The 72,089-nt window shown below is 33.4% G+C and overlaps 2 protein-coding genes across 2 annotated transcripts; both read left to right on the top strand.

Annotated features, from left to right (window-relative positions):
- The first annotated feature begins 28,863 nt into the window (after nt 1-28,863).
- Nucleotides 28,864-34,751, top strand: LOC149417621 (uncharacterized). The gene is made up of 3 exons (XM_089640107.1): nt 28,864-28,944; nt 31,819-32,295; nt 33,375-34,751. The coding sequence occupies exons 2-3, from the start codon at nt 31,819-31,821 to the stop codon at nt 34,605-34,607; spliced, it is 1,710 nt and encodes a 569-aa protein (XP_089496233.1). The 5' UTR covers nt 28,864-28,944; the 3' UTR covers nt 34,608-34,751.
- A 19,349-nt stretch (nt 34,752-54,100) lies between these two features.
- On the top strand, nt 54,101-60,277 carry LOC149417620 (uncharacterized). The gene is made up of 2 exons (XM_089640106.1): nt 54,101-54,155; nt 59,764-60,277. Exon 2 carries the CDS (start codon nt 59,776-59,778, stop codon nt 60,154-60,156), a length of 381 nt encoding a protein of 126 aa, XP_089496232.1. The 5' UTR covers nt 54,101-54,155; nt 59,764-59,775; the 3' UTR covers nt 60,157-60,277.
- Nucleotides 60,278-72,089: the final 11,812 nt, after the last annotated feature.

Here is a 72,089-nt window from a genome sequence, read left to right as displayed (position 1 = left end):
TTACCAACATGCTAAATTCGGTTTACTGTGACGTGCGTTATTCCGGCGTAAAATTATTTATGTTTCTATGAACTGACATTTTCTTAAAATTTAGGTGTCATTTTCAAAATTGAAACGGCTTCTCTGAAGAAAAATTAATACAAGCGGTAAATTAGGTACCTACTTATTATGTAAAATTTAAATAGAAAAATATTTTAATTGTCTTTTTATACATTTAAATTATAAAATCCTGTGATTTTTAACTGGTCTACGTTTTAAAACTATGTGTTTTTCCAACAATAACGTTAACATTTTAGTTACATACCATACATTTTACTCTTTATACTTATAATTTATCGTTCTGTTTTCCATTTAAGATTTCAAGCTTACATATACCGGTATATCACGCCTTGTAGGTACAATGGGTCTTACACACAATTTCAGGTATCAACAGCTTACGCAAGTAACATTGCACCATGAAACCGGTGATATCAATAATAATTTAATTTAATAAAATCAAGATCAAGTATAGTGAGTTTTAAATAGTCAAGTAACGCTGACGCACGATTCATAGAACTTTCAAAACTGCAATAAACAGAAGCAAACTTAAATAATCAGTTGTTTCGATAGGTTAACCACTTGGTAACATTATTTTTGTTGCTACGGAGACAGTCTCCCTAAGCCCTTGGGCCATAGAACCAAATCGCTATCCCCGACATCCTAACTAGTTTCTTCAACAGTATTATAACAGTAGCCCATTTCAATAAGTATATGTGATCAGTCGAGGGCACCCCCACTTTCTCTAACCGTTTTAAGCACCAGATGGGTCCCTCTATCGGTTCTTACGTCAAGACTCTACTTTTGTTTAAATGAAGATACATGGGATACTAAATTGTTAATGTAAAAGCACATTATGTATTTGGGAGGCGGTATTGGGTACCACCGCAACGAGAACCATTTATTGGTTTACCAACACCTCTGCCATAAGTTACCCCAAGTGGTTCGATACGTTTGGTGATTTAACAGGGGAGCCCGGGTTCATCGCGTTAGGTGTGTTCAGGGTGCGCCTGCCCATTATCTGCGCGACGTGCCGGATCGGGAGAGGCTGGTTTGGGGAGTCCCTTTGACCTATCCACCTGTTCACTGTCGACCCATCGCCTTGCGCAGCAGCGGTTAGGATAGATCATTCGTCCATCACTCCTGGAAACACTGATCCCTAGATTCTCACCCACCCCTGACATATTTTTCCTTTACAGAACTTCCTCTCCTTATTTTCCTTAAAAATACCCTCCACACAGCATCTCCTAAGATGACATTGGCACTGTGGAAATTATTTTTTTCAGGGCCTCATGTGTGGTAATAACGTAAAAAAAATCTTCACAGGCTGTAGCTTTAGGTAAACCATCCTAACATTCGTTTAATCTAAACTGCTTAGTTTCGTGGCTCGTTTGGGATTTGAACCGTCTTTATTTGTATTTTGGTGATTCGTTTTTGGGTTATCATGCCGTGTTGCGTTTTTTCTTCTTTGGCTAACGTTTCAGCACAACTAATTACGGAGGCAATATTGAAAATATCCACAAAAACATAAAAACGACGGGGTTATTAATAGTTCTTTGGATCCTGTACTTGACGGCTACATCAAAACTAAACGTCAAAAACCACACTAAATACTTAATAAATGCCTGCTCGGCTCTGAAAAAATAAATATGTTAATAAATAAATTTAACAATTATACCAAAATACCTGTCATAAGAGGATTGACAATTACAACACCGTATCACTTCTACATATATATACTACGGTACATATACACATATACAGCACATATATAATACGGTTCAATCGCAACTCAAGACAGTGGCAATTCAACACACTTTTGAAAAGTTATGAAAAAAACTCTCCCGTAAACCTTCTTAGTTTTTGTATGTACTTAAAAAATATTATTGTAAAGCAATTACTTTTGATTTTTTTTAATATGCTGGCTGTTTTTATACATATCTTGAAGAGAGTTATAGAGTATGTAGGCAATACATTTCACCAAAATCTAGACAACTGCCCTGATAATGGACTCTGTAACGATGTCCGAAACGTTGACTAAAGAATGAAGAAGTGCAACAGGGTATAATAACCCGAAATTTACTCACGAGAATACTTTTGGCCATAAAACCCCCAAATCACATCCTTATATTTGAACTTAAGATTGCCTTAGTAAAAATAATTACTGATTTATTTATGAAGCTCGGTTTTTGTGGGAAAATCTCCTCAAAGGAGTTTGATTTCTATATTTCCTGCGTTAGATTGTTTCTGCCACCAATTCAATTTAACCCACTATCTATGGGTAAAGGTATGTTTTGCAAAATTGGATAGCAGTTGACTTTTAAAATACAATAGCGGCAGCCTTAATAAGAAATGAACATTGAGGTGAAACATTAAATTATTAATTGACGGTGACGTTTGATTTGCAAACTAAATTTATCATGTCAATATTTTTTGCGCAATAAATATCAATTCGTGACAAACAAATGTCACATTACGACACATTATTTTTGATTTTATATAATATTATTTTACCAGTTACCAGTCAAAGTATTGAGGGCCACTTCTTGAGATTTATAAATGCAATAAATTTCAGTGCATTTATTGATAGATTGTCCTTGAATTATGAAATGAAATGAATGTTCTCTTTAAGGATACAGGTAAAGCTGCTTATCATAAAGACAGGAATTGTTAAAAGGTAGAGCTAACACAAATTTAAAAAATATATATTGTAATACTTACGTGTACTTCTAAAATTGGTTGGCGCGTTCATGCGTTTCTTTCGCATTTAGTCTCAGTGTAATGAAAATACATGTTTTTTTGCAAACCATTCCGTTACAAACGTACTTGGGAATAAGCATTACACAGATATCAAAATAATAATTTATGATTTGCCGACAAGATACATACTCAAAGAAAGCTGTTTTACAAAAATACAAAAAATTGTAATGTTTATGATAGCAGAACCCTTTGGGTTATTTTTCGAAAATGCGAAGCTTTGCATACGAGAACTTTTTGTCAAAGTTTCAACACATTTATGGAAAACCTTTAAAGAAATGTGGAACAAATGTTTTTGAATCTTGTCGTAATTTTGTTCAGGTTCCTGATAGAAATGACGTGAACGGAAAATAATTCCATTTACCTAGAAATCTCTTATTTATAAAAACTAAAATGTCACAAGTGTGAAAGTGGTTTTAAATGCTACGCGCAAAAACAATCTTCTTTATAATTGAGATTTCATAAATATTAAAACCGCTTGTAGATAAATTCTATCATTTACAAAGAGTTATTTTGTTCTTTAGTCACAAACTCATCTTAATATTTCTCTTATGATTCTTGCAACTTTTTTTCTCTTTATCTCAATTAAATTTCAGCAACCACACCAATTGGCGGAAATGAGATGGAATCCAGTTATATAACTAACAACATGTACGCACGCACGCTTACTGCCTACTAACACTTCATGCCTGGACATGGGGGTCCAGAGTAATTTTTATTACAAAAGTAGCTTCCTTTATAAATAAAACATTAGAGTCTAGACGTGTACGATGAAGGAGGAAGCCACCAGTTTCCTTAGAATGCCACAGGAAAGCGAGGGACAACCTCCAATGTTCTTTAGCTTAAAACCTTTTAAAACGATTCGTGTAAATCCTAGTTTGACCCTGACTGTCTAGATATCCAAAACCTGTCCTGGTTTTTTCAAGGGTTGGTTGTTTTTAAAAAGTGTTTTCAACTTTCAATTCCCTTCGTTATCGTGATACATATTATATGGCATTGACTGATTGTACGAAAGTAGACCCTTGTAGCTTAAATCAATCTGAGGTTAAACCTTGTGCGATAATATGACAAACTTGAAATATTCTAAAAATGTACCTGGTTTAAAATCCAATAGTGTTAATTAATTTTATTTACGTACCTACCTAAGACAACAAGACAAAAAAGCAGGATAACAAAGAGATGGAAGTAGATGATCTGTTTTCCGCCAGCATATAATCTGGACCTCTTAAAATAAATCCCTTCCTACAGGGTCGCAGCATAGTTCCCTTATCTTTACACTGTACAGACAGGGACACGCTCTTGTGAGCTGTCATCTTGTGAGTTGTCATCTTGTGAGTTGTCATCTTGTGAGGTGTCATCTTGTGAGGTGTCATCTTGTGAGGTGTCATCTTGTGAGTTGTCATCTTGTGAGGTCTCATCTTGTGAGGTCTCATCTTGTGAGGTGTCATCTTGTGAGGTGATATCTTGTGAGGTGTCATCTTGTGGGGTGTCATCTTGTGAGGTGTCATCTTGTGAGGTGTCATCCAAAACAAGTAGAGTAATTCCTGGTTTTCTTTTAGATAGCTGCTTTAAATTACTTTCTAAAAAAACTCTTACGTGTATATAATATGGTAGGAAGTTGGCTAGACTTTTCTGTCTTACATGCCCATGACTTTAAACGGAAGTCAAATGTAAATATTCCACTAAATCATTAAACAATTTTATACTACACCAGTATTAAAAACACTGTACCTGTATAGTTTCAATTAAATACCTTCTAGTTGCGGCAGAAAATCAATTTTAAAATATGTAATTTTCACGTTTCCAAGGTAAACTGTCATTATATCATTACTAGCAGGTTCTTGTAGTTTGTAGGAGTTAATTATGGTATGCCAGTTATCGCAACAGTAAACCCTCTCAGACCACAATTCATAAATGTCCATAACCAGTTTCATAGTATCTTTGTTTATTATATACCTACCTAAAAGCTGCATTTTTTAAGCACCTAAATTTATTTGAATTTTGGTTTTGTTTTCTTGATTGAATGTTGTTCTAATTGATTTATTGTTGTTCTTGATTGAAATGGAATCTTTTAAGTGTAATTAGTATAAGCGAATTAACCCACTCGTTGTCGATGTCAATTCATATTATCATATTTTGGTGGCTTTCACGCACACACGCATTTTCTTTAGTTAGATGACATTGTAAAAACTTACGGCAATTAATATACGAAATAAATGTCGGTATCATCCAATTAGGATTTGGCTGAGGTGCTTGCCATGTTGACACCAGTCTCTGGGGAGGACGGGTCAATCTTCATTAAAAAATAAAAAAATACCGTACAAAATTATTTCCTGATTTGTACATTCTTACTTTTTTACGTGTATTTGATGTTTTTTTTTTTTTTTTTTTTTTTTTTTTTTTTTTTTTTTTTTTTTTTTTTTTATTTATTTTTTTTTTTTATTAAGGAGAAAAAACAGATACAGATATCAATTGACAAAAATATATACGAAACATCAACTAGAGAATTCACCTGCATCCAAACTATTTCTCAAGAATTAACTTAAACAGCAGAAAACATTTACAAATATTTTCACTTATAAATAGGGGAAAAATATATACATAAGAATATTATTTTACAAATAGAGATATGAAAGAAATGCGCAATATCCTTTTAAGAATTTACAAATTATTTTTGAAAAAATTTAGAGGGTAAAACAAAAAAAATATATATATATAAATAGATAAACAATGTTAAACAGAAAGTAAAAAATATATAAATATATTTAAACGAAGTATGTCTAAGTTGTTTACTTTGAACTTTGTAGGAAAACAGTCTTCATTTTTCTACTAAAAGTAGTGCGTGTATCAAAAAATAAGTCAGAGTCCTTGAGGTTTTGATTCTGATTAAGTGATTCGCACATTCTTCTGATTGGATCCCTGACACCAGCATTTGTACGCGTCCTGCTAATGTGGAATAAGTCGTTAAGCCTTGTTACTCTGGGTGGTACTTTGAAGTTTATCAATTTCAGTAAGTCGGGACAGTCAATAACGTTGTTACAGATTTTATACAGAGTCATGAGATCAAGGTATGTTCGCCGGTTAGATAGAGTGGAGACGTTATAACTCGAGAGCATATTTATGTACCCACGTTTGGGTGCGCTCATTCTGTAATTGAGGCATCGCAGAAATTTCTTTTGAATATTTTCAATATTTTCTTTATAGATATCGTAAAGTGGATTCCATATGGAGGTGCAGTATTCAAGTTGAGAACGGACCAGAGTGTGGTAAAGAAGAAGATATGTTTCAGGTTTTCGAAATTCACGGCTGTTTCTGATGACAAATCCTAGCATGCTGTAAGCTTTATTCACAATATTATCTATGTGCGCATCGAAGTGGAGTTTGGAATCAAAAAGTACGCCTAGATCTCTTATACAGTAAACGCGCTCGAGTAAATAATTACCAATACAATAATTGTGTTTGATAGCGTTGTGATTTTTAGTAAAACTTATTTGTTTACATTTATTGTAACTTAGGTAAATTTTGTTTTCATTGCAAAACGTTTCGAACCTTACTAAGTCGCTTTGTATGAGAAGACAATCGTTTAAATTTCGAACAATGGCAAATATTTTTATGTCGTCAGCGTACAAAAGATATAAACAATGCATGAAACATTTAGTAACAGTGTTAATAAAAAGAATAAACAACAGCGGACCCAGGATTGACCCCTGTGGCACGCCAGAAGTAACTGGTTCCCATGTAGAAGTCTGTCCTCGTAATGATACGGCTTGTTGTCTTTTTGTTAAATATGAGATAAACCAACGTAATAAATTTCCTCTAATTCCGTTGTACATAATTTTTTTAATAAGAATAAGGTGGTCAACCTTGTCGAAAGCTTTTTTGAAATCGCAATATATTGCATCTACCTGGTGGCCTCGATCCATGCTAGTAAATAAGAAATTTGAGTAAATAAGTAAATTACTCGTGGTAGATTTGCCTTTTACAAACCCGTGTTGTTGTTCAGTAATTTTGGCAGCAAGCTGGGGATATATATTGTCATGGACAAGTCTTTCCAATAGTTTAGGGATCGCCGAGAGAATGGATATTGGCCTATAGTTTTCCACTCTTTGACGCGAGTCACCCTTGTGGACCGGTATAATATAGGCCAACTTCCACCTATCAGGGAAAACCCCATCACTCAGGCATTTATTAAATATTATGGTAAGCGGCACGCACAGTGACGACGCAGCAGATCTAAGGAAAAACGCCGGTATTCCATCATGACCCGCACCCTTGTTTATGTCTATCGATTTTAAACTCGATTGCACTTCTTTTTCCGTTAGTTTAATTGTGTGAATGTGCGCAAGTCCAGAGTCCTGAACTTCTTCGAGTTGGTCAATGTTAATAATTGGGTCATTGATAGAGGAAGGTTTAAATGTTGACTTAAAGAATTCAGAGAACATATCACAAATTTCCTGGGCATCGTTAGATTTGCGCCCTTCGAAGGACATTGCAGCAGGGTATCCATCAGACGATTTTAATGAGGATATGTATGACCAAAAGCTTTTGATATTATTTTGTAATGAACTTTCGATGTTGTCAAAAAATAACCTTCGGGTTTCATAAGTCAATTTTTTGTATGTAGCACGTAAGAAGGAAAATTCACGATAGTCAGAAAGACCTTTATATGTCTTCCATTTGAGCCAGACTTTATCTTTTTTCCTTGATAACCTAATAAGTTCTGGAGTAAACCATATGGGGAATTTGTCATTTCGTTGTGCCAATACTGGAATAAGCTTATCAATTACACTGTTTATTTTTAAATAGAATCGATCTACTGCTTTTTCGGCTGGTAAATTTGCGATTTCAGATAACCAATCAATACAATTAATGTCCTCATTAATCTGAGCATAATAAGCTTTTCTGAAATTGCGCCTACGCTGTATTTTGTTTTTGATTTTTGGTTGAATAACGAAGGATATATCAAATTCAAGGGCTGGGTGGTGTCTATCCTCTGAGAGGAGAGGGTTGTTGCTACGTTTAACATTTGTTTCGCGACTGTAGAATACGAGGTCTAAGTATTTTTCATTATGGTTTGGTATACAGTTATATTGGAGTAAGTCCATCAATGACATTGCTTGAAGCAAAGTTTTCGATGCAGCCGTATTTGAGGAGGCGAGACCTTGACTGCTGTCTTCGGAAAATGACCAAGTCAGAGTTGGTAGATTCATATCTCCTAGTACACAAAAAGTATTATTTGGTTGTGATGAATATACAGATTCCAGGTTTTCGGAGAACGTATCATAGACCGTAGGTTGTGAGGCAGGAGGTATGTATACTGCACATATGATGAGATTGAAAGACCTTACCGGAATAGAAATGAAGATTTGTTCGATTTGACCATTTTCCCAGTCATCGAGCCGGGAAGATGCAAGCTCCTTGCGCACTGCTACCAACACACCGCCTCCGTCCATTTTACCAGTGAGTGTACGGTCCCTATCACGTCGGAACACCGTGTAACGCGAATCTATGAATTCAGCCGTATTTATGCTTGCTACAAGCCAAGTTTCAACTAGAACTATAATGTCGTAGTTATTCGATAATACATTAATTAGTAGCTCCTGGGTTTTGGTCCTAATACCACCACAGTTCTGGTAATAAACGGATATAGATGATGATGAGATCATTTTACCAGAGTAGGAGTGCCGTTTGACATATTCCACAATCGCACGAGTGATACATTATGCAGGGCATATGAGGCTTCGAAATTACATAAAAAACATAGACTACTTATTAGATCAAGGAATGTGAAATATGTTGACATTTTAGAATGTGAATGAATATGTGAGAAACATGGTATTGGTTTAAAGTTATAGGGATATTGCGCGGTAAACAAAAATATAAAGTAGCTTTGAAAGAAACAAATTACAGGATACAGAATACTGTGAGAAAGCGGATACCGAAGACAGCAGTAACATGTTTGTAGTCACATGTTTTCATGTGTGATTATCTTTTGAAGGTCTGCTTCACGGCGAATGGTGAAAACCCGAGAGAGATCGTTCCTCTTCGCCAGAATACTGCCATTCCGCACCCATATGTATTTAAAGCCGTTAGCTTTTCCGGCGGCTCGTGTTTTGGCAAATAGGATTTTATTTTTCAATGTAAGGTGCTCATTTATATAAAAATTGGTGGTGGGAGCACCAAATCCTAATTGTTCCGTGGTAAGGCCGCGGCGAGTCCTTGCTGCAGCGATGACATCATCACGAAGTCGCTTTGTGGAGAGCTGGACGACTATATTGCGTGGACGGTTGGAGGGCGAGGAGTGGCCGCGAGCGACGCGATGCGCAGAAACCACACAGCTACTTGGAAGCGGGACGTTAATGTTGGATCCTATTTTTTCTATTAATGTCATCAAATTTTCGCCCTTTGCTTCGGGAATCCCATGGATGTCTACATTGCATATTCTGCTGCGCTGCTCCATCTCATCTTGTGCATCTCGGAGTGACTGGACTTCTTGCCGGAGGTTTGAGTTTTCTTCTTGAAGAACGCTCACACATCCCAGAATTTTTGTGTATTGATCCTTCCACTCGTTAGACAGCGCATCTAATTTTAACTGAACAGCGTCAATTGCTTTCTTGTTTTCATTGCGCATGATTTCAAGTTTCGATTCAAAAAAATTGATTAATGAGTCAGTGTCAATGTTAATCATTGACTGATGCGCCGACGGTGAATCAATAGGGCCAGACGTGGTTGCTAAAGGTGAAGATGTATCTTTCTTTGCACTGCAAACCTTGCGAGTTTTAGACATTTTGGTTGATTTATTTCTTAGTTTGTAGGTAGGTTTCTTACAGTTGTTCAGAAATACCCCTTATTGAGTTAAAAATAATTTAACTTATTTGTCTATGACAAAAAAAAAAACCTCTTCACAAATTCAAAAACATAAATTGTCTGTGGTTGTGGTTTACAATGACAGTGAATTCGTTATGCGTAATTTTTCAGGGCAATATGTAAAGTTGTTTCGCACTGTCACCACGAAATACACTATTATTTTGATAAATTTTTCACTAGTTTATATGTTTCAACTTTGATTATTTGCTAAATTTGCTTAAATTTCACTACTTTTGTCATTAAATATGGATCTGTCAGAATCAGCTGTTGTTTTCACTTGTCCATAGATATAATTGAAAAATATTATATAAAAATTATTGTAAAATATTTTAATATCATTGCACTATAATTTTACATGCTTTATGGGATATGTGGGATTGTACAAACCTCCTCACATTCCGGAATAAACACAGTATTATCGTTTATCGATATTATAAATAGTTTTAATTGAATGTATAGAAAATTATAATTAATTGATGGTTTGGAAGTACCAAGTTTCTACCTAGGCAGTAAAGATTAAAACATTTGACGGCCTCTTCAGGGGGTAAGGCTCTCGACTACCAAGCCAATGTTCGCGGGTTCGAATCCCGGCTGAATGAATTTATTTTGATAAATTTGTGCTATTTCACAATTTAACCATTTCAAATAATATGTAATATACTTGCGGCACGTTCCAGAGTGGAAGAGACTCTCAGTATTGCCCTAGTGTAAGACCAACATCTAGAATTGAAACGTTGCTTGAAATGGCTTTAGCCATGTTTAGTGACCAGATCTGAAAAGACAGGTTCTTCCCCACCTTCTTCTTCCCTATCTCCTTTCGCGACCTTAGCCTCACAACAAACCCCAAGTTGGGGATGCTATAGTCTCATTGGCTCCAGACGGTTGGGAGCAGTTGGGACTCTTGAATACAATTATTCCATACTATCCGCAAAAACCATCGCTATAAGAACATAATCAGAAATTATATGAAAAATTAAAAAATGACGATTAAAAATTAGCATAATTATACATGCATGCCGAAACACAATCAAAGCAATATCCATTAAACATGTAATAAATACAAACATATTTACTCAGGCAACACAAAGCACCAGTGGGTCTTAAGGGTTTTAATATTACAAAATCATAATATATCAGATATCTGATACGTGAAGTATTTTTCTAATGATACTATATATTTATAAGGAGAAATGAAAATAATTGCTATGAATTTTGAAATGAGGGGGGTAATTTTCAGTAACATTAATAAAATTTTTGATTTCAAAATCTGCTCTTTAAAATATTTCACCTACTATAAAGCTTAAAACATTATGAAAGTTGTAACAACTTTTTTTAACTAAGGCCTTTCGTACACGGAGATACTTTACTACGGGAAAGTGACGCAACCACAAGTAGCCTGCCTATAGTCTGCTCTTTAAAGCTGGTTTGTGTACATGGCGCTATTCGAATTATATTAAACATCATTTTTCCAAGCGCAGCTGTGGAAAATACGACTCTAGCGACAAAAACAATAATATTGTTAAATAAATGAAGTGAAAATAATTGGTTTAAGGTCACTTTATTGATAAAGTTTATTATCTACCGGTTTCGGAACCTCCGTACCATCATTAGGACAGTTATATAAAGTATGCTATTAAATACAGAAGTACACATATATATTATACACATATAATAAAAAAATAAGAAAGAGACATTATACAAGAGTGGGACAGAGTGTCAGTTGCGGGAGAGAGGTAGGAAGTGGAACTTGGGATAAGTGAAGTAATGGGGAACATACTAAGAATTGGGCTGACAGTTAAATTTAATTGGTTATTAATGATTTCAACCGTTGAACTTACAGATTTGTTTTTATTTCCAAAGCTTCTAAATTGTTTAGTCTTAAACCTATACCATGTAGGACTTTAATTTCTGTATCACGGTTAAAGGTATGGTCTTTATTAATTAAATGTTCCGCAAACTCTGAAAAACCTGAACTAATTAAGCATCAAGTGTTCTTTTGTTCTAGTTTTTATATAAAGTTATTTTTGTCCAATATAAAAGGCTGGACAATTGTAGAAACTTGTAGACAGTAAAATTTATCAATGAAATGACCTAAAACAAAATATTTTCATTTTATTTGTTTAAAATGTCAAGTCGCAATGTGTATGCTTCTTTTGAAAAATTAATAATATTGATGTTGAATTTTTTTCCGACCTTAATCCACGCCTTCCTCGCTCAATCCTTTTTAACGTATTCATTTATTTAAAACTATAGTCATATAAACATGGATATTTTCCCATCTCCAGAACTCATTTAACATTCAAATTTAGACGTCATTTAGTAGAGTAACGAATGAAACTAGAATTGTCGAATGAAACCAAAGTCGTCGCATCGCGTCGTGTACGAACACTAGCAAAATAGTAAGCCGGATACTCGCGAGCGGCGCGTATGCTACGCGCACAAAACTCGAGTCGCTTGTGAGTATCTCCGTGTACGAACGGCCTAACATTCGCATTGCACTTTTGGCATTCACCAACAAAGCTGTAAGTAATAATTCAAGTTTTTATCTATTAATTAAGGTTTAGCTGTCATTTTTTTCACTAGCAGCATTATTTGCTAATATAAGCCAAATCAAAAAAATCCTATTGCTATTATCATTATGAAACCATGTTGAATGCTGATTAGAATGTTATAAAATGCAAATGCTTTGTGAATTGACTTTTGGTATTACTGTTTCTATATTTAAACATGTTGATTTGCTTTGACACGAGTCCAAAGTTTGGTCAAAAAATGGTTTATAAAATCAAGGACATTCCGTAGGCGTATGTTAAAAAGTTCATTTTTTTAATGTGTACAACGGAAGTTTGGTAAAAAAGTGGTTATTTTATTTAGCAATCTCCCCTGTGACAGTTGCTTAGCCTTATTTGTACGATACCTACAAATGAAAAAAAAAAACAGAAAAAACCAGACGCCTCCCACATAGTTCTTTCTCAGCAATAATAAGTCAAACAAATGAAAAAAAACCGCACAAGTGTCCCAACTGCTCCCAACCGTCTGGAGCCAGTGAAATTATGGCATCCCTGTGGGGAAGAGGAAAATAGCGAAGTACCTAGCTATTCAGATCTGGTTACCAAATATGACCAAAGCCATTTTAAGCATTGTTTTTATTCTGAAATTGATCTTACATCAAGGCGTTACTGAGAGTATCCTCGACTCTGGAACGTGCCGCAAATATACTATGTGTAAATTTAAATGAATAATTTGTAAAATAACACAAATAAAAATTTACTTGCGCACGCCGGGATTTGCCGGGAGAGCCTTACCCCTCGACCAGAGATGCCGTCAGACGACTACCTCTGTGCTAAGTATTGTAAATATTCTTGATAATCGTCTTAAAAATCTTAATGTAATAATATAATAAAAGAGAAAAATAAACATTCACTATTCGAAAAATATTTTTAATAACATAACACGGGAACCGGGATCTAAGTACAGGGGAACTCAAGTATGGTCCAAAGTTCGATATAGACATAGACATATGAATATTAGTAGACCTGCCCTAAGTGATTAAAAGCGTATTATCCCCACTCCCCATACCGGTTCCATTGGAGCCGGCTGGGCTCGCGTATGGCCTCAAGTGAAATTTGAAAACGTGACGTCATCATTCTTGTGCGAACTATGGTCGAGGCATCATCGGTTCATTTTACGAAATAACACGGCAAAATGTTGACTTGTGATATGAAAACTTGTAAAAATAGATGTGAAAAAGAAAATAAACCCAATTGTCGTATTACATTCCATAAGTAAGCATTATTTTACTTTATTTTAAGCTTATTCACACCGTATTATATGGATCAGTTTTAGAAACATATACTATCACATCACAATGTAGCGATTCTCAAGTGTGCTCATCGTTGTTTACTGGGGTAAGTAAATTATGAAACATTTGTAAAAGTGTCTTAACTAAATACTCTGAAACTAACTACGACTCTGCAAACAGAAGAAATTTACTTTGCCGAATTTGGACTTCGCAAATTAGTTCATAACGTGGCGAGTAATTTGCGCTCCCATGTAAAAATGTCTATTCATTCAAAAGCAGATTTTACTTTTAAGAACTAAATGGTGATATTATAATGCGAGATGCCTATTTACTGTCAGATTGATTTATTGACGAATCACAGTCAGCTTAACCCCCTTCGTTCTTCAACAGTTGATTTTACCCCTCGCCATTATCTTCTCGTCTATTAATTCCTATGTCTGTGGATATAGACGTTAGCTGACGATGCCACAGATCATTTCAGTGACAAGAAATTCCCGATTATGGTTTTAGGTGTTGACTAGCTGACGTGTACCCGGCATTGCTCAACGTTTCTCTACTTTCTAAAAATATAATACAGGGTTTTCCAATAAGAGGTGTTATTTTGATATTCAATCGTAAAAGATCAATGGTTTCGTTGCTTGTGTGGCACGTAGCGTTAAATGTTGTCCAGATCAATACCATCCAATTTCGGCCATAAAAAATCATTAATCATCTCTCGATAGCGCAATCCATTCACCGCAACTGTTGCTCTAGCCTCATTTTCGAAAAAGAAAGGTCCAATGACTCCGCCGGACCATAAACTGCATCAAACAGTCACACGTTGAGGGTAGAGAGCACGGAGGAAGGAAGAGAGATAGAGAGGCTTTTCAACAATAACTCTTGGGTTTTCCGAGCCCCAGATGCGACAATTTTGCTTGTTGACGAAGCCACCGAGGTGAAAATGGGCCTCATCACTCAAGATGATTTGCATTTGATTCACATAAGTGAATTTTAATAATTTCAGTGCGTTGTTGAAGCGTGTATCGTTCCATTTTTATTAATGGCGTAGTATCTACTTGTCAAATGTCAATTAATGACAGCTTCAAAAGTAACATCTACCGAAATAGCGGACTATTCAAAATAACACCTCTTATTGGAAAATTCTGTATAATGGTATTATCTATATAAAACTTGCGGAAGAATTTCTCTAAATGAAAGTGAAAACCCTATCAAAATCCGTTGGATGGTTTAGAAGAACTTTGCACACATACAGACAGATGCGGATAGCGACTATATTATTGTGAAATAGAGATTAAAAATTTAAATTACTATCTGAATTGGTATTTATATATGTTCCTAAATAGTTATCATCCAATTGGCTCCAGGAGTGAAGAATTATTAATGTACTATGTGAGTTTGTAAAAATACAAGCTAACACTAACTTTGTTTTCCTATCACAGAGTACCGCTAATGAAAGTATTACTGAAAAAGCATTACTTTATCTATATTAAAGTAGGTACTAGTTACCTTTCAAGGATAGCTTATTATGATAATATTTTAATCAAGCGTTTCCAAATTGGAATATACCTTGTCAGTAGCCTTAAATGCGGAAGTTCAAATAATGTATAAAAAGGTTTATGTAGAGTTATATAAGCTGCCAATTTATGGTTTATGCTTGAAATCTTGAGGTGAGACGTTTATTGGTACCCACTGACCCTTTCATCCTGGAAACCACAAAACCGTATCAACGTGCTTTGGGCTAGTGTTTAATTAATAAAATTTAAATAAACTTACCTCATTTTAAAGGGAAATTTACAACGCAAGAAAATAACTTAAAAACATGGAAAAAAATTATAATAATAACCTTAAAGTTTTTACTAATATAGGTGGGTAGTAGCCATTTTTTATAATGACAGAACTTATTTCGACACCATTTTAAAATTTCTGTTAATTGAGAACTGTCTAGGGTCAGAATTATTTTGTAAATTGTTGTGTTCCCACAAACAATTCTCCAACTCGCCGTGGAAGGAGATTTTAGAGAATAAGATCTTTATTTAATCAGGGTTTTATTCAATACTTCGCGTATTACAAGAGTGACTTCGATGGTCGACCTAACCAGGAGCTGGCTAAATGAGATCTGCAAACACCAAGTTTGTCTGGAAGCAACCTAACTGGCCCTAGCGACTACTGACTACTAGCTGCCATCTTGCGGACTTCCAAGCAAACTCTTTGCACTGCCCTCTATGAGTGCATCTGTGAAGCTCATAGATAACTCAATTCCCAACATAAATATATCAAATAAACAGTTGATTAGATCACAGGTTGAACTGTAGGTATAGGAACCATGAATGAAACAATCATGGATAATTTGTGTAGCACCTTTTAGGTAGATATTATTATGTATTATTGCTTGTTACAGAATTACAATGATAAACTTGCATTTTAAGAGAATAGATGGACGCCTACTAACTGTGAATATACCTACAGAGAAAATAATAATTGAAACTAATTGAATGATATAAAACCGTGAGATATGATCACTTGATTTAATGTCATAATGAAACACATACTAGTATCTAGTAGGCCTAGGCCTACGTCAATCTCTCGTTGCATCACATACTGGCTGTACAAGCTGAAATACATTGAATACACAGCTGAGATACAATTTACTGTCTGGACAACATCTGTGCTCAATTACCGGCTACCTCGGACATAAATATTTATTTATTTGTAAGAATCAAACGTCTTTTTTTATATAGTACAAAGAAAAATGTTTACGGAGTTAAAAGAGGTTAAGCGAAAAAGAATGTTACGCTTCAAGTTTTATATTGTCTTAAAATGAATAAGAAGCCGGCCCCCTTGGTCAAGGGCTGAGGCTCTCGACTAGCAAATCTCTTCGTGGGTAAATCAGATTAAATTGTGTTATTTCATAATATGCCCATTTTAACTAATATATAGTATATTTGCAGACCACCGTTCAGAATTGAAACGTTGTTGCTTGAAATGGCTTTGGTCGTGATTGGTGGCCAGACCTGAATAGTCAGGTACTTCTCCACCGTCCTCTTCCCCATTTTACTTCCCCTCTCCATTACCTTCAGCCTCACAACATACCCCAATTGAGGATGCCATAGTCTCACTGACTCCTGTTCGGTGAAATTTTATTTTATTTTTTTAATTTTTTTAATTTAAACACCCTGATGGACTTTTACATGATACATATTTTATATAATTTACTGCATAATACAGTGACAAGTGTTTTTTTTTTTTTTTTAAAACATCAACAAAAAAATGTCATTTTTTTTAAGTTCTTAACATATCTACAAGAAAACAACAAATATATGCAATCGCTCTTTGAATATACATAAAAATTTCATTCAGGTATCTCTTGAACACAAGCAAACTTATATTAAATATGTCGATATTTGAGGTGAATTTGTTTCCAAGTGTGTGAAAGCGAGAAATAGGTGCATGTGTGTGATAATTGGTACTGAAGTTATTGTTGCAGAATAATATATTTTACCTATTTGCTCGAGTAGCTACTCTGAAGTCTATGAGTTGCAGGAGTTTACAATAGTCTAGTTTGGAGTGAATAATAATAAAATACAACCAAAGATAAATGTTTACGAAGTTAAAATATGTTATGAAATTAAATTTTCTTTCGAGTTTCAAATTTATTTAAAACTAATTTGAAGGTATATGGAAGAGGAAGAGGAATGTAGAGTAAGGATAGGAGTCCAACCCCACAAGAGTCCCAACTGCTTCCATTTTGAATCGTGGTCTTATATCAAGGAGATACTGAGAGTATCTTCCACTCTGGAACACGCACGTACTACGGTCGTACAAGGATTAGTTCTGCACGCAGGCAAATGAAAAAAATCTGTCTGTCGGTTGACATCAATTCTTTTTTGGAAATTAATTTTAAAATTACTATGTATTTCATATATTGGTTACGTTTAAACTTCGACTTTTATCCCCTTACTTATAAATGCGGTGTAAATGTTAAGCGGTACGTAAGGTGAGCACAGTGATTTTTTTACTTATTAACCAGGCTCAAGGCCGGCTTTGTGTTTATTTTGTGAAACTGTAATATAATTTATTGTTATCGAAATCGAAAAGTTTACGGAAAATAAAATAGGAATATATTTGCAACTCCGACATAAGCTTCAGAACCGTGAAATTTAAAAGAAACAGAGTTCTGAAAGATTCTGAAAGACCAATCTATTATTACATCTAAACGATTCATTAATTTGATTGAATGTGGATAGTAACTACTGGAAAATTTATTAAACAAATTGCAATGTCTAAGCGATTCATGGTTGTCATTAATAAATATCGTAACTTGCAACACAAGTGGTATTGTGATTCTGCTCGATTTCTGTCGCGGACCATTTTGGCTTTGCTGTTGACCTATTTAAGTACATACCTACATAATTAATTCACATAAGTTTGTTTCTTTTTTTTTACTTATTTTTGCATGGGGCGTTCAGGAATTTCAGTCTGTTGCCTTGAAGGTTTGGTGTAAATTACCCTGACATAGTATGATGTAATGAGCAAAGATTACGTATTACAGGCTAGCTTGATTATTTACTCGTTAGCTTTTCGTCAGTTACATATCGGCAGTGAGGCAAAAAACTGGTAAGGAAGGATGAAAGCAGACTGAATGCTGTATAAATGAGATCCCCGAGGCGTATGTTTGGTAAAACGATGTATGATCGTGTGAGAAATGTGGAGATTTACAAAGAATACAAGGCTGATGTAAGAGTGATGGTTAAGATTACGAAAGGAAAGATTCAATGGTTCTAACAGGTAGAATGAATGAACGTAGTGTTGGAAAATATATGACGTGAATATGAATGGTAAAAGTAGTTGGGGACGCCTGAGGAAGATATTTCACAGTCAAATGAATCAAATACTTAAATCAGGCTAAGTCAAGAATCAGAATAACAGAAGAATATGTTTGAAAAGATCGATGACTGTGAATGAAACTAGGAATTTGTATCAAAACTGAGTTGTTTGGCTGTCCATCATCTCTGCCTACCCTTTCGGAGAAACGGTTTGATCGTTACAAAGTGAGATACTTATAAAACAGTGCCTAGTAATAAAGCAAAATTAAACTTATCGCTGGAGAAGAGGTATTGTCAAAACAGGAAAGAGTGGGAAATAAGAATCGTCAGGAAGTACCTACCCGACTATTCAATTTTAGGTAGGTTCCTGCTTAACATGGTTTTAGACTAAAACCATATCTATACAGATTAGTGTGGGTACATTATTTTCTCTTGTTATGCATATTTGAATGCTTTTGCCATAAAAATAAAAAGAATAGGTCCGAGAACAGACCCTTTTGGTACTCCCACAAAACCGTATCAGTTCTTTTTTTGGTCCTAATTTGTAATTTAATTTAATTGCATATTACGATATTCATATCGATTGAAACAAATTTTATTGCATCTAAATTGGCCCCTTACTTCTAGGCCCCGAGTCAACGATATTTTTACTGTCCTTCTACGGGGGTGATCGCTTAGACACCGAGATTTTGTTTTATTAATTTCTGATATTGATAACCAAAAAGTCGGTTGATGATGCGTTTGAAATAAAATAATTACACGTCTTGTGATCTATGATTCTTAGAACTAAATTAACCACACTTCATTTTTCATAAGTTTGAAATTATATGACCATGAATGCTTCCAGTTTAAATACTGCTGAACTGTTAGATGAAGGATGATTTCAAAATAAATAAAATCGTAAAAATTAATGTGCTACAAACATTTAATTATAATTATTAGTCAATTAAAACAAACCACTCAATTTATGAATAGACCCGATCAGTGGATATTCATTAGAAATCTGTTAGATTCGGTTAGATACAGCCAATTTGTTTTTGTTTTGCATTTGTAGTTTAGTGCGAGGATAAAAAAAACAAACTTTTAACACCATTGGTCCTAGACATTTATTTTTATTGACGGATTCCGAAACCGGTCGGCATTACTAAAAAATACACCCCTCCACATTATGTGGTTCTCTGATATCTCTGTTATCGTGTTTCCTTCACAATTTGGTTTTTCTCAAAGTATGTATGCCGACGTATGCGATGGTATAAGGTATAAGCACAGACATATTTTTAATAATGTTCCGTACCGAAATTTTAATTCTCATTAGAAGTTAATTTTATCATTAAATAAAAAATTATGCTTTTACTAAATTGCTGAAAGTAACACAAAATTATACGTAATATTTGTGACGATGGAAAGGGTCTTTTCATAAATTTTTAATCTTATAAAAAATCCAAATAACTTTATGAGTAAAACCTTAAATTCTAATATATAATCATTGAAGACAAGAGAGCAGAGCCCCGGCAAGGGTAAGGTCCTGGGTTTTATGTCTAGACGTGACCGTATCTTTTTTCTGATTTTTATTTTTCTAATTATCGTTTGACAGTCGGTTATATTATCTTCAATGATTAAAGGTCATCTTATTTTGTTGTTTTACGTGAAATAATTAGTAATTATAGTAAAATGTTAATTGGTGAACTTCTAATTAATTAATTCTATCTTTCTGTGTGTCTACAAACAAATAATTTTATCTGTTCGATTCGCCAAAAGCTGTGTACCTTGTGGATTTTACTACAAGTTTTTCTTCTAATGATAATAGAATCCTTTAACTTTAAATTGGTTACATAAGTGCAACAACGTACAGTCCACAGTAACCATCAGATTCAAAAAGTGTGGCAGTTGAACAATATTGACTATTATCTCGGAGCAGAATCAATATATATATATTGTAAAAAATTTGTCTATTATTGAATAAATAAATTGTCGAATTTAATTATTGAAACAATTTTGAGCGATTCTTAAACGAAAATCTGAAACAGAAAAATCAGAAAAAAGATACGGTCATATCTAGGAATCCCAGTACTCTTGCCTTACTGGGGACCAAATAGAAATGTTACATAATAAAAGATGCTATGACAAAAATAGGACATAAAAACAATAGAGATAATGTCAAGTCATGACAGGATCAAGGTTTTGATGGATTTCACGACTTCATTCATATCAATACAAAATATAAGGGTAATGATTGACAAAAATCATTTAGGCTTACAACAAAAAATTCAAGGTCCTGACTTGAGTTGACAAATCTTGCCATTGGTGAATGGATGACTGTTGATTAAGGAAAAGCAAATCATTATTTTTGATATTGAAAGGGATGTGTTGCAACAGAGTAGGCGAGTCAATCATACTGTTAGTAACTAATTTACCATAACATTCATATAGTTTTTTATTTGTTTTTTTATTATTTTGTTTTGTTTATTGCAGAAATAAACAGTACATAATTACATAGAGGACAATAGTTACAAAGTTATAAAAGCTAGTACAATAATTGCTACCAATGACATATCGCTGACATATATACATATGAGGTATATTATACATTTTACGGTTAAGTTACATTTTTAAGTTAAGTTAATTAGTGTGCTGGGGAAGGAGAGAGGTGTGTGTGAGTGTTTGTGTGTGTGTACGTGTGCTTGTGTGACTGTTTGTGGTTGGATGTGTTATGTGGGCGAATTCAGTGTGCTAAAAAAGTTTTTCTTAAATAGAGGGAGAGAATCAAAAAATATTCAATTATAACCTTACGCTCGTAACGGCAGCCCGTCCCACGGTACTGTCTTCGCGCTCTCGTTACACCGCAACGTAACACTTTCATGACGGTAGAAGAGTTGTTAAGTACGCTAAAAAAATGAAGTTCAAAAAATACAAACCGTTAAAGACTCGAAAACCAAAACTAATAAGGAAAAATTATCATTGATCTTGACAATGAAGTGAAATCTGAAATATTAAAAATGCAACAACAAATAATTCAACTACAAGACAAACTTATCGAAAAAAACGACCAACTGGTGGGAAACTTTGAAAAAATAATGAAAAGCGCAACAACACCATCCTATGCACAGGTATTATCAACAACCAAAGTCACTCCTCGGGAAGAAGAGAGATTCTCAATCATCATTTCGTCGACCAAAAATAATGCTAAAGCAGAAGAAATTGAAAAGATAATAAAAAAAGAAATAAATTTAAGTAACATAAAGATAGGAATAAATGGTTTGAGAAAAACAAAAGAAGAAAAAATAATAATATCATGCCCAAAAAAGGAATATGCAAATACCTTAACCGCCGAAATAAAAAAACTGAATACCGATTTGGTGGTAAATGAAATTCAAAAGAAAAGACCAAAAATAATAATAAAAGGATTAAAATCCAATCTTACTCAAGACGAAATAGTTTGCGGAATAATTACCCAGAACGAAGGAATTGAAGATGTTTACAAGGAAAGTGAAGACAACAAAATCACACTTATAACGGAGATAAAAAACACAAACATAAATGAAAAGCAGCGCCAATTCACTAGCTACATCATGGAAACCAGTGGCAAAATGCGAAAAAGTCTCCTTGCACTCGGTAAACTAAATATACAGTTTCAACGAGTAAAAATTGAAGATTGCGATCCATTAACTCAATGTTTTCATTGCTGTATGTTCATGCATACGGCTAAAAGATGCCTACACCGAACCAGCCCTCCAATTTGCCCACACTGTATGGGCGATCACATCCTTTCAAAATGTCCGGGAAGAGAAAAAACAGTACCAGCATGTGTAAACTGCAACAGACAAAATTCTAAATATGGAGAAAAAAACACCACGGACCACGCAGCCAACAGTATTAGGTGCAACTATAGAAACAAAATGCTGAAAATTGCGAGGGATCGCATCGATTACGACTAATGATGCATATTATTAATCACAAATCTAACGAAAACCTAAATAATATGCACAATATTTCAAAAAAATATTACGAAAAGCCCGCCCGCAAAGTGTTAACACGCAGTGATTATATTCAAGCCAACACATGTAGTATTATAATTGCAAATGTGAAGTGTATTCCCAGCGCCAACATTATTGTTAATTTTATTACTACCTCAAAATGAGCGACTTTATAATAAACGCAATAGATAATTCATATAAAATAGACGAAAGGATTTTTGACACGGTAAATAATACAAACGATTTTATAGATATAAAACCTACAGCCAGCCTAATAATAATACACATGAACGTTAGATCTTTGGAAAAAAATTTCGAAGAATTTCTAATAACTATTAAACAATTAAATAGACTTGACTGTATAATATTATCAGAAACGCATTCATCGAGTGAAATTAATTATAATATACCGGGCTACTCGTACTATGCAACAAAATATAAAATTAACAGAAATAGCGGCGTCGCCATATTTGTATCAAATATTTACGCTGTCACAAGTGTAAATGAAATAATGGTGAGTAATGTCAATTTATTAAACTTGGAGATAAATTTTATGAATTATTCATTTAATATCATTGCTATTTATCGGACACACTCTTCTGCTATAACCACATACATAGAAGAATTAAAAAAAATATTACAACATCATAGAAACAAAAAAACAATACTCATCGGAGATATTAACGTAAATATCGCTAATGACTACTCCTCTAACGATAAAGATAACTATTTAAATATGTTAGCAGAATTAAATTACATTTCATGTATAAATTCATACACCAGAAACATTATCGGACAACGACCATCTTGTATCGATCACATATTCACAAACACCAAAGATATACAAAATATATCATCTGCGGTAATTAAAACAACTGTAACGGATCATTTTGCATGTATATTTAAATATGACTACAAACATCAAAACCTCCCATTACCAACCACAACGGCCGTTAATAATACTGATAAATACAACTATAATATTAATATAAATTCTCTCACTAAAATATTAAGTAACGAAAAAGAATGGCAAGAAATATATCAATGTAACGATGTAGAAGAATGCTGCAAAATATTTGATAAAAAACTGAGTTTTCACATAAATGCTTGTAGAAATATTACATCTAACAAAACATCTTCAAAACTAAAGCCAATCAAACCATGGATAACTCATGGATTAATCATCTCAATTAGACACAAAGAAACACTCTACAAACAATATACAAAACAACCGGAAAATATAACATTACAAAAACATTTCAAAGCTTATAAAAAAAAACTTACATATCTAATAAAAAACACAAAGGATGACTACTACAAACAAAAACTTGAATTATCTGGAAATGACAGTAAAAGGATTTGGTCCATCATAAATGAAATTGTCGATAAAAAACATTTAAAAAATAAAACAACATACAATGTAAACCATAATGATTCAAAAATCTGCTGTAAAGATAAACCTCTAGAAGCCGCAAATGTATTTAACAATTTTTTTGCTAATGTAGGAAAAAACCTCGCTAAAAAAATCCAACAAGGCCTTACCCCAAATGACCCAAATACTACAGTAAATAATGAGCATAAATTTGAATTATTTCAACCGACAACACCAGAAGAAATTGAACAAATTATTTCAGGTATGAAAGGAGGTTCTGCCCCTGGTTTTGATGGGGTCACAATACAAACACTGAAATGTATAAAATCACAAGTATCAAAACCATTAACTCATATAATCAATACAAGTTTTCAAAGCGGAGTTTTTCCATCCATGTACAAACAATCTGTAATTATACCAATATTTAAAACCGGCAATCCGGAAGAACCAACCAATTACCGCCCTATTTCTTTACTATCAAACATTGCAAAAATATTTGAAAAAATTGCCAAAAAAAGAATAACTCAGTTCATAAAGATTAATAATATAATTCACGAAAACCAGTTTGGATTCATGGAAAACAAAAGCACAAAAGACGCCATTGCTAAATTATCTAGTACCATACAAGACGCTTTAGACAAATCTTTAAAATGTGTTGGTATTTTTGTTGATCTCCAAAAAGCCTTCGACAGCATATCTCATGTCAAACTAATACAAAAATTAAAGATCGTGGGTTTTAATGACACAGCATTAAGTTGGCTAAAAAGTTATCTTCACCAAAGAACACAAGTAGTAAAAATTAATCACGCATCTAGTCTACCACTCACAAGTGATTTTGGGATACCACAAGGTACTGTTTTGGGTCCATTACTTTTTATCATGTACGTAAACGACATTTTTAAACAAAACCTCAGTGGAACAGTTATATCTTACGCAGATGATACAATTATCATAATTAAGGGTAATGACTGGAAAATTGTAAATGAAAATGCAAATAATGACATCCAAATCCTAAAAAACTGGTTCGATACAAATCTACTTACAATTAACGCAAAAAAACAGTTTATATACCATTCACAATAAATAAATTCAAAACTTACCCCAACATTCATATAATAATACACAACAAAAAATGTAACAAAGATGTTTGTAATAAATCATGTACCATACTAAACCAAACAACTGAAGTAAAGTACCTCGGTGTAATTGTAGACCAACATATGAAATGGAACAGACACATATGTGAACTTGTCAAGCGCATTAGAAAATGTATCTATATATTCATTAGATTAAGAAATGTTCTCAAGCTAAACAACCTGAAAAAAGTCTATTACGCACTAGTCCAATCATTACTTCAGTATGGAATCATTGGGTGGGGAGGTGCATATGAAAAAATTTTAAGCTCTGTAAAAGTGGTACAAAAACTAATTATAAAAGTAATTTTGAAAAAAAAAACCAACATTCTCTTCAGCATCACTGTTCAAAATTTTCGAAGTACCAACAATTGAAGACCTCTATAAAAAAGATGCAATATTACAAATATATAAAGAAACTGTAATAAAAAAAACTTAAATTTAACTCATCCTTAAGGCATAACTTTAACATCCAAATTCCTCTATTTTCAACACAACAAATGCACAATAACTACATTTACAAAGGCATAAGATATTTTAATAGTCTTCCCGAAGAAGTGAAAAAAATACCAGATTTTATTTTATTCAAAAAGAAGGTCAAATTTATCTTTAAAAAAAATTAATATCACCTATCAAATGTTATAACTTCAATTCATGTTACAACCAAAATTAACGTCACAATCCTCTTTTAAGTTTATATTTATTGTACCGTATTTATGTTAATTAGTGATATAAACACGAAATAATTGTCAAATAACTCCTACGCCAAGCTCAAGAGCTAGCACTCTTCATTGGAGTAGAAATTCAATAACTTATGTTTTTCACTATTACCTATGATCATCTAATTTTATGTAAAATGTAACAATGTTATAAGTTAAACAATAAAAAAAAAATAAAAAAATAAAAATATCGGTATTTGTGCTTGTTTGAATTGAGTTGAATGTTTGAAGGATGCGAGAAATAGGTGAATTGGCTATATATGTGATAAAAACACAAAAAATAAGGTGTATATTTTATTGGAAGATAAATTATACAAAAGGCAGTTGAAAAAACAAACAATAAACGAAATGGAAAAGAAGTAACATAAATATATTGACACGTTCAGTGAAAGTTTAAAACCAGAATTAAGAATATGGTATATAGATAATAATGTTTTAAAAAGAAGAAGTTTCATAAAAGTATATTTAAATGTTGAGCTATTGGTGTAATCAATAAACAAAACAAGTGCATGATGGAAGCCATTGCACAACTAAAGAGAAAATTATTTATTTCACTGTAATTTAGCCAATATTTGATATATCTTGTATAACAGTTAATTTTTTGACGTAACAAGGTAAAGGTTGTAAGAAGTTAATTGTACAATATGTACAAAATGTACGGGCAATCTTTTTTTCTCAATTTCTCGTTGATTCAACAGGTCAATCCAAGACTCCTAGATTATGTAAAAATCCACTGTACATTTAGGTGTATCAAATTTTTCATTGTCTGTGATTTTTTTATACATTTAAAACTTAAATGTAAATTGTACTCAAGGGAGGTGGATAAATGCACAAGCTTTGTATTTTCGTATTGATTATTCTTAAATACGTAAAACTTTTTTTTGTGAACTAAAAGTAGCTTGTTTCACGGATGGGTTATTAGTAAAAAAACTGAGTTTGGAAGATAAAAGTTAATTACGTTTTGGAATATTTTCAGGAAAAGAAAAAAAATTAAACCGTGTTAAAAACACACTTTTTGTTCAAAATCACTTTTTTGCAGGCATGCATAATCCATAATTTTGATTTAATCTGAATTCCATGACTGGTCTTAGACATGACTCGATATTATTTCTAAAGAATAGTTAGTTTAGTTCAGGATGTTGTCAATTTAATATTCAATTTCAATAGTGATTAGCGCTCCTTTCCGTATAACCATTAAAAAAAACTTGTAGGATACCGGAACGAAAATGTTGACAACTTTCCTGTGCTCGGTGTACAAAATGCAAGTTCATTTAGAGTATTTCCGTTCTATACAGCATTCCAAGAAAAAATATTCTAAATAAATAATCAACTAGTACGAATGCTTACAGATTCCTTTTACTTATAATTCAGTTTATTTAAGGTTCACTTTAGCAAAAAATGAAATTTTTTACAAAAGTTTTGAAGTTTGTTTAGAAAATGAATATAGTGGACTAATTTTGACAAATAGTGAAAAATTACAAACATAAAGTTGATAATTAATTATATTTTTTAAATATCAAACTCCATAGTTTTCCTCAAACCTAAAATCAGAAGATCTTAATAAAGTACAATAAGACACTATAGGTAATAGATGTCCAAAATTAGTCTTATCTTGAGGGTGGGTTTTTACACATTTTTTGAAGTGAAACTTCTTTACGCGCGTTATGCATTTTCGAGGACCGGAGTAAAACCGACTCATGACCGTCACGAAAAACCGTGATCATTTCGCTATAGGAGCCTAGCTAATATTATATACCTAGTTTAGGTCACTCTCCAAACTCAGCTTCGCAGTCTAGAAGCAGAGCGCCTGACTATCGTCGTGAAGAACCGAGGTTCGATCCCCGCTTTAACTATTTTTTTTTTCTTTTTGTGATTTTTTTAATACAAGGAAAAGTGATAAAATGCTCTCGTGCTGCGGCTTTTAGATATTTTGACTATATGATATTTTGGTCGAAATAAAGCTTACAAATCGAGCCGGTAGAGTCGCTCGGTATTCATACTTGGACTCCATATGGGTATGAGACTGTTAAAACACGATAGATCTTTTCCAAAACGGACAAATATACGGAAATATTTTGAAAAACGACAGATATGACTTCACACTGCCGATATATCTTCGATTCGACCCTATATAAAGCGTTGACGAGACGTTATGTGATATTATTCATTTGCCGTGTTTGAAAACGAAAATTTGCGCGGGACAAGTCAATTGAGGAGTACACGTTGTATACGCGGTTCTCGTCGCGCGAGGTACCTCTCCTCGCGGTCTAGAGGCAGAGCGTTCGACACTCGTTACGCGGGACCCGGGTTCGAATCCGATATTTTTATAACTTTTAATTTTTTTTATCACATCCTATTTATAAATATGTCAATAGACAGAAAAAAGAGAGAATGAAATGAAAAGAGAGAGAGAGAAGAATACTAAACGTTTCACTTCCGTCGTGCGTAGGCTTGCCACACACTGTATTTTTATAAATATGTACATAACAAAACTTTCATGTCACAAATTAACAGGTTCCAACTTGCTAGGTATAAATAGGTATTTATATAATATTACAAATGTGCAAAGATATGAATATTAAAAAAAAAAAAACATTTCTTCTCATTAAATTTAAAAAATTCAGAAAGAATCCAAAAAAATGTTTCGTTTCTTTAATGTCGTAATAATTGTTCCTGCTTAAGTTTGAAACTATTTCAGTTTGGGGGTGCACATTACACGTGGCCCATAACAATTTCAACAAAAAATTATCTTGTTTAATGAATCAAACAAATAAAAATCCTTTGAAATCACAACATTTGTATGTAGGAACTTGCTTACCTGAATATAAACCGTAATATTTTACGTAACATTATTTTGATTTCAAATAAGGAATTTTATAATTTAACCGAAGAAATGTCATTATCTCAATTACAATTATTTTTTACGATCTATATTCAGGCTGGCAGGTACCATACAATTGCTTTTTTCCGATTTGACAGCTCGTTGAAACCACGGCCATGTGAAATTTGGCTGGATTAAAAAAGTTGTAACTCTCCTACATGGTCACCATCTTGAACAAGAGCGTCACAAACAAATTTCTAGACAGATTTTTTTTTTTTCATGAAAGACAAACATTCCCGGGTTACGAATAACCTGACAATATTTGAAAATCTCCTACTACCACCACAGTAAGCTGAAAATGTTGCTTGTATTGTGATGGAGGACTTAGCCAGCCGAGGAATTGAACACACTACGCATGAGTGGGACCCGAGCGCTATGTCAACTCGGCCACCGACCGGTCTAATTAAGTTATCTTAAATTGTCATGATCTAAATTAACGTAGACAACGTAACTACGCTCAGTGAATTGGTAAAGTCTCCCGCCAGACAAGGTTCGAAGTAAACTATAAAAAGCCTTCTACCAGATCACTTCTCTCCATAACTAATCCAATACCCTACCAATAGTACCCGCCACCAAATACAAGGTTAGAACTCCTTTGTTTATCCGCTTCAGCTTCTAATTCATTTCCACCCTAATTATTATCCACTTTACCGGCCTTAATACATATATTTTTAATGAATAATAATTAACACATTTTTGTCGTTATTGTTATTTATTTTGAATGTGTTGCTATAATATTTTTGATGTTGTGTTTTTTTTGTGAAAATAAGTGATTTTAAAAGTGCAATCATCAAGTTAATAGTGATTTAGTGATGTTTTGTTTTACAAACTGTTTAGATGATTCAAAATAATATTGTAACAAAATATCTAATATACCATAGATATAATTGGGAAACAACGAACTGAACTTGAAATGAACTTGAACGAAAAGAACTCTTTCTTCATGTTTATTACTATAAGAAAATGTCCTAGCCAATAGAAAAAAATATGTTTGGTAGGAACAAAGGTTTCATACGGAAAACACAAACAAAATCATTAAATAATATTTTAGTCGGATTTGTATTTTTAAATGCATGTACTTTAACTTCGATTTTCTTTTCCTGAATGAATGCAAATCTTGGAAGTTGAAATTAACCCACTTCCCGACGTGAGATCGAGCTGAACCTCGCAGATAGACTCGTTGTAGATTACAATGCTTTCTATCAAATTGGTGGCAGTCACGAATATACATATACACGCGGACTTATGCATTTCTCTGAAATTGGATGACATCAGTCCTACCCAATTGTTATTAGGCTTAGTTTTTGCAGTGTGGTTGACTCCAGTCCCTGGGGAGGAAGATTCAATCCTCGGTGACACCAAATGTTTTTTTTTCAAATTTCAAAAGATATTTTAAAAGTTCACAGTATTTAAAAGCCAGTGCCTGGGAAAGAATCAGCAGTAAACCAAACAAACAAAAAAACAATGTTTAAAAAATGTCAACACTTAAAAATCAATTTTAATTAGTAATTTAAAAATAAAAATAAAAGGTTTGTATAACCTTACCTAACTATGATAGCGGAAAAATCTTATTAAGCCATTGTCAATTTTGAAATTACAAGGAAAATAGTAAGCGGGAAAAAAATATCTTTAAATAGTAATTCCCACACTTTATTTGAAACTTAGCTTTTATTTTGTTTGGTATCTAGATAACAGATTATTTTAGCGATGGATTTTGTGCTCCCTGAAAATAGTTGTAAACGAATTAAATCATTTCATATCAGGTACCCATAATTGCATGTAAAAATGTTTTATTTCAATCTTCATTATGTACCTGTTCATTAAATTTGATAACGATACATTAATGAGATTCATCACAATATATTTATCATATGTACTTTTTAATCATCAATCTATGTCTATCAAAACATTTAAATGACTGTGAAGGGGTGTTAAACTTTAAGGATCAAATAAAAAAAACATTCTAAAGCAATAGGAATGTCTATTTGCTTATTCTACATGGTCAGATTACAACAAAAAATCCACTTTAAATAGTTGTACCTGTTTTAATGTCTCGTTAACAACAGGTGTTTTTGCAGCATTACAATGTTCAACCCCGGCAATTTTCTGCAGCTATGTGTTCAAGGCAATCGTGTCACACTGCCTGCCGTTTCGTTAATGCCTAAAAAAGCCTTTTTTAGAACAACGTAAGTGCTTTACTTTCTGACCTCATTCGCCCACTAGAGAAAGATTCAAGGTTATTGAATAGTTTTAACGGTGGCCACGCCTTTCTCTTGACCGTATGTTGTTCTACTGAACATGTTCATAAAGAAGTCGAAAAACTCTGCTATTGCATAATTCTTATTTGATGCTTTAAAGACTTTGATTTTGAATGATTTTTAACGACGTATAAGTTCGGTAGAAAACGATTGATCAGGATTTCGATAAACTTTGCTTGGGTAGTAGAATATCGCAAAATCAACTCAGTACACGAGGCCCTGAGGTTCCCTCAGGGCATATGCGGCAAATGCCAACAGTTTGCATATGTTGGTCACGCGTTAGACGATAGACGTGTCTGCCGGCTATACACCGTTGCAATTGCCAAGATTTCGATGAAGCGAGTTCTTTTGAGTATCTTTCATTCAAATACTGACTGAACAAACTTTTGATGTATAGTTTTGTTCTGAAGATTGTGATCAGCTCGTTAAGATCAGAGATGATGATTAGAGCATCGGCATCTCTGTACACTGTATAGAATCCACGTTAAAATACAGGAGTATTAAGATTTTCCTTTACTTATCTTGGTATAAATAAGACGATAATTCACAATTTTTATTGGTTGATTTTAATTATGTTAAATTTGTATTCAATCTACACTATCTACTTGCGCGTTATATATCTAAATGGGTGTCATTTCTCACATTTTTACAGCAGAAGTCAATAACACCTTCAAAGTCGTTTTTGTAAACACAACTAATCCAGTAGATACTTAAATGGATTAACCGTGTAAACTCTGAACACAAAGTTGTTTTCAATTGTCTTTTTCAAAGCTTTGACTAACAAGATCAAATATGGATAAATTCTGTTTCGGTAAAGTTCAGCGAAACTTTCAGTAAAAGTCATAGGTTGTACACTGCAATACGCTTGAGTAGGTACTTCATTACAAGAACCCATTGCTATTATTGGTAGAACTACGTTACTTTCTCACGACTTTACTGTGGCGGAATTTCAACAACCGCGTTAAGGACCAAATCGATTGCTATTCCGTGATTTTTTTCTGCACGCCTGCGTCATTTCAAATGAGTTCTTTTTTTTCTTTAGCAGTAATACAATGATAATAAATACAAAAATCTATTATTTTGAACTAGACTAATAATAATATTAGGCGATGATACACCTACATCTCGCGTTAAGGCTCCTCTGAAAGTACCTACTCGTTTTATTTCTCATTTTCTATAACACAATTATCTAATTCCAGATGAAGATTTCAATGGCAGTAGCAGCTGTGATGCACCTGGCAGCAGCTGGTCACGTAGACGTGCGCATGCCCTACCTGAACCCCGCTGGAGTCACATACTACCAGGGCCAACACCAGGCCTACTCTGGACCCGCTGACTACGCCGTAGCACCCGAGTTGGGGCAAGCCGCTTACGGCAGCCAGCACCAACTGGCCTACTCCCAGCAGCTGGCCTACGAGCCCCAGAACCCCTACATTGGTCAGGCTCCCTACGACAATGGTAACCACCTCGCCTACGAGCACTCCCAGGTGTCTTACTCCAGTGTTCCGACTCATGGTTACGCCAGTGTTCCGGTTAAGGCTGCCGTGGCTGTGCCCACCGTGCACCATGTCCACTCTGTTGCTGATGTGCCAGTCACCAAGATTGTTTCTCAGCCAGGTGTGATTCAGAAGATCGTCAATGTTGCGAAGCCAGCGACCAAGACTCAGAAATACGAGGTAATTGCAGACAATAGTTAACAATGATTACTAATATCAAGTCATTATTATTTGACTAGCTTTGAAAAAAATTATCAAATTAAGAAGCCTTATCATTATCATTATGTGTATTGGTTAAATGGATACATTTAGCTCATGATGGTAATAAAGTTTCGAGCTAAAAATAGTTTCGTTGCTGATAACAAATTACATCGCCAGCGATTTTTTAAATATATTTTTATATTTAACATTTTTACTACATTACCAAAGAAGTCTAGTAAATTGATTATACTTTTAAATCCATTAGTGACCAAAATGGAAGTAGACTAATAAATTAATACATTTTGCACAGTGCGTTTAAATTGTAATTATACTTTAGCGTTGAAAAGTAATTTGTACGCTAAAATACTAAATACAGACATATCTTGAGTTATTTAATTCTGCTCATTGGTAGCTGTTAGCGGCATTAATTGTAATTTTATTTTCTGAAGATAAACTCGTACTAGGACTCGTCTATCCAAAAACTGATTTCTACGAATCTTGCTTGCTCGTGATTATTTTTCAAGATTAAATAAGTTGTGTAAAACCAAAAAAAAACATAGAACTATTAACCAATAAATTCAGACCTTAATTCCGATAACAAGGAGCTATCGCCTTACTTTTTATGATTCTCCACGAATTATGCAGGTAAATAAATTTTTTGTCGACTTCATAGCTTTCATCCGGCACATAAATTGCTTTCTATTAATTATTATTATTTATTTAACCATTCAAAATGTTATTTTATCGTTGTTGACCTCACGTTCTGAGTGATTTATTTTGAATATTGATAAAAACAGTACCAAGCCATAAATCGCTGAGCACAAATTGTGTTTGAACCAGATTTTAATTATTGTCATACCACACGCAAGGTTATTTTATAAAAGTTGTACGACCTTGATAAAACGTTACGTCGGAGCTTCTATAAAAAATACCGATACCCATAATTATTTTTTCTAGTTTAACACTTACCGAGAATTTATTCTGACCAAAGTAAAGCATTACGCATTACATCATATAAAAAAATCTTACTCACGATGGATTACATTTTTTGCTATTAGATCCGTCGCCCTGCTATCCAGAAGCAATTCTACGACATTGAAGAGCGTACAATTGTTCGCCCAGTAGGATCAGCTCTTCTTGAGTTGGATGAACCTCTTTCCCAGCACCAAAAGGGACCCGCTGTTGTCTCTTCATTGGAAGATCAGCACCATCATCACCAGATTTCTCATGGTGCTGAACATGGAGTGGCTATCGCCTCTTCTCCAATCCCACATGCCGTGGCCGTGACCCCACTTCCCCATGTTGTGGCCATCACTCCATCTCATCAATACAACCATGAGTCCTACCCCGAGCATGGTCATCAAATCCTTGTGTCTTCGACTCCCGCTCCCATCCACTACCCGGCTCATGAGGCTATCATCGTCTCTTCTACCCCTGGTCCTCATCACCAGTCTGGAAGTGACTCAATCTTCGTCGATGCCGCTGCCAGACACTACGAACAGGCCAAGCACGCCGCCCATGAGGCTGGACTTGCCCATCAAGAGGCCATCGCAAGGGCCAACTACAACGCTGAAGCTAATGCTCACGAAGACGCCATCGCTCATGCTAACCACCAGGCTCATGTTGAGGCTCAAGCCCATGAAGAGGCTGTTGCCAGGCACAACCACGAAGTTGAAGTGAACGCCCACAATGAAGCTGTCGCGAGGGCTAACCACGAGGCTCACGTTAATGCCCACGCTCACGAAGAGGCCGTCGCTAGACACAACTACGAGCACTCCAACGCCCACCTCGTTGTGGAATCTCACTCCAACGGATCTCCCAAGGAACACGTCATCATAAAGCAAGACTCTCCCGTCAACATTAAAGGCTTGAACCATTTAAGCCACGAGGAGGCTTCCGCCAACCAGCACAAGCTTCTGCAGCTGTTGACCGCCAGGGGTGGAGTCGCTGAAGTCGGATACGAGAGACACGGAGGTGCAGGAGAATACGTAGGCGATGCTGGAATCTCAAGGGGTCGCGTCCTGTCCGCCACCCCATCTCCTCACCACGAGCCCATCGATGAGAAGGTCAAGACCCGCAGGATCGTAGTATCCCGCCCCGTGCACACCCTCCAGGAGATCGAAGTTGTACAGCCAGCTACCAAGATCGAGCAGGTTGCCGTGAACCACCCCACCGTCATTAAGACAGCTCAGGTCAGCTACGAACGCGTGAAGACATCTGTTCCCGTCTACGGAAAGGTGCTCGCCCCAGCCATCGCTCACGCTCAAGTCCCTGTGCAGTATTATCATTAAGTTCAACACTGCAATTATATGATATAATAACGAAGCGATGATCGAATAAACGATTAAATCCTAACTCCAGAGGATAATTAACTAATCTGATAACTTGTTGTACATAGTTTTCAAACTCCCAATAAATAAATTATTTCCCTCGAATTCTTTGTTTTCATCAAATTTTAGATGATTTCCGTCTTAATTCAAAGGTGGGCGCTGCCAGTCAGGGGTTAATACGACAGTTGGTAACTGCGATAGATCTCATAGTGTATGAAGGCGGTGATTTCTTCATGGGCCTCATTTACGAGTCTAGTAAGCTAATATGCAAGGACTGGAAACGAAAGGTACAATTATGTACACGGAGACGGAAGTCTATAGAATTATTGGAATTCGTATCTTGAATGAGTCATACTGCACAAAGCGACGACTTGAAACACGGTAATAAATTTTCATTTAATGGTAAAATAATCACATTAGAACTACATAATAATGCCTATAGTTAAACATCATTAATACAGTTAAACATCTTAATGAATAATAAGGGACACCAAATATAAGGTCACCCAACTGGTAATCCGGCAAAAGATTGTGGAGAAAATTACGAAGAAGGTAATGCAGTCGAAAAATGGGCTTAGAAAATTGCTTGGCTGGTACGAGTGCAGTTTCGGGGGGCAATCTACATGGTGGAAATGTTCTTTTTTGTGACCAGATTTGAATAGCAAGGTACCTCTCAATAGCCTCACAGCAGTCCCAGATTGGAATTGCCAATGTTGCCATAGTCCCACTAGCTAATAAAAAATAAAAACAATTTAGTTTTACGATATAGTTTTGAGTAATGTTTAAAATCAGCCTTAGCTAGAAGGAAGACTTCATATTAATAAATCTTCACTCATTTTGATATTGATGCCGACAAAAATCTATATTAACCGTTTGAGTGCCAAAAAAATTCATACAGTTGCTTGTAAAATGCCACCAAAAAAACATTATTTTTTATGAAACTATGTATTTTTTTAAAACCCCATAAATTCATTGAATTTTCAAGGATTTCGATGATTTTTTCGGTGTTTTACTAAAGAATATTGGTTTAAAATCACGCGGAGGAGGATCCCGAAGTCCAGGCGTTTCGAAAAAAATGAGAACTTTACGTACAGACGTACGCGCGAATCAGAACACGACTGACGCAATCGACGGAAATCGACGATCGGCAATCTTCGTTAAAACACGAATTGACGAAAATCGACGATTGGCACCCAAACGGTTAACATTATTATTGCTTGCCAATATGGAATGATATCATAAAATTTTCCCTTGATATTACTAAGAAATAATTTCATAAAACAAAATAATAAATACCACTGCTAAATAATTGTCTACAATCAGTCAATCTCTGCACCCGTTACTTACTTATTAAGAAAATTTAATATTGTACGCAGGTAAAACAAGATTTTACGCTGGAATCTGAAAACACGAACCGGTGGTCATTTTTTAATCAGGTATGACGCAAAGTTGCTCTACAATTTAATGGATTGCATGCAAATAAACTGGACTGGTTTTGCTCTTACTTAACTAACTGCTGTCAATTTACAGTGACTAGACATGCATGCAAACATGTATTCTAAATAATGTGCTTAAATTTGAGTTGTTCTTTCATAAACAAAGAAATGTTCCAGTTAAGGCAAACCAGGGGAGATGGACAAGGTGAATGATGAATACTAACGGCTGTTGTTCCCAAACCTACTCAATCAACTGTTGAGCCGCAATTTTGGCTCAACACTGCTCAAATGTACAACTACGCTCTTTTTAACGGAAAGGTGACAACTGAGCGATCCAACAATTTAAGGAAGCCAAACTACTGGATTAAGCTTGCCTCAGTAAATGACTAGTTAAAAAGTGAAAGTGTCGACAGAGTGAAAAATATTAGTCAAGCTAACACTTTATTTTTAACATATTACACACATTTGTTTAAAAATATCGGTATATGTATTACAGCCACTAAAGATAATCAAAGGTAAAGATGTTTGGAAACAGGCGAATCGAACGTTACTGAACAAATCATTTGGCTGATCGGAGCCTGATATTGATCGTTCGAAAAGTTGGGAACAACGGCCGTTAGAGCAGGTGAATGAGTTTGTGTATTGGGAAGTATGTTTAAGGCGAAGCTTAATGCCAAATCACTATTTTGACTAATCTTTATAACGAATTGGTGTATATTATGAAAACTAAAAAATATGCTTAAGTTTAATTGAAGGTTTTCCTATCTCTTCGCTTGAGTAAAATACAAATAAAAAAATAAATTACTCAATAAAAAATATAAATGCAAACTACTACAAAAAATATTTTTTCAATTGAAATGTATGAACGCGTAAAGGAAACGTACAGTATTATAGCTAAGATTATCTGTGACAGTTTCACTTTTTCTAACTTTTTTGCTTTCTTATAAAATTATTTACAAAATAAGTAAAAAATTGTTTTTTGCTTTTTTTCTAGACTCCGTTTGTCTATTACCTATTACCTATGATATAAGGTACACCAAGAATATACACATTTTTGGCTTGTAGCTTCCTCTTAAGAGATATAGAAAGGCTGATAGAGATATTGAGAGAAGAAGAAGAAACAATTGTTCATTGCTGTCATCTATCATTGCAGTCCACAATGGAGTGCTGGTACCTACCCTTATTTGTGGCAGAGGAAGTATGAAAGTAGACTGAATTTTATGAAAATGAGATCCACTAGGCGTATTTGTGGTAACATCATGTATGATCGTGTGAGAAATGCGGAGATTTGCGAAAAATTTAACTCTGATGTTAGCGTAATGAGTAAGACTAGGAAAGGAACGCTTAGTTGGTTTGGGACGCCCAGGAAGACATGGAGCGATCAAGTGAACCAAATACTTGAGACGGGTAACGTAAAGAGTCAGAATAACCGAAGATTATTTATTACACGATGTTTGAATGTGAATGAGGCAAAGAGTGTTTGCCAAGACCGAGTTGTTTTGCGGTGTGTCCTCTCTGCCTACCCTTGCGTGTAAACGGCGTGATGGTTAGATAGTTAGTTTTAGAATGAGATAGTGAGCTAAAAATAATTGCCTTGACAAGGTAAAATAGAGATAAAAAAGCATTGCGAATTTCATCCCGCTAGAGCTCATTCTGTGCATAGGTTTAGCTACACCATATAATAATATATTAAATGATTCATAGTTAACTACCAACATTATTTTAATTCTGATCTAAAATTATTTTTTTTTTTTATTTTGATTCTACCGTTTGATTTTTTTTAAAGTAAACTTCATATAAAGCTTCCTGATGTGATGGTGGAGATCATACACCTTTAAAGCATTCAGATAAGAAGTGAATCTAGCTTGTATAGATATTTGATTAATGCTACCATAAAATTGAATAAATAATAATTGTTTTCGAGAAAAAAACTAAACTTTATAATCATAAGGTTGATTAATAACTTTTTTGTTTTGAAAATACGAGCGACAAATAATAGGCTACCAGTTTGCCGGCAAACATAAATCTTATCGTTAATAATCTCGCAACAAAGGAATTATTATCTCAAACACGCCATCGCGTTTAAGGTTCCTTTCATTTTTCATATTATATTTATATCCTAGTATCTAGTGTCGATACAATGAATATAAAAAAATGATTAGCGATCTACAATGTCGGGCAATAAAATCAAGCTCTTAAAAAATGCATTTGAATGGTGATACCCTTTAGTATTTGAAGTTTTAATTCTGGTATATTACCTTATTTGCTGATTGTACACCGAATATTTTTTTTCCTATAAATACGAAAGAAAGACCAAAATTTAAATTAATTTAATATAAATATTCTTAAGTTTTCGGTTATAGGTGTATCGAATCTAGCAAATATTTGGGTATATAGCTAGCAAATTAGTAAGGTTTTAAATTGTGGCTATGATCATATATAATACTATGCAATCCCCCGTGTTCACCGTTTCTGGCCTAGTATTTATTTGTCGGGATAGGGTGAGGTAAAAACAACTCACATAAAACTTCAAATATTTTATATTAAAATATATTTGAAGGGTTGCAGAGAAAAGATGAATATTATTTAACCCCTCTCAGGCTAATTTTTTCCTTTTGAGAACAGCTCATATGGTCTCATGGAAATCATTCTCTCTTACGGTGAGAAATATGATCTAAGCGGTGCGGTGTTGGAAAGAGAAAACACCACGCTTTATATTAAAATCTAAATGTTAACCACAGAAGAATTTAAATGTACACCTCTATAAAACCAAAGGTTCCGACCGCAATTTTAATATTTAAAAAAAATATATGTTTGTTTCTAATAATAACACTTGAATACGGATACGTTAAAAAATATTCCATTTATTTGCTAGATTTTTATTGTAAAGCGGAAGTACTCTGACCATCTGACGGAATATTCCATAGACTTGGTGGTTAAACATTGTTTTAGAAGGCTTATGGCATAGCGGATATCGCACCTAGGACCTATTTAAATCATTATTTTTTGTACAAATAATTCCCTAATGTATAGATTTTGAAATGTAATTTAAAAAAATTATTATTATTTTCCAGGGGTTGTGCAATGCAATGTAATCACAGATGACAGAATATCAATAGTAATTCATATTTGCATAACATATAATACAATAGGAGATATTTTCAATTTGTATGGATATTTCAAGCGAGTAATTTATGCTTATAATAATTTGTTATCCTTTTGTGCTATGCATAAAAACTTTGTCTTTTTAACATTAGTTTATCATTAATAAAATACAATACAATGTTTCACCATTAAAATATTGGATTAAGAGGAAAAAACTTTATACTATATTTAAAAAAATATATTAAGCTCGATATTTCGTTAGGTTATGTTAGTTTAGGTTAGGTTAGGTGTAGACATTATTTGCTGATCAATATTGTTCTAATTGCCGACCGCAAGTGGCTAGTCAACTAATTATATTTGACAAGAGAAAGCATTTTAGAGGTGATCAAAACGTCATTTAAATGGTGGCGTTGATTATGACGGTGCCCGCTTCAATCGCACACCAGTGTATAAAGTTGAACGACAGCGTATCCGCCATACTCATACGATCTGGAGCAAGACCTTGATCCAACTAAACCAATGGTTAATAACATCTGAGAAATATCATTAAACCTTCCATAATCATTATATTAAACCGCCATACAAATTATCTCTAGGAGGATAAGGTGCACCTAACTGCCTCAAAGGTTCAATGAATGATCTCAGATCGAGGAATATAATGAATTATTATTACTGCCATGATATGCGTTAATTTATAATAATATTATGGGGTCTTTGATTTGCCTGGTGCTATTACCCCCACAGCCGTCTGAGTCACGTAGAAGTAGCCGCCGCCGGCCAAATGCAAATACAGAACTTACAATACCTCTGTACAGTTCTTACAATACAATTATCTTTGCAGTCGGACAAAATAGTAAGTAACGAACGAATGAAGATTTTTGAAAGCTTTGTGTGTTTTTTTTAAAAACCCAACTGTAAAGAAAAGTTAGTTTGCAAATCCGTAATGGGTAATAATAATGTATAATTTCGTAGCGCAGACACTCTACATGAGTAAATTAAATGTTTTTTATCACAAACGAAAAGTTCTATTAATTTATGAAATATTGTACGACTATTATCTAAAAATAAATATATTTTTATTTTATTTGTTGGCTAAAGAAAACTGAGTTTCCAGCACAAGAAATAAACATCTCCGAATAAACATATTTATTTCTATTCTCTTTCACCAGTATAATAATCAATAATTTTATGGGTTAGTAGTTGGTAGTAATGTTTTGTGAATACCTCACAAGGAGATCCGGTGCTGAGGTGTTCTCATGTTTTAGATAAAGTGTTATTATACCGTAGTAAGTAAAAATACAGCATTTTCAGATGGTTAAACCCATGGCGACAGTTTAATATAAATATTAGGTTAGTAGCAGTTTTTAGTAGCAATCCGTTAAAACATCGTTTCTATATGAATATTTTGAAAACAACGCTAATTTCCGAATACACAAAACTAGTACTAACGCCATCTTTGAAATTAGTTTTATAATAATAACGAAAACACAATATTACACAAATAATGGCAATAATAAAAAACAGGTTTATGATTTCAAAAATCAGTCGATAATCCGACCGCAGCCTTTCATGCAAATTCGTTAGATGGCGCAAATTTCTTTATAGCTGGGACTCAAACCGTTGTTCTGACTGATCTTCCACAGAAAAACTCCAAATTAATGTCGTGGGTAAAAATATTGATAAATATCATTTTGGGTGCTACTTCTTGTTTAAATAGAAATAGATTTTCTCCAAGGATTTGACAACATTAAAATCAATTCATACCCACAACCACTTGCATTAAATAATATAATAAATATGCTTTTTAAACTTAACTTACGTAATCATCTTTTCCATGTTTAGCCATTGAAAATTAAAATTATCCAATAACAATTAAGTAAAAACTAAGTAGACAACCAATAAAATATAATGCAGTACTTTACAATATATGAAGATAATCAATCATATGTATCTATTATCAAAGAGAAAACTCGAACAGCTAGGATTTTCTCGGAATCCTTGCTACATTTTATGATCAAAATATAATTTCGATGGTAGAAGTCAGTAGACAATTTGGAAGGCAAGTATTGGTACCGTCTCCCAGGGAACCATTAATTGGATAATCAACACCTCTGCCATAGATCACCCTATGTGGTTCGCTACCTCCTACATACTACTAGACTGATTGAGGGAGACCTTTTTACCTCTCCAGCAGAAATCTCTCGATCCAAGGGAAGAAACCATACGTCCACCACTCCTGGACATACTGACCGCCAGATTCCTACCCATCCTTCATACCTTTTCTCTTCTTAGTTCTTTCTCTCTTCGTCTTCTGCCTTTCCTTAAAAAAACCCTCCACACACCATCCCAAAGATGACATAGGCCATTTGGAAGGTTATTTTTCCCAGGGCCTCCTGTATGGAGGTAATGTAAAAAAAATCAGCTGGTTATGGAAATTAGCACAGATACAACAAGAAAATCTTTGGTCTGGATTCAATATAGGGGGAAAACAGGTAATGATTTATCACGGAAAAATTTAAAAACCTTTCATGGACTATATTACACCTTGTGATTACCAACTTCGAAAATCGCTAGTAAATCAACCTGAAGAAAGTATGCACTTATTCATTTTGTTTTAGTAATAAATGTACTATGTGGAAGATACTTTCAGTATCGCGGTGGTGTAAGAACAACTTTCAGAATTAAAATGGATGGCAGTGTTTAGCGACCAGGTACTTTCCCTTCTTCCTCCTCCCCATCTCCTTCCCCTCCACACTACATTCAGTCTCACAATATACCCCAATTGGGGATGCAATAGTCTCACTGGCTCCAGACGGTTGGGAGCGGTTGGCAAAAATTAAATGTAAGCAAAATATTAAGATAAAATAAAAACTACCTGGAAAATTGAAAAAACTTTTGCGTGCTTCACTTTTCAACAACTTGGCCACTTCTGCTACGTACATTCGTGAAAGGGGATTTCAAAGTGAGATTCGGCAATCTAGTTCACCCAAAGATATTAGAAGAACGAGATGTGCTATGCGCAGTTCGTACTGAGTGGAATTGTTTTGCCGAGTGTCGCCGGTTTTGTTCACCAATACTACTGCACACCTTCGCTTACGCTAAGGTATCCGCACTAATACATATAACAGATTTCTGTGCGTACACGTCCCGATACCGTTCAAAGTACCCTAATTAGGTAGTACTCCGGCTACGGTCCGGCGGCCAACATAGCATATCTCGTTCTTCTAATATCTTTGAGTTCACCCATAGAATAAATACAACTACATCAATGAGTTCACCCTATGAATATATTTATGGAAACAATAATTAATGGACTACAGAATAAAATATTACATACTTATTATTTTTGATATAATTTTGTAAGTATTTTGATCTTTCTTTTAATATTTTAATTTTTAATTCTATACTCTTTAAAATATTTTTTATCATTCAGTTTAATCTTTTTTTGTTATTTTGTGGTTTTTTAAATTGGTTTTTTTTTTCCGTTATAACGTTTTACTACTTTTTGTTTACAAAAGATATAATTTTTAAGTTATTATTCCATTATAATCTAAATCATGTACGACTACCATAATACGGACATTATTAGCATGGTAGTTTATTATTAGTAGCACAAAAATTGTAATTAGTATAATTTTTTATAATTAAAACTATAATTGGTTGCATTTTTGGTAAAATGTAAAAAGATATAAAATTCAACTGTTGCTTGTAGATATACTACTCTGGATTTCATCTCAAATATAGTAATGTCAACGAAGAGGATCAAGAACAAAAGTCGACCACAAGGAGAACATTTTTCATATCAATTTAATATAATCTACTTGTGGATATACAGAACCTGCAGAAACGATTTAATCTCGAGATAAAACTAGCATCATCACATGACTAGCATCGACTAGCAATCCTACAAGGTAAACCACTCGCGACAAAGGTTATTGGCTAACGAACCAAAATTGACACAGTTTGCCTTTGGGGAACTATAACTCACCAAATAATAATTTAACCTCATAAGTTCGACGAACTGCTGTAGAGAAATACTATTCGAAGCACTTGAGATACAAGAAATCCCTCAATATTTACGACAGGACTAGTTGATATTGGGTCAATGTGGCCCATACTCTACTTGTTTACAAGTAGAGTATGGGCCACAAAATAATACACGGTTACCAATTTACTTATATGCAGGGTGTGAAGAGTCGTACCGGACTTACAATTAACTAGTGATCACCAGTAACATTTGTTTTTGTATTTTTTTTCTTTAATGCTTATGATATGTTTTTTTTTAAATTTCGTATGTCACTCAGCCGAGAAACCACCCAACCCCCACCCCAATCCTAATAGTCCAATTCTACAATACGAGGCGTATCCAGAAAGTAAGTGTACTGAGGCTCTCACGACCGAATGAATTTTATTTTCGACATGTTGGCTACACATGTTGGCCGGCATAGTCCAGTGGTAACGCATTGGACTGCCATTCCGAAGGTCGCGGGTTCGAACCCGGCGTGCGCAAATAAATTTTAATTGATTAATTTGTGTTATTTCACAATTAATTAATTAAAATAATATATAGTAGGTATATTTGCGGCACGTTCCAGAGTGGAAGATACTACCAGTATCGCCCTAGTGTAAGACCACCATTCAGAATTGAAACTATGGCAGCGTGAACGTCGGGATCACCAGTATGGCAGTGTAAAGTCGGGATCACCAGTATGGCAGGATAAATGTAATTTACGATGGCTGCCGGTATCGTAAATCTGTGTTCAAGGAATTCTGATGATTGAAAGATAAAGGTCTGCGATCTTTGTTGAATTTATTTGCGAGAATGAATTTACAAGTTAAGTGAACGCAGAGACGGTGGTAGTAGAGAGTGGTGGTTTGGTCGAAAGTTGAAACTAGAATGGCAGAGAGTTGCGTTCCCGTCCGCGCCTGGCTCTCCCGGGGCTTCAGACGGCGGAGTAATTATTTAGTGTTATCATATGTGGGACGAGTTAAAGTAGTCCCCATAAAACGTTGCTCCAAATGGCTTTAGCCGTGTTTAGTGACTAGATCTGAATAGCCAGGTACTTCCTCACCTTCCTCTTTCCCTTCCCCACTTGCCTTCAGCCTCACAACATCCCCCAATTGGGGATGCCATAGTCTCACTGGCTCCAGACGGGAGCAGTTGGGACTCTTGTGAGGTATTCACTATAAAAAAATAAATAAAAAAAACACTTACGTGTAGCCTGACTCTTTCCCTCCGCAATGAGACCGGTTCAAGGTCAGTACGTTGAGAAGTGTCGACGCGACAACACGTTTCGTGAAAAATGTCAATCTAATCTCCCGCCAAGTGCGAAATACGCGGCGTCATCCGTTATCTCGTTTGGAAGGGAAAACCTCCGTTTGAGGTTTATAATTTGGTGAAAACTGCATATGGTGATAAAGCTATGAATTTTACGAGTATGTACAAGTGGTATCGCGAGTTTAAAAATGGTTCTCACCTCTTCACCCTCCGCCAAAAAGTTCAAAACCACAATTTCAGCCAAGAAAATTATGGCATCCGTGTTTTGGGACTCTCAAGGCATAACTTTGATTGAATATCTGCCTCAAGGGGGAACCATCAACTCTGCAAGATACTGTGAGACCCTAAAATAATTGCGGAAGGCGATTCAAAACGAGAGGAGAGGCATGCTGACAAAGGGAGTCAGCCTGCTGCACGACAATGCCAGACCACACACGGCCAACGCAACGAAGGAACTGCTTGGGATGTCCTAAACCACCCCGCGCATTCCCCTGACCTAGCACCTTCAGATTTTTATCTCTTTACCTCCCTGAAGCTGTACATAGGTGGAAAAAGGTTTTCAACCGACGAGGAGGTAAAGGGGGAGGTGGAAAAGTGGACGAAGGGGTTGGCGGGAAACTACTTCGAGGAAGGCATCAAAAAGTTGATACCCCGCTTCACCACCTGCATTGAGAGGAATGGCGACTATGTCGAAAAATAGCTTACATATGTACTACGGTAGCCATGTAATTTTTATGTTTCGATAAAAAAACTTGTAACCTAGAAAAATTCAGTACACTTACTTTCTGGATACGCCTCGTACATCAAGAAATTAAGTAAGTTCAAGTAAGTCAAGTAAGTCTCATAACAACCTGTAGAAGTATGGCATGAATAAAACGTATACGCAGGGAGAAAAATGCTTAGATCGTTTTTTATCAAGATACTGTTAAAAATGAGATTGCATAACCATTTAGTAATAAAATAAAATTCATTCAGAATGTATCTGAATACGTGTTCACGCAGGTAGCCTTGTCCGAATAAATATAATGGGTATAATTTTTAAGAACACGCGTTCCAGCTTTTCGAAACATATTCATGCGGTATGAGAGTTTCTTATGAAATCATTCGTTTTAGGCCTGCAGTCCCGTTTTTAACAGGAAAACAAATAATTTGACAGATTTTCATAACAGTAAGTTTTCTCCTTGCGGTTTTACGACATACGCATCATACACGACATTACGGATATTCTACGTCATAAATTACATTTGCTAGCCTTCTGATCGATCACTTTTATATCTATCCCAGTAATTTCATATAAGTAAATAGTTCGAGAAGTCCCTGTAGCTTTCCGAAAATTCATTAGGTCAGTCACATATAAATCTTTGCTTCATGCAAATTAGAGGATTGTGTTTTCGTTTCTAGAAGTCGATCCAATAAAGTGACTCTCCTTGGAGTCTTGTGACCCAGAGAAGTAAGAGATATTATTGCCTCCCGATCATAATATATAATATTTACATTATTAAAAAGTGAAGTTGTGTTTCAAGTATGTGTATAAGAACAGACAAGCTTAATTTACCCAGCATTCTGTCAGAGTCAAAGAACTCTCGAAGGTGATATTACAGGTGAAGGATATATAGGTAGAACTTACATGTTTTCGGAGTGAGTCTATTTCCTTCGTAATTAAAATTGATAACCGATACAAATTATATTTTACTGAGTGAGAAATCATCGTAATACGAATCGTCCTTTCCCATCGGGAACTACATAGTTATGGCTCTTTCATTTTCACAAACTCCCGTAATTTGTTAGAAAAAGTATTAGTGAGGAAAACTCCTACCATGAAGTATGGGAAAATTAAGTTTAACCATACTTCACCATTATTTTGTTTTGCAAATAGGCAAGGGGTTATTTCTTCATATTTCGTGAGTGTCCAAAGTTGTCCTTATATATATATTTTTTAAATGCGATTTACAGTTAAAGAAGAAAACCTTAAACGCCGTTAAATTGCAGTAATTAACAATAATAAATGTAGGATTTTTCAAATGTAGGTATGTTTTTTTTCTTTAATCCGCTCTTCTTCAATCCGCACGGAGAAAACTTACTTTTATAAAATATTACTAATATATTAAAAATCTGATAAAATTTTATGTACTTCTGTTAAAAACGGGACTGCAGGCCATTAACGAATGAATTGACAGGTTTTCCAACAAACTGTTGGTAAAACACGAATATGTTATGTGGATGTCGGAACACGTGTTTTTAAAATTCTGACAGTTTTGCATTTCGTCTTTATATGTATTAGGTTAAGCACAGCTGCGTGAACACGTGTTCAGATATGTTCTGAATGTAGGTACTGATAGTTTGATAGGAAATGGGGCGCCGTCACGTGTTTAAACGGATTTTAATAAATCAGTCATACTCATTTTGTTCCGTGCGCGCTTTTTGAAGCTCAAGTCCAATGCATCTGACTACGCCCACAAAGCATAATGTAATTACACATAGTAATTTCGGCTGTCGGTGCATGGGTGCATGGGTGCATTCGTGATTTAAAATTGTATTCCTGTATATTGCAAAAAAATATTCAAATAAATAAACTACATAAATTAGGTACCAAAATTATTCTTCATTTGAAATGTGTACTTCTTTTATTTAAATGTAAGACAGAACTTTTAAAGTTAATTAAGGTGTTCATTCGAAAGGTTATCCTTGTCATTTCTCGCGTACGTGGCCAGCGCTACCGAATAATTGTCTATTATGCCGAGTATGTGTTTATTGTTTTCTACACTGCTTACAAACAAACGCGAATTATGTGCAAACTTCATATCGGTGTTCTGTCAAAATGGTGCGTCGCGACTCGCGACGCGTCGGTTGGAAAATTTTCTCGTAAATTATTTTTTTACGTAAATAATATTTAATATAAATATTTTTCAAAATCGTAAACGCAAAAATTTGTTGTTTATTATAATTAAGTTGAATCAAATGATTGTTTTTTTAAATGCGTATTGAAAACGGTAGTTGTAGGTAAAGTTTTACGATGAACTATAAACATGCAGTGATTTTTCACGGGTTTGCGCTAATATTTTGTTATATCGTTCATTACGTCATTATTACGTCAAATTACGTCAAGTTTTATTTTAAATATTTCGTGTATACCTAAGTTCTTATATTTATCCAATTTTATTTGCCGATGTAATAACGTATATGAATATATGCAGGCGAATCGGTCGCTGAATTTATTTCATTGAATTTAATTCAATAAAGCGCAATTTATTTATGTACTCAATTTATCTTCTTCTGAGAAGTCACCTCTAAACCAATTCCTAATAATAATAATATATTGATCATGTGACTGGACTCGTACGATATACATTTTGACCCTAGCCGAGGCTTTGGTCCGCCTCAGGCGTCCGCTGACAATGGCCTACTGAGTGAACGTATGTATCAGTTTATTATGTTGCGAAGGCGGTACAACGACTTCTCTGGCCGACTTATATTTTTATACATTGAAACATGCATTCGTTTTGGAGGTTTAATAAGCGCGATTGAGATAGGAAATAAAATAACATGACAGGTGCAGACACTATTATAAAGATTTGAAAAATTAATATAAGATTTTTTTAATGTTAAAACCATACAATCCTCAGACATATCTCGAGCAATCAAGACAATGGAACCCACAGTTTAGGAGAATGTTGCCAGGTGGGAGGAAATGGAGTGGAATACGTGTTTAGACAACATGATAATTCGTAATTTACTAAAAGTTTAACAGGAAACCTGTTCAGGAAGGCCATTCGCATCCTGTTTTTACCCGGAATTTGAATAGATTCTTATTAAATTTTGCAATAGTCATTTTTCTCCGTGCGTGATTTAATGATTATTTTTCTTTATATAGCCGGATACATCCCAGAAAGACGTTGTACGATCAAGTGAAGGAAGTATTTAAATTGGATTTTTTTTTTGAACTGAGGACTAAGGAATACGTTAGAATTTGGATGAGTGGGTTCTAGCACAGAATTGCACTGCGTTCTTTATTCCCTTCCTTCCTCTGTGGAGAAATGGTTTGATATTCGGTGGCTTAAATACATCCTTTATTAATTTATAGAAGCAATTGAAAGTTAGGGTAACGTAGCTACTGCGTCTGTGCTAGGAGAGGCTGAACCTGCAACCTACAATGTCAGAGGCAGTTGAAGAAAGGGAGAAGACCCCTGGAAGCACCTTCTCCTAACGACTAGGGTAAGGGTAAGAATATGATGATTATGACGAATTCATAATTAAGTCTCACGATGAAGAAATAAAAATAAACTAAAAAGTTTTGTCATCCGATTCTACATATTGAGGAAAAGACAAAAGTGAATACGTGATGATAAATTAATAGTCATTTCTAACTAAATGATAGATGATTTATTACAATTTTTTTGATCTATGAAACTATTGAAGGGAAATAATTACGTAATTGATTCCTAATGGAGAGAATTCCAAGGGTACGTACGGCCATGACTTTGTTTCTCAAGGGTCTATTAGCAGATTTGCACATAGGATGTAGACTGTATAATATCACAGTTATAGAGGAAGTATTGAGCAATAGTGCACGTAATAATAGTACGTTTAACTAATCCATATTGTCTACTGTTTAAAATGATTACATTTGTGCGTTGTCGTTTATGTAATGTGAAACATTGAACTGGACGTAAATCAAGGAACTTTCTTTTGATTTTGATTAAAAATATTATATTATTAATTCATTATTTCCAATAACAGAAAAATAAGCCAAATTAATAATTACTCGTGGGTATGGTTTATTTGTATATGTTCGTTAATGAAATATTAATTTTAACCCAAAGAGGTAAACAATAAATCAAGGAATCGTGGAAAACTTTTCAATGAAATATTAAACATAATTCATATTTCAAAGAAGGTAGTAAATATCATCTAACCATATAAATAAGTGGTCTTCAGCGATAAATACTGTTTTAATGATTATAAAATCGTAATGATTTTATAGGCACTTTGCAATGGTCGAAAACATTAGCAAATTAAACATAAATACGTCATATTAAATTCTATTATTTTTGGTGACTATAATTTATTATCAAAGATCGACACGATTCGTGTAGGTGGATTCAAACATCAGAATATTACGTCATTAAAAAAAACATTGCGCGGCCTTTTTCATACTAAACATAAAATTGGATTGAGAATAAAATACGCAACCAAACTAAATAATTGTATATTTGATCAGAAGGTTAATCAAATATCTAGTACGAATATGTGCTACTTTATTTATTTGTGCTTTAAATAATAAAATATAAGCCATTATTGGGCAAATTATTATTTTAAAAAATAAATTGGTTTTATTTACTAGGCAAATATGATGAAATATATATAAATAAAAATGTTCGTTTGTTCAAAATCTTAAATATCCGAAAGATCTTCATAAAATTGATGTCACTCGCGACAAACTTTTTTTTTAAACAGCGCCATCTGTTGGACGTATAAGCAACTCGCGCTATTGTTTATCTATCTCTAAAGACAGACTGAGCCTCATTATGGCGGGGTACAGCTAGTATAAAATAAAAAAAATAAAAGATTAAAAAAGAATTTTGATGGGCTTAAAATCAAATTACAAACAGACTTCGAAAAAAAAATTTTAGTGTGTTAGTTAAAATTTCTACCCAAAAAAAACTCGTTATTAACTGGGGCAATAGATAAAAAAATATAATTAATTGTTGTTACCAAGTAATTGTTTTATTTTTTAAATATATTAGATAGTGAAGACATACGAAAATATTCTTGCGTTTAATAATATTTTCTAACTACATCAGCGTTATTTACGATAAAGTAAGTAAGAGCAGGATTTTCTGTAAATAAATACAGTACCTGAACTGACTTTTGAAAATTAGAATTATGACATTTGACGTTTTATTGTGCCAGCCACTTTTTCCAATAAAATAAACACTTATTTGCAAGTGATGAAACAACAAGCTAAAATATTATTATTTATTTATTTATTGGACTTATTCGCAGTTAATGCAGGTATTACAGAAATTATAAGGTATATGCTGACTACGAGTGCCCAGTAAAATTTAACACTTTCCCGACATAATTACTAATTCCTGATGATCTCAAACTGTGCCCGTGGTATTGTTCTCAGGTGCAAAGCTTTCACTTAGAACAAATTTCACTTCGTTTCATTTTTACACACAAAATAAATATGACATATTTATCAAAATATTCCACTTCGCGGCCATTTTACATCGTACTTTTTGCCGGGAACTTGATGGGAGTCGCTATATGCACAGCGACTAATCGACAGGGGGCGTGGCCAACATATCCGAGCATACCCGAAGTGAAGTATAGGTATAAATGGGACACTTTCTTTTGAATCACAAACCATGTTACACAAACCTAGCGTAGCCGCTAAACTAATTGAAAACTGGGATGTTTTTCTTGCCTGGACGCGAGCAGGCGGTATTAAGGGGACACTTTCTTTTGAATCACAAACCATGTTACACAAACCTAGCGTAGCCGCTAAACTAATTGAAAACTGGGATGTTTTTCTTGCCTGGACGCGAGCAGGCGGTATTAAGGGGACACTTTCTTTTGAATCACAAACCATGTTACACAAACCTAGCGTAGCCGCTAAACTAATTGAAAACTGGGATGTTTTTCTTGCCTTGACGCGAGCAGGCGGTATTAAGGGGACACTTTCTTTTGAATCACAAACCATGTTACACAAACCTAGCGTAGTTCTAAAAAGGTTTGTTTACATTATATTATTACAACGCCATTTCTGACGTTTTGTTTTACCGCCCATCGCGTTTCACTGATTTTGCAACTCGGAACACCTCGGGTATGCTCGGATATGTTGGCCACGCCCCCTGTCGACTAGTCGCTGTGCATATAGCGAAATCAACATGGCCGCTTATAATTTGTTAATAAATGTCGATCTCAAACTATTTTCTGTTTTTTTCCATGTTTTTCCTTTATTATTTCAACTAAAATGAAGCATAATACGTTTGCCCCAAGGTAAGTTCATAATTACTTCTCATACCGTCGAGATTTGGCTTAATTTGACAATTTTAGCGCAAAAACAGTGAGGGCACTGATTATAAATATTACAAAATTAAACTGAAGTTAAGTCAAGTAAAATAAAGAAAAGGAACAGGTGACACGAAGATAGAAGATGGAGATTCTGCAGCAAGAATCCTAGGTGGTGAAGAAACTGGACCAGCTGCTGCAGCGAAAGAGTCCACCGCGTCCACCAACAGTGTCAGCACGAGGTTCGTTATCCGTCCAGGTATGTGTCTGCTGCTGATAAAACGCTGACAGAATATCCTCTCACAGATACCAGACCTTGGCAGCACTGCTGTGACGTTTGACGAAGATAGGAGCTGGAGACTCTTCAGCATTATGATAATTTATATCCTTGCCAAGCGAATAAAATATGTTTTAGTATGCTAGGAGCATTTTTTAAGGTTCAAAATACGATAAAATCAGTGCAATCAAGTGCGGTCAGCTACTAGCTAATCCACGGTAGATATTTTTGCACACTAGGGGTTGAGTTGTTGTTGATAAAATCTCATAATTGCACAATACATAAAATTTTAATATTAATAGTGCAGTATACTTGAAATTCGAAATTCCTTTAAAAACAAGTTAAATATTATTGCATATGGGTACTTAACCAGACTGAACCAAATCATTTGTTTACTTCTATATTTTGTGTAATTTTCTATTGTCTAGTACCTACACTGTGCCATAAGTATTTAGCATGTAATGTATTACGAATATAGTCAAACAAACACCAACGTGAACAGTGTATACAGGAAAACGTTTGTAGGTATCCAAAAATCTTTCGCAAATCAGCATAAGGCTACCAGTCACGGTCGCATTTCCAATAACTCCATACATGGAAGTATTGATATTAATATGCTAATAAATTAATCATTATTAAAAAGTTTACGAACTAAAAGCATTCAAGACAACTAAGAATTGTTAGGCAACCTTGTACATATATGGGCCTTATGAGCCGTAAAACATCTCAATGTAAGTTCAAAAATGTAGACTATATTTTTCTCCACTCAAAATGAAAAAACCCAAAAGGTGCCTTGCAATATGTATATTTTAATGTAGATTTTGCAATTTCAATTGTGTATTGAAAGGAAAAATTGAAGAATTTAAAGCTTTTGGGAAGCTACTTTATGCCCGTATTAAATATTTATATTTATGTTATTTAAGTTTTTAATTAGTTTAATTAATTTAATATCAGAAAAAAATTGGTACTTTCATGATATTATTATTTAATATTATTTATTACATTTTATAAAACCAATAAAAAATTTTATAATATAAAAGATATAACTTATTGAAAATGTTTTTCGGGCAGTAAAATATTTGCGCAGCTTAGAATGTAAGTGTCAAAATGATGTAACTTCAGACAATGAACTTTTTTTTTTTACTAAAACAGAAATAGATGGTTAGTTTTTCTATCCACTGACAGTGGGTAGGTACCCATGAATTACACATGCATCTAAGATAATTTTTCCATTTTAGCTGAAATTTATGAACATTTTCGATAATTTTTAGATTTAAAGGAATGTTGCTAAAGTAAGTTATAACCAGATAGAGATAGGTATTTTAAATGTGTTTATTATTAAATTTTGTGATTTTTATAATATTGTGATATATTGAATTGTAAGTTATGTTAGCTTGGAATAAATTTAACAAATTTAAAAGTAACGAAGTTGAGTGGATTTAGTGATATTTCATTGCAGAAATCGATTTTGAAGTAAATAGTCATTACAGTGATAATATTGTTGCCATCAATTTACCCACTTTGGTCCCTTATTAACTTTAACATACCTTTGAGACGTACACGACACACAGTGCTATTCCACACGCTAAATTATAAAACAAATGCAGCATCTAATACGCCAATTAACTGAGCTCTTCATACTCTAAATAATATTTGTCTTAACTCTAACATTGAAATTTTTTCGGATTCACTGCCCAAGTTCAAACGTGGCGTCATATCAATAATTTAAACTATTCATTGCGCATACATACAGACACACACAACACTCACACATACATTACACACGTCACACACACCTATAAACTACACAAGTCACCTGGTAATTAAGGAATAAACTTAACACTTGCAGACATTACAAGGAAACATATCATAGGTACCCAACATGAAGTATCTTATTCCTGTATATTGTTTCATCGCTCTAAATCATGTACTGTTTGTTTCTATAATATAAAATAAAAAAAATTGAATATAAAAATTACATTTTCCTTGAAATTAAAAATTGTATATAAAAATTGTCGAATTGAAAATTTTTCATACATTTTGTCTATTGTATTGTATTCGGTAAAAAAGGAATATAGGTGCTATTATAATTGACCTAAAAACATATTATTCACAATATTACGTCTGTGTCCTCCCAGACCACACCTTCAAGCCACAGGCTTCGCATTGGAGCAACAAACATACGTGTACATGCAACATACAACTTTACTCCAAGCAACGATGACGGAAGTAAAAAAGGCTGTACACTTTGCCGTACCCACAACATAACATGAGGTTTGGAGGTCAGGAACTTGGCGCGATATAAATGGAATCCAGTTCCAGATACCGCATCAGTAGTCCATATCGGCCTTTGTCAAGCACACCTCTGCAGTGCAACTCAGTGAAAAGTTTTAAACGTAAGTGTTTCATCGTTTTCTTCAAAGTATTTGCATTAACATTGCACATTGTTAAGTTGTTAATTTTTATTTTTTTTAAATCTCAAGCGTGAAAGTATTATCAATTAGATATGTGTTTTTTAAAAACTGTGTTCAATGCGAAACCATTTTTTTTTGTAAAGAGTAGAAAAGTTGCATTCGAAAAGTGAAAAGTTTCTCACGTGGAAGAAAGAACAGAATCCTTCTCATATGTAAAACTCAAATTAATCTTAATATCAACAATTTTTCGAGCTCATTACTTTTCAAATTATTACTATATTTAAGTATTTAAAAGACATGTTTTTATTAAATATAAATAACATATGAATCACTCTATTTTTTATTTACGTACCGACGCTTACGAAAATATCTCCTATTTCATGGTAGTGTTAAACGCACCGACATACATTTTCATTCTCAATAATGATGATAATAATAATTGGATAATTTGTACAGCGCCGTTTTCGTGAAAATCACCTCAAGGGCGCTGTACCATTTATTATAAGTTCCTTGGCTCTCTCGGTCTTATTTTATTATTTACAAACAGATACAGAAAAATATACTTACCTGGCATGTCACTTATATTAAAAAAAGTTTACGACTTTCAAAGCAGAGGACACTATAGTAAAAACAATGGACATTGAATTATATTTGCTATTTTACCCTCCATAACTATTAATATTATATTTAATAAGATTAAAATCCATCACTTTTGATGTTATATTTTATAATAAGATTAAAATCCATTACTTTTGATGTTATATTTTATAATAGGGAAAAAGTAGAGTAGATATTTATTTTAAAATACTGGAGAATTTAGGAATCTTTACGACTGGAGATTTTTGACCTTAAAAAGCTTCACTAATCATTATATTTCAATATACGTATTTTATTATCAAATAAATATATATTTTTAATAACCTTAACCTAATGTCCAGTTTTTCAATCGTTAATAATTGGTGGAACTCTATCGTAGATGAAGTATAATAAAACCATTTTCTTAAACTTTATTCCACATTTATAATAACTTTCCGTCCTAAAGAAACTTGTACTAGTCTGAAGATGGTCGTGATTGTCCGAAACCGGTTCTATCGGATAAAATTAGAGTGGAATCAAGTTTAATTAAACCTTATTAACCCTGTGCTTAAATGATTCAAAGGAAAGTAAAATTTGTTTCGTTTTGACCTACGATATTTTCCAAACATGATTCCAAATGATAGCAAGCTTGCCGTTCAGATTTACACCAAGATTTTCTGCTGACCTAAATGTGAAAATCTGCATTAAAAAAGCATTTCAGAGAATCAATTTGTAAAAGCAATTCGTTTTAAGGTTAATTCCATTTTTATGCTTGCCAAATGATTTTATTTGTTCAAAACTCTTATTTCAAGATTACTCCTGCGTTTTCTTTTTTCATTAATCCACAAATAACATATTTTCTCGCTCAAATTGAAAAAATATGCAAATTATTTACATAATAACATTATTTTACGAAATTTTTTTTAATGTGGAATTTTTGAAATGGTAATGGTATATACGTATAATCCGGAACAAAAACAATTGACCACCGTAAATCATAGCATCTAGTTACTTTGATTATATTCCAGTTAGTTCTTAGTTCAAAAATATATTTACGTAATTAAAAAAGCATGATTACTCAAATTCGATTACTTTTATATCGTTATGAAATATTTTTTTTTTTTTCATTTCATTAACGTTTTAGACAATATATATTTACATCGTAATGCAATCTGATCCTTGAATTACGACTGACATATTATTAATTAATGCATCAGCGCTGAGCAAACAAATAAAACCGAAGGATCTGTTCGGGTAACTAAATAAATCATAAAGTAATGCAACGCTTGACCTAATTCCAAATGACTAATAAATTCATCAAACAAATGAGGTTATTTAATTCAACTCTTTGGAATGCCATTAAAACTATCTCATTAGTGCTATTATTTGTAATCCATTCGAGCGATCTTTGGCATATTATGTCAAGTTTACAAAAACGTTTTTAGCGATTGCTTGCCATAATATACCAAATTTATAAAACCCACAACATATGGGATAGGCAGTGCAATCTAGGTGAATTTATTTGCTTTAAATCACAACATATGGGATAGGCGTTGAAATCTAGGTGAATTTATTGGCTTTAAACCACAACATATGGGATAGGCGGTGAAATCTAGGAGAATTTATTAGCTTTAAACCACAACATAATATGGGATAGGCGGTGAAATCTAGGTCAATTTATTGGCTTTAAACCACACCATACGGGATAGGCGGTGAAATCTGGGTGAATTTATTGGCTTTAAGCCGCAGTAATCAGTTTCACATGATTCCATATTAATATTTTGAGGAATAGTGTTACTTAAAAAAAATAAGTAAATGTATATTTGTGACACCAATCGCTCGATTGGTTGTTTAATATTTTATTCATTATTTTGTTAGTAAGAACCAGATATGATGTTGCACTACAATGTTGTTTTCGAATGGAATAGGTGTAAGAAAAAATGATAGAACAAAGTGATAGCTACTCGTATCGAATCAATAATACCCCCTAAAAAATTAATTATTTTAAATTTTACACACTGATTTACAACTATTTATTTACATTAATGGTTGCTTATAAGTTGTGTAAAATTATTAATTTATTTAAACAAGTTTATTAGTAAAACCCATACATAAATATAACATGTACATAAAATGATTTTTAAAAGAAAGTAAAAGTACACACAGACGGAGAAAATTTACTCATATAAAATATTGTTAATTTAATAAAAATCTGGTCATATTATTCGTATTCCTGCTAAAAATGGGAAATAAAACTATAAATAAAACAGGAATGTGTTATTAGGAGATCGGAACACGTGTCCTTAATTTTTTTATATTTTCGCTTTTCGTCATTACATTCTATTTTACAGGATGAGCGCATTTGCATGAAAATGTGTTCCGATATATTCTGAATATACTCATATTTTATAAGGAAATGGGATGCCATCACGTTTTGAACCGGATTTTAATAAATCAGCAAAAAGCGTTTCAAGAATCATTTCAATTTTGATAATCGTTTTGTTAGTTTTTTTTCTATTTATGTGAAACAGCTCCACGTTCCATCTGCCTGAAGTCAGAAGATCTATTACATCCCTTTATTAGGGGATGTTTGACCAGCTCGTGATAGGGGGGGGTGGTTACCCCGTTTTTCAGACCTGGTTACTTAGCTATCCAAAGAGGGCTTAGTAGACGGAAAGGATGGACCAGCAAACAACTCTAAATACCCTTCTGTTTTTCTGACTCATGACATGACCCAAATCATTTGGTACAATTGATCGTGCTTTGTCTTCCTCAGGCGTCCTTGACTTCTTATACCATTCACATTCGCGTTATATATTCTTCTCATACTATTTTTTTATTCATATGCTCTTATCGAAACCTTTCTTTCTTAACCTTTTCTATGCGTCATTAATTTGTATCACTTCGTTCACACGCGGGGCTATTTATCATCAATCTAATTTATGACTTTAATCGTACTCGTCACACTACACTATTTGCGAATATTTTTTCAGACGTTTCATACTTACATTGTTTTACCACACTTCAACATAGCTAAAGTCATTTCAAACAACGTTTCGATAATAATTACTGATGAATATTATTAGACCGTTATATACATATTATAAGTAGAGCAACGGAGACAAACACGACGTTGACACGTGAAATTGACTAACAACTTTTTTAGTCGATTATATTTTAAAAAAAAATTGTTTTGTCACAACTTACAAGATGGTTTGATAACAAACTGACATGATGGTTACATAACTCCAGTAAGTGGGGTCAATCCGTCAGCACGTGACACTGAAAAACACTGCATTATTCATACCGTATAACGGTTCTGTGAACCAATCGCTTCAATTCGGTCTGCATAATAAACGCTTTAGAAATTTTCACCGACGGCGAAATGTCCATAAAATTGCATAATATATCTAGATGTAACACCTTTCTTGAAGGTACTGTTGAAAGTCAAGCTTATTGTTTTAATACAAGAAAAAATATTTTTTATTGCGTTTCTTATGTGAATTGTTTTATATAGATGTCATGGTCACGTTAATTATACATTTTTAAAACTTATTGTGTGACGAATAAAAATCCATTGAAAAAAATGTGTTTTAAAACTCAGACATGGATGATATTTATTTTTTCTATTGTGGGAAAAACAATTAAACGTATTTTATGTGCAGATTCATACACTTATCTCATGGTCTTTTTGATGAATTTTGATATTTTTTAGAAAAATGTGAGTGAAGCGTAAAATTATTTAAGTTCTTTTGTTAATTTCTCTTATGCCAACTATGTAATGTATTTCGATGACAATAGCCATTTAAGAGCACGAAAATCATTCCTTTCTTAGAAAAAAATTAACTCTTATTTTTTTAATTGGTGAACAGATGTTGCTTTTGTTAAAATTATTTTTATTTCTTCTAGGTTAAAGGCCTGAAACTTTTCTGTTAGAAACATCTGAGTCCTCTAGCAAAGCAAAAGTGTAATAATCCCAATTTTAGTCAATAATACAATGTTAGTCGATAGTGCAATGTTAGTCAATAACGCAATGTTAGTCGATAACGCAATGTTAGTCAATAATACAGTGTTAGTCGATAATACAATGCTAGTCGATAATGCATTGTTAGTCGATAAATTTTTTTTAGTAGATATTAGGTACAACTAGGAAATGCAATCCCGGTATACCGGATATAATCCCAAAATACCGAGATCCCGCAGACATTTAGCGGGACTAATCTCGGTCGAAAATTTTGCGGGATCCCGCTGGACTGGCGGGATTACAGACCTTCAATTCACTTACAATGCGCTAATGACTATTGTGCCAATCAGCGTGGAAGCTGAACGAGCTTTTTCAGCCGCTGGCTACCTTGTGTCCAATATCAGAAGCCGTTTATCAGATGACACAACTAAAACATTAACGAAGCTATTTCCAAAATAATGTTTAATTAAACTTATGATGCTCATTGTACAAGAATATTGTTTATCGCGTGAACGTTATTATTTAAATGTAAGTTTCAGTTCAGTTTCAGTTTCAGTGCCGGCAATCCGGGCGTTTATTTTATTTTCATTTGTGTACATAGATTTCTTTTACCCACCTCACTAGACAAAGTCTGTTCCGAGGCGGGTATGTTATGTAAATTTATGTCTTATATTATTCTTTGCCAATTTATGACTTAAACTTTACCTATGTCTAACTAAAGGTATACCTATTAATAAATCATTTAAAATGTCCCAAAGAACTTGTTTTATTATAGGTATAAATTTAAAACTCTAAAAACAAGGTTGGTAGATCGAGGTATCAGGTCTTTATTATACTATTGATTAGATATCTAAGTCCACTCTGCTGGATCCCGCAAATACTTGGATCCAGCGGGACTAAGATTGTTCAGTCCCGCAAATACCTGGATTGACATTTTCTTGCGAGATTGCATTCCCTAGGTACAACGTTTATCTACAGAACGATGTTGTTCCATTGGCCATAAACTTGGTAATAAACCATTTTTAATATTATATTCTTATCTTTCCGTAGATATCTTCAAAGATGAACTACCTTGTGATTCTCTCCTTGGCCGTGTGCGCCCAAACCACATTTGCTCAGATCTACTACGACCAGCCTATTGCCTACCAGCTCGCAGCCGGCAACAATGGATATCAACCCTCGAAATTCCAGAAGTACGACTCCGTAGTGGCCCCTCCTCATAGGGCGGTTGAGATCAACGCCGCCCACGAATCCCTCCTCCCCGCAGAACTCCTGAAGTCCAAGAGATTCTACGATAACCCAAGAATTGCCGCTGCCCTTGCTAACGAATCTTGGTTTACCGAGAAAGAGATGCCCATCAAACACAGGGAAGCTGAAAAGATCTCAAGAGAACAAATTTACAAACTGGCTAAGAATGCAGGATTCATCGCCAGAAGGAGATGAATACTTTAAACAAAATAAAGATTTTGTTTAACTTGGAGAAAGACTGTTTTCATTTTTGATCATCTTGCCCAACTGTTGTTATTATTGTGAATTTATATGATCGTTGGATGATTTTGATTTGTAAGCTATTTATTTTAGGTTTAAGTATGAATAAAGAAAACTAAAAATAATTTAATTGTTTTTATTTTTGTTTTAAATGAGTGTGAACATTTACATGCATGTACCACTAAGTTGGGTTGTTGAAAAAAACCATATTATTTAACAGATTTTTAGACATCATTAAGTCAACATATTTATGAGAGTAAAACCATGAAACATATTAATTCCGTCGTCTGTCTGTCTGTGAGTGATTGAACTTTTGTTCAGTGAAATTGGATTTTTTATGAATTTTTAAGTGATATAATTCAAACAAGTGATAAAGTACCTCCATATAAATCAGTACACGAGTGAAGCAATTTTTCTTGTTCTAATGTGTCCTTACTCAACACTTACAATTATAATATCCCGTGATTTTTCAATTACGCGCTAATATTTGTTGATATTGATCATCATAAATATAGTCTGAGTGTATAATGTTTAATTTACTTACGGAGCTCGTGTTTTAGTATTGAAGATGTTGTATAATATTATTCAAGAGTCGTGTAATGATCTCATGATGATAAAAATATAACTGATTTTTATCAACTTAACTTAGCTTGAGATTGAGAGTAGCAGATAAGATCGCAATTAACTAAGCTTGATGATTTCGTTCAGCATGCTGAGAACTGTGCGTTGCGTTGAAAATTGCTCAGAAAGCTTAGACATAAGCATGTTACCAAATAGTAAATTTTCAAGAGTTTAAAGTTTAACTACTTTACAAAAATAAATTTTGGAGCATTGCTAACATTTGATTACCAACATAATGAAAAAATATAAAATATATATGTATATAATACATATTTCTGACTTCAAAAATATATAAACCCTTAGAACTCTTTACTGCTCCTTGGTTCGCCTCCATCTTGTGTATATATATGCTTGTGTTATATGGTCTCCTTTTTTATGCTATACATATTCGTCATATTGTGTCCGTTCAACATTGGTTCCTGAAAGGGATTGCTAGGAGGCTAGGGTTAGAAAGAGGCAATTATTCGTAGACTGAAATTGAACCAGTTTTAAACCTTTCTCCTTTAGAAGACCGTCGGAAAAATCTGATTTTATTTGTTTCTTTAAAATTATCAAAATTTTTATTGAATTTGTACCATTTGGTACGAGAATCGGATGATTCTACCGAAGATACTGCGTGCTAGCTATAGCAATGAACGCAATATCGACTACTAGTCGGACGTCATGGCGCAGTATTTTTGAGAAAGTCAACATAGTAGAACTTAGTCAATCATGTTTTTGTTAGGCATGCGTAAATCCCAGCATGCTTTCCCGCATATCAGATTAGCCCTAATGATAATAATATTACAAAAATATGTTATTAAAATATTATCCCTACAGTAATAATGTTTTGTAACCCAAGGTTACGTACATAATTTTTATACCAATCTGAATAGTCGTAATCTCTTTTTATTGTATCATGTTGTAATGAGTATTACTAAAATTCTTTGGAATGCAAGGTTTTCTTTGTGTTTATTTTGATTACCCTTTAATAATCACCACGCTCGATTAAGTATCACGATGTTAAATAAATTGAACAGATGAAAACGCAAGATCATTTATATAATATTATAATACCGCCTAACCTTGACAATTTTCAAAAAGGTGTTTATTAGGAATTCACAACGTAATGAAGAAAAAATGCATATTATCTAATACAAAAAAAGGCTTTTAAACAATTGTTTTAAACAATTGTTTTATATTATTATTATTATATTATTGTCACATAGTTTGACCCGGAGTGACGTGCATTTTGTGCACGGCTGCTCAAGTTTTAACATCATGGACGTGCTAAAATTAATCGAAAACGTTAAAAGTGACCTAAAAAATATAATTACTGTAAAAGATTCGAAAGTGCGAAATAACCTCGAATTAACCATAAACCTCTTAGAAGAAACCTGAAAACAAGAGAGAAACAACTTCCAGGAACAAATAATAGATCTTCAAAAAAAAGTTATCACCAAACTCGAAAAAAATAATGAACCAAAATCGTACGCAATGGTACTAAGAGAACGAACAGTACAAATCGAAGAACCCAAATATGCCGTTATGATTGCTGCAGAAGGCAAAGAAACATCTGAGGACATAAAGAAAATTATTACTAAAACAATCAAAGCACCTAACCTAGGAATTGATATAAATGGGATCAAAAAAGCATCATACAATAAAATAATTATGACTTGCTCGAAAAAAGAAGACGCAGACAAACTAAAAACGGAAATAAATAAAAATAAAAACGGAATATCTGCTACAGAATTAAAAAAGAAGAGACCGTGCATGGTCATTAAAGGTGTGGGAGGGGAGTATAGTGATAATTTTCTTAACGACTTTTTGTTGCAAAACAATGAACTAAGTGATGCCCCAAATGATTCAATTAAAGTAACTAAAATATTAAAAAACAAGAAAAGTGACCAACTGCGCAATGTAATAATAGAAACAACAGGCCAAATCCGAAAGATATTACTTGATAAACAAAGGGTCAATATTGGTTTTGTCCGAGCGCACATAGAAGATTGCAATCCCTTAATGCAATGTTACCACTGCCTTGGTTTCGGACATACATCACTAAAATGCCTGAACAAAATGAATAAGCCTAGATGCATACACTGTGCAAAAAACCACAAATTTGGTGAATGCGAAAAAACCAAAGATATAGTCAAATGCTACAACTGCGACAAAAACAACAATTTATTCGGAACAAAAAACAATACTGATCACAGTGCAAATAGCGATAAATGTACTTACCGAAAACGAATGGTTATCATAGCTCAACAGAGAATCGATTATGAATAAGTGATGGATGATTTTCTAGGCGAGGAAATTGACAAATTAACAGATGTTTCACAGCACATTTGCGAAGATTCACAACATTGTAGAGATCTGCTAAAAAAAGTCCCAAGTGCTTTCATTGTTCTGCACCAAAACATCCGAAGTTTAAAAAAAAACCTAGATGAGTTTGTAGTAACACTAAATCTTCTTGAAACATTACCGGACTTCATTGTTTTAACAGAAGCGCACTTAAATATAAATAACACTGACACACTGTACAGTATTCCGAATAACACATACTTTTCATCAACTACCTATATTAATAAAACCAGTGGCACTATAATATCTTTTGCCGATGATACGGTTATCATATTTGCAGATGATAATTTGAATTCAGCATTTGAAAAAGCAAATCATGGTATAAATGAAATAAAACACTGGTTAGATTCCAACCTCCTCACTCTAAATATTGAGAAAACTAAATACTTACTTTTTTCCATACGCAAACCTAATCTCCCTCAAAACTATCATAAACTTACCATACATTCATGTTCACAGAACTTCAACATGGCTACATCACCTCACAAAAATTGTTCATGCGATAACCTTATAATATCAAACGAAATTAAGTACTTGGGGGTCATTATAGACAATCAACTGCGATGGGAGGCCCATATAAATTCTACAACAAAAAGGCTTCGCAAATTATGCTACATTTTCTACTCTCTCAGATCTATCCTTAATCTACAAACACTAAGATGTGTATACTTTGCACTTTTTCAATCAATTACTACATATGGTATAGTGGGATGGGGAGGTTGTTCAAAAACGATTCTTCATCCCATGGTTTTAATTCAAAAACTGTTACTAAGGATAATATTCATTATAAATGTAATATATAAATGTATAATATATAAATGTAAGCCAACAAACCCATCAGAACCACTTTTTAGAAAACTCAGAATATTAGATATTCGACAATTATATGTTAAGACCATTCTCATATACATACGGAAAAATGACTTGGTGAATAAAACACAACAAAAAATTAACACCCGTTACTCGTCACACCTAAAATGTAAAATTCCCCAAACGAAAACAGCTTGCGCCCAGCGGCAGTTTTCTTATATTGCTCCCAAAATATTCAACTCGCTGAGTATTGATATCAGAAAATCAAAAACTCACAATTTGTATGTCATAAGTGTTCAAAATTGGTTATTTATAAAGGGAAGGAACTTTTTCAAGGAATGCCTGCCATCATTAAATTAAACTCATTTTCTTTATTAGTCATTTTTGTTTTTCATTCAATTCTGTAAAGAAAAAAGTTTAATAATTAATTAATTAATCTTTATTTTCATTATTTCAACAAGTTCATTTTCATAATTTCTACTTTATTTTCATTATTTTAACAAGTAAAGTAACCTATTTATTTGCTGATTGTGTTCATTTTATCTCATTAATATCAACAGTTTAAAATACGGTTGATGTACACTTGAGCAATCTACTGAACTGGGAACCAGTAAAAGTGTCACCTATTATACACATACATTGCATGTAAGAAAAAAAATACTTAGATTAACAAGTTATCAAATATTACATTTATATAATTATATAAACCTATGTATATAAATTTCGACTACCATAATACGGGCGTGTGTCTAGTGTGGTAGTCGAAAAGCATGTAAAAACTGTACACATTAATATTTCATGAATAAAGAAAAAAAAAAAAAAAAAAAAAAAAAAATAGCGGTGTTCATTCTAAATAAATATAACAATGTCACTGTCACAGAAATTAAAATGCAATTAGCAAACTGTTTACAACTGAGTGTAAAAGTGAACGACATTATGTACCATATTATTGCCATCTACCGGACGCACGGATCGAATCCCACAAATTTCATTATAGAAATCGAAAAATTATTACTGAGTCAAAAAAGTACCTTTAATATTATTGTTGGTGACATTAACATTAATATCGGACACTGGGTAAAAAGCAAAACGAAAGATGATTATATAAATGTAATGACTTCGCTAAACTTAAACGGCTATTGAGTCAAATCATAGACAATTTGTCAATTGTCTATGATTTGACTCAATAGCCGTTTTTGACAGCACCGTAAATAATATCAATATAGTGTCAATAAAACAACCTAATAACATAACCCGCTTAAAAAAACAATATATAGTGATACGCTAGACAAAGTGGCAGTATTTGTGACGGTGGCAGTGAAATTAATCATTTGTAAATTGAAATGCAAAAAGAGTATTGTCATTGTAACCCAAAATCAACTTTGGTGAAAACATACAATAACCATAGACAATACAAAACTATTTCGCCATAGACAATTTACATAAATTAATATATACTTAGGGGCATTTTTGTTCCAACATTAATAAAAATATAATTAATAAACCAAAAAAAAAAAAAAAAAGAAATAGAAAATGGCAAATACAAGAGGAAAGGGAGTTATAACGGAAACCGAAGAAAAATTTAACATTGATAAAATTATACAGATTATTGAAAAAAAATTTGAATCCATGAAAAAAGAAATTATATCAAAAATTGAAAAACAAACCCAGGACACGCAAAAAAGCATTGATTTTATGAGTAGTCAGTACGATGAACTAATAAAAAAACTAGAAATAACAATTCTACAAAATAAAAAAATTGAAAATGATTTTGAAAACATAAAAAAGGAACACCAGGAAAAGAATATCATTATTAAACAACTTGAAATAAAAATTTCAGACCTCGAATACAAATCTCGGTCTAATTTCTTAGAAATAGCGGGCATTCCCCAAAAAAATGGAGAGCAGCAGATGGAGATAGTAAAAAGAGTTGCGGCGGCGGCAGGAATGGAAATCCAGCACAATGATATAATTGATATAAAAAGGACACATGATAGAAGGAACAATGCGCCACCGAAACTGCTAGTGGAATTTGCGGAAAAAAAGACAAGAGACAATCTTCTTTCTAAAAGGAAAAATATTAATTATGCAGCTATAAAAGATATCTCCACCGAACCAATCTATATTGCAGAGGAATTGAGCCCATATCAAAGGGAACTGCTCTGGAAAACGAAAAAATCTGCCAATGAAAAAATGTACTCCTACGTTTGGTTCAAAGATGGAAAAATAATGACGCGAAGAATGCCAACCGAAAAAATAATTTATATAAAACATGTAGATGATATAAAAAATATTGTACAACAAAAGGGCACAAAAACGATTACGAAAAAAAAAATATAAAAATGGCTGACATTATATTAACCTCGGAACCAAATGATCTATCGAATTTAAATAACAACTCTTTCAATATACTACACAAAAACATAAGAAGCATAAGAAAAAATTTTGATGAATTGCAAATTTTATTGAAATATTTAAAAGTTAATTTTCAAATAATAATACTTACTGAATGTTGGATAAATCATAAATACATGAAATTGGAAATTGCTGGATATACAACCTACTCAAGTATGAATAACAAAAAACAAAATGATGGTGTAATTATATACATTAAAAACGAAATAAAAGCCGAAGTTGAAGAAATTATTATCACAAATGCCAATTGTTTAAAAATTAAAATCAGTAAAGAAAAAGCTATATTAGCAATCTATCGATCGCCCTCAACAAGAAACATCGACCCACTCCTTAAATCCGTAGACGAGGAACTCTGCCTTCTTAAAGAAACGAAAAACATATTTATTATTGGAGATGTAAATATAAATATTTTAGAAAATGGACACCCTAAGCGAATTCAATATCTGCAGATGCTAGCATCCCATGGACTGGAAAGCTTAATAAATGTTCCTACTCGAAAAGTGGACAACAGTGAAAGTTGCATAGACCATATAATGAGTAAAACAAAAGACATTACTCAAACTGTTGTATTTAATTCAACTATAACCGATCATTATACAACTATGCTTTCAATAAAAATAAACAAGTCAAATAAAATGAAGAAAAAACCATTAACAACAGAAAAAACAGAAATCAACTGGAAGATCATTAAACATAATCTACAATGTACCGATTGGAAAAAACTGCAAATTATGAACAATACAAATGATGCATGGAATTATTTCATAGAACTTCTTCAGAATAATATACTATCTAATACCACAAAAATTACTAAGAAAATCTCACACAAAAATGTACATATTAAACCATGGATTACACAGAATGTTATAAACTGCATAAGAAAAAGAGACGAGTTACACAAGAAACTTAAAAAAATTCCATACGATATACACATGTTAAGATACTACAAAAGATACAGAAACATTTGCAAAAAAGTTATTATGTGTACAAAAGAAACCTACTATAAGAAAAAAATTGTAGATTGTAAACAAAATCCCAGGAAAATGTGGCAAATAATAAATGAAATAACCAGTTCTAAATCTGCCAACGTTACATCAATTGACGTGCTGAATATAAACAATGTTCCCAGGACATACGCTGATAATCCTGACCAAATACTTGAATACGTCAATAATTTTTTCATAAATATAGGATCAAATCTAGCAAAGCAAGTTACAAAATGTAATGAAGATGTACAAATAAACGAACCACCTGAGCAAGGAAATCAGCTCAATTTTAAACAAATTACAGCTGACGATATCAAAAACACAATTTCTTCTTTAAAATCAAATATTTCTTCGGGGGAGGACACAATCTCAACCAACGCAATAAAATATCTCTGTAAAGAACTTATCGAACCACTTACATACTTAGTCAAGATGTCTATAACGAATAGCATATTCCCTACAGCCCTCAAAAAAGCGATTGTTATACCAATATTTAAACAAGGATGTAAAAATGACATAAACAATTACCGACCAATAAGCCTACTAAATGCATTTTCAAAAATATTGGAAAGAACACTAAAAAAACAACTCTTATCCTACTTAGAAGACAATAAAAAATTATCAAAAACTCAGTATGGATTTAGGGAGAACTTAAGTACTAGTGACGCCATAGAAAAAATTACCTTAAATCAAATAAAACACTTTGTTACCACGACTTTATTATTATTACATCTACCGGTTTCGCTACGGTCGAGCTTCATCAGGATGTGAAATATAACTAAAAACTAAGACAGAGGTGATGCATATTTATAGGAAAACAGAGGGAGACAGAATATAATACATTATAAAAGTGGGAGGAGTCAAATATTACATAGGCATAGTGAATTGAAGATATATAATAACAATTAACATTTTTACATGAATTATACATATAATAATACATTTTAAAGACATAAGAAAAAGCATAAACTTATTATTTAAGAGTGGAAAGGATTCTGGGAAACAAGTTAAATATAGGACTATAGAATGTGTTTTTTTGATTAGATAAATTAACTTGTGTATTTAATAAATGGTCTGATAAGTTACTGTTTATAGATTTCCTGATTTCTAATGATTCTAAATTGTCTAACCTAATGCCTATACTATTTTTATGTAAGAGGCTAGTACCTGTTATTTTATCAAATCTATGGTCTGCTGATATTAAGTGGTTGGCGAGTTCCGAAAAACCTTTACCATTTAAACACCGTACATGTTCCTTCACTCTGGTGTTTACATTGCGCGATGTTTTACCTATATAAAAGGCGGGACAATCACTACAGTTGAGTTTATAAATACCCGAATGGCTTAGTATGTCATCCTTGTCTTTAGTATTAATCAAAAATTTTCCTAGGGTATTGTTTGTATAAAAGGCAGGTTTAATATCTAAAGGAAGGTTCCTAACGCTTTGATTTGAAAAATTATTTATAAATAAAATCCTACGCCAGTGGTGAATAGGGGTGTTGATATTAATTGGCGGAATACTGCTATATAGAAATTTGTTTGTGGAAATATGTTTTTGTTTTTTATTAAGAATTTTATCAATTAAGGCCGAATCATAGCCATTATTTGCTGCTATTTGTTTTATTATTGATAATTCATTTGAGAAATTATTGGTAGATAGAGGGACGGAAATTAACCTATGTATCATTGAATGGAACGCTGCATGTTTATGGGAGATGGGATGATTAGAAGTATTGTGGATGGTTATGTCTGTGTAGGTCGGTTTTCGGTATATGTTAAATTCAATTCTATTATTTATCAGGGTGAGCGTGAGGTCTAGAAAATTTAGAGAAGCATTGACACCTACTTCTAGGGTAAACTGAATTTGGGTATGGAAAGAATTTAAAAGCTGGAGGAAGATATTTAACTGTCGATCCGTACCTGACCAAATACAAAATATGTCGTCAACATATCTTTTCCATATTAGCACATTTTTTAGGAGCGGCGATTTACAAGTAAAAATTTTATTTTCTAAATTATCCATAAATAAATCCGCGATCAAGGGTGAAGTTGGAGAACCCATCGCCAATCCGGTAGTCTGGTTATAGATGATGTTATTAAATTAAAAATAATTTTGATTTAAGCAGACATTAAACAAACGAGAGAGGTCATTACTAAAGTCACATGGTAATTTAGAGTTAGTCAGTAATTCACTAATTAAAGATTTACATTCTGTTGTTGGGATATTAGGGAACAAGTTCACTACATCAAAAGAAATGAGTTTACTGTTACTAGGAATAGTTAGGTCTTTTAAGTCGTTAATTAGTTCTAATGAATTTTTAATAGTATGTTTTGGGGAAAACACTTTAGAATTATTGAACACATTAGTAATAAATGATGCTAATTTAAAATTTGGTGACTCACAGGAAGAAACCACAGGTCTAATAGGGGTGTTAGCTTTATGGATTTTTAGAACTCCATATAACTTGGGGACTTTAGGGTTTTTTGTGAAAAATTTTACTTGGTTATGTGAGTTATCTATAAAGATTGGGGTTTTACATGATTTTAAAGCATTTTTAACATTATTGAGGAATTTATTTGTTGGATCTTGGGATAGGGTCTCCACATTACCATTATTAATGAAATCACTCATTTTTGAATGATAATCACATTTATTCATAATAATAACAGTATTACCTTTATCGGCTTTAGTTAGAATTAATTGGTCTTTCTCTAACTTTTTACGAATGTTTAACAAGTGGCGTGTTTCTGGATTAGGCATGGGTTTAAATTTCGGTATTAGATTTTTTAATAAATCAGCACTTTTATAAAAGAACGGGTTTGGACTGTTATGCAGGGCGGTCTCTATGTCGACGGCAACATTTTCAACTGCGTCGTTGAAACTGGTTTTGTTATAGTTTAAATTATATTTTAGGCCTTTCGACAGAAGGGCCAGTTCATCTGGAACAAATTGTGTAGACGACAGGTTCTGCACTCGATCAAAGAACTGGTGATTTGTATCAACAGGTATGTTATTGTGGATATTATCTACGAGGCACAAGTTTTTTAGTTTGTTTTCTAAAATTTCACGTTTTTTAAAAACTTTTAAGGATGCAAAGTATCTGACTTTATCGTCAAACATATCCCATTCCACTGGGTGAAGTACATGAACTAACTCCGTGTGCAAGACATGTAATTTTAGTTTAATGCTGTTTCGTTCTTTGTAAGCATTTTTTAAATCTTCTTTAAGCCATGCTATTTTGGCTTTTAACACTGAAGATTTCGGAGTTAATTTGATATTTATGCGGTTGAAATGACCACTTAAATAGTTAGGGAACACTTTGAATTTTAAACACTGTTTATAGAAAAATATATTAATAGACATAACTCTGTACTTAATTGTAATAATAAAACTATAGTTTTATTATTACAATTAAGTACAGAGTTATGTCTATTAATATATTTTTCTATAAACAGTGTTTAAAATTCAAAGTGTTCCCTAACTATTTAAGTGGTCATTTCAACCGCATAAATATCAAATTAACTCCGAAATCTTCAGTGTTAAAAGCCAAAATAGCATGGCTTAAAGAAGATTTAAAAAATGCTTACAAAGAACGAAACAGCATTAAACTAAAATTACATGTCTTGCACACGGAGTTAGTTCATGTACTTCACCCAGTGGATTGGGATATGTTTGACGATAAAGTCAGATACTTTGCATCCTTAAAAGTTTTTAAAAAACGTGAAATTTTAGAAAACAAACTAAAAAACTTGTGCCTCGTAGATAATATCCACAATAACATACCTGTTGATACAAATCACCAGTTCTTTGATCGAGTGCAGAACCTGTCGTCTACACAATTTGTTCCAGATGAACTGGCCCTTCTGTCGAAAGGCCTAAAATATAATTTAAACTATAACAAAACCAGTTTCAACGACGCAGTTGAAAATGTTGCCGTCGACATAGAGACCGCCCTGCATAACAGTCCAAACCCGTTCTTTTATAAAAGTGCTGATTTATTAAAAAATCTAATACCGAAATTTAAACCCATGCCTAATCCAGAAACACGCCACTTGTTAAACATTCGTAAAAAGTTAGAGAAAGACCAATTAATTCTAACTAAAGCCGATAAAGGTAATACTGTTATTATTATGAATAAATGTGATTATCATTCAAAAATGAGTGATTTCATTAATAATGGTAATGTGGAGACCCTATCCCAAGATCCAACAAATAAATTCCTCAATAATGTTAAAAATGCTTTAAAATCATGTAAAACCCCAATCTTTATAGATAACTCACATAACCAAGTAAAATTTTTCACAAAAAACCCTAAAGTCCCCAAGTTATATGGAGTTCTAAAAATCCATAAAGCTAACACCCCTATTAGACCTGTGGTTTCTTCCTGTGAGTCACCAAATTTTAAATTAGCATCATTTATTACTAATGTGTTCAATAATTCTAAAGTGTTTTCCCCAAAACATACTATTAAAAATTCATTAGAACTAATTAACGACTTAAAAGACCTAACTATTCCTAGTAACAGTAAACTCATTTCTTTTGATGTAGTGAACTTGTTCCCTAATATCCCAACAACAGAATGTAAATCTTTAATTAGTGAATTACTGACTAACTCTAAATTACCATGTGACTTTAGTAATGACCTCTCTCGTTTGTTTAATGTCTGCTTAAATCAAAATTATTTTTAATTTAATAACATCATCTATAAC

This window comes from Hesperophylax consimilis, chromosome 15 (genome assembly GCF_061612785.1).
Source record: "Hesperophylax consimilis isolate HC1 chromosome 15, BYU_Hcon_1.0, whole genome shotgun sequence".
NCBI classification, from domain to species: domain Eukaryota; kingdom Metazoa; phylum Arthropoda; class Insecta; order Trichoptera; family Limnephilidae; genus Hesperophylax; species Hesperophylax consimilis.
This window is presented reverse-complemented; position numbering and strand designations above follow the sequence as displayed.

Coding starts and splice junctions, on each gene's coding strand:
- LOC149417621 (XM_089640107.1), top strand. CDS start 31,819: ATGAAGATTTCAATGGCAGTAGCAGCTGTGATGCACCTGGCAGCAGCT. Junction 32,296..33,374: donor CCAAGACTCAGAAATACGAG/GTAATTGCAGAC, acceptor TTTTGCTATTAG/ATCCGTCGCCCTGCTATCCA.
- LOC149417620 (XM_089640106.1), top strand. CDS start 59,776: ATGAACTACCTTGTGATTCTCTCCTTGGCCGTGTGCGCCCAAACCACA.